This window comes from Saccostrea cucullata, unplaced genomic scaffold, assembly GCF_032062105.1.
Source record: "Saccostrea cucullata isolate Sc308-1 unplaced genomic scaffold, CSIRO_AGI_Scuc_v1 ctg1073, whole genome shotgun sequence".
NCBI classification, from domain to species: Eukaryota; Metazoa; Mollusca; class Bivalvia; order Ostreida; family Ostreidae; genus Saccostrea; species Saccostrea cuccullata.
Window position 1 is genome coordinate 15,015 of NW_026926768.1, and position 72,089 is coordinate 87,103.

At 33.7% G+C, this 72,089-nt stretch overlaps 3 protein-coding genes across 4 annotated transcripts in view; all 3 read left to right on the forward strand.

Moving 5' to 3' along the window:
* The window catches only part of LOC134272605 (polyubiquitin-like), a 1,126-nt gene extending 142 nt beyond the window's left edge, over positions 1–984 (forward strand). Inside the window, exon 1 of the mRNA XM_062754821.1 lies at positions 1–984. This exon is cut by the window's left edge and continues 142 nt beyond it. Within this exon, the coding sequence (XP_062610805.1) occupies positions 1–797 (797 nt within the window). The 3' untranslated portion in view covers positions 798–984.
* Positions 985–17,330: 16,346 nt separating this feature from the next.
* LOC134272610 (acyl-coenzyme A amino acid N-acyltransferase 1-like) lies at positions 17,331–41,632 on the forward strand. 2 transcript variants are annotated; one of them, XM_062754827.1, is made up of 8 exons: positions 17,331–17,595; positions 18,001–18,264; positions 18,477–18,646; positions 23,807–23,923; positions 27,138–27,220; positions 36,477–36,561; positions 37,430–37,631; positions 41,026–41,632. In XM_062754827.1, the coding sequence occupies exons 1-8, from the start codon at positions 17,379–17,381 to the stop codon at positions 41,172–41,174; spliced, it is 1,287 nt and encodes a 428-aa protein (XP_062610811.1). In that variant the 5' UTR covers positions 17,331–17,378; the 3' UTR covers positions 41,175–41,632. The 2 variants fall into 2 exon arrangements, with proteins under 2 accessions (XP_062610811.1, XP_062610810.1); XM_062754826.1 differs by having other exon boundaries at positions 23,807–23,920; positions 27,135–27,220.
* Positions 41,633–46,381: 4,749 nt separating this feature from the next.
* Positions 46,382–60,138, forward strand: LOC134272611 (acyl-coenzyme A thioesterase 1-like). Its single transcript, XM_062754828.1, has 9 exons — positions 46,382–46,513; positions 47,732–48,010; positions 48,446–48,705; positions 49,322–49,510; positions 51,238–51,351; positions 54,951–55,036; positions 56,575–56,659; positions 57,604–57,805; positions 58,804–60,138. The coding sequence occupies exons 1-9, from the start codon at positions 46,465–46,467 to the stop codon at positions 58,950–58,952; spliced, it is 1,413 nt and encodes a 470-aa protein (XP_062610812.1). The 5' UTR covers positions 46,382–46,464; the 3' UTR covers positions 58,953–60,138.
* Positions 60,139–72,089: the final 11,951 nt, after the last annotated feature.

Consider the following 72,089-nt stretch of genomic DNA (forward strand, 5'->3'; position numbering starts at 1 on the left):
AGATATTTGTCAAAACTCCCTCGCAGGGAACCATGACACTTGCAGTTGAGCCCTCGCATACAATTGGAAGTGTCAATACTATGATGAAAGACAGACTGGGAATGCCTGAAGAAGAACAGAAATTGGTGTTTCAGGATAAACCACTCAATGATGGTTGTTCTCTCTACGATTGTGACATTCAGACAGAATCTACGATTCGCTTGATTCCACGTTTGCAAGAAAAAATACAAATTTTTGTTGAGACACTATCAAGAAGAACAATCCCTTTTGAAGTTCAACTAACAGACACTATTGACAATATTAAAACAAAGATTGGAGACAAAGAAGGAATTCCTCCAGATAATCAAGTATTGTCATTTTTAGGAAAAACACTGAAAAATGTTTGCACCCTTTTTGATTACAACATTCAGAATAGGTCAATTCTTCTGCGTGTGCAACAGAATCGAAGGATGAAGCTATTTATCAGGACCCCTACCGAAACAACCATTACACTTGAAGTAAATCCATCAGATACCATTGAAAATGTCAAGATCAGGATACAGGAACGACTAAGAATTCCCGTAGAACAGCAGAAATTGATTTTTGAAGGAAAACCGCTCTCTGATGATCATTCACTTGATGAATACGGCATTCGACGGGGGTTTTCTGTTTGCTTAGTTCTGCGTTTGGAAGAAAAAATGAATCTTTTTGTTAAGATATACAATAGAACTATACCTCTTACAGTTAAACTGTCAGATACTATCGAAAGTGTCAAACGTAGGATTCAAGATTGTGAGGGATTTGTCCCTGACAATTAACAACTGATGTTGATGGGGAAATTACTAAAAAATGGGTGCACCCTTTATGATTATAATATTCAGGAGGGCTGCACTGTGCAACTCAGATATATGACGGTTGGTCCACCTGCATCATAATTCTTTCAGAGTATAATTAATAGGAACATGTCAATATGCACAGATGCTGTCACCTGATTCTTCCGAATGAACTCTATATTACGGTGGGGAAAACATACAAGAACCCCCTATACCAATAAAACCTTGCTGGAAGTACATGTACATTGAGTTGGTTTGGGGTCAAACTATACGAGAACCATTAATTACGAGATATTATTAATTATGTAAAATACTCTTGTCCTTTAGATACATACATACATGTAGGTTAAGGAAAAGCGTTCACTCAATAGACTATCAAGCTAGATACCCTAAGCCTTTTTAAAGAGACAAGAGGCCCATGGGCCTTGTAGGTCACCTGAGCATCATGCAACAACTTTCCAAAGATTGAATTTGGTTCATGTTTTAAACTATACATCATGGCATTCACAATTTTGAAAGGGGGTACCATTGCTAATCATAACTATACACTTAGCATGTTTAGTTTGGTTACTTAATACCCCTAGACAGAGTAGGGGAACAAAAAATGCATTTCAACTAATCAGTAATATTCAGCAATAATCAGTAGTGCCACTACCACACATGAACCCCTGACCCTTGGTCCACACATTGCACAATATTTGAAAAGGCACATTTGCGTATCAAAAATGTTTGATTAATACCAAGGAGCAGATTTCAAACAATTAATTCATTTTCAGTATTTAAGTAGACACCCCTCTATGGTACACCTGACCCAGGGGCCTTGAAATTCTCAATGCAGGAAGAATGGCCTTGCTCATCATACCTATATATTAGGTAATTAATCTGCTAAATACCCAGGAGCAGAGAAGAACGTTTTCAAAGATTTAATGTATTTTCACTATATAATCAATAGAGCCCCGCCCTAACACCAGAACCCCTGGCCCTTAGGCCATAAAATTCACAATTTTGGAAGAGGCATTCTTCCTCATCATAACTATATACTTAGTTTGTTTAATACCCAGGAGCAGAGAAGAAGATTTTCAAAGAATTAATGTATTTTCACTACATAATCAATATAGCCCCACCCTAACACCAGAACCCCTGACCCCGGGGCCATAAAATTCACAATTTTGGAAGAGGCATTCTTCCCCATTATAACTTTGTACTTACTTAGTTTATTTAATACCTAGGAGCAGAGGAAGATTTTTCAAAGAATTAATGTATTTTCACAATATAATCAATAAAGTCCCACCCTAACACCAGAATCCCTGACCCTCGGGCCAAAAAATTCACAACTTAGTTAGTTTATTTAATAACCAGGAGCAGAGAAGAAGATTTTCAAAGAATTGATGTATTTTCACTATATATAATCAATAGAGCCCCGCCCTAACACCAGAACACCTGACCCAGCGGCCATAAATTTCACAATTTTGGAAGAGGCATTCTTCCACATCATAAATATGTACTTAGTAAGTTTTTAGCTCACCTGAGCCGAAGGCTCAAGTGAGCTTTTCTGATCACATTTTGCCCGGCGTCTGTCTGTCTGTCCGTCTGTCTGTCTGTAAACTTTTCACATTTTCGACTTCTTCTCAAGAACCGCTGGGCCAATGTCAACCAAACTTGCCACAAAGCATTCTTGGGTAAAGGGGATTCAAGTTTGTTCAAATCAAGGGCCACGCCTTCATTCAAGGGGAGATGATTGGGAATTAATGAAAATTTGGTGGTATGCTTTAAAAATCTTCTTTTCAAGAACCACTGTGCCAGGAAAGATGAAAATAATGGGAATACATCCTCAGGTAGTGTAGATTCAAGTTTGTTAAAATCATGACCCCCGGGGGTAGGGCGGGGCCACAATAGCCGACCAAAATTTTACATAGAAATATATAGGAAAATTCTTTAAAAATCTTCTTCTCAAAAATAGCAAAGCCATAATTGATCACATTTATATGGAAGCATCCTCAGGTAGTGTATATTCAAGTTTGTTCAAATCGTGACCCCCGGGGGTAGGGCGGGGCCACAATGGTCGACCAAAATTTTACACAGAAATATATAGGAAAATTCTTTAAAAATCTTCTTCTCGAGAATAGCAAAGCCATAATTGATCATATTTGTATGGAAACATCCTCAGGAAGTGTGGATTCAAGTTTTTTCAAATCTATACCCCCGGGGGTAGGGTGGGGCTAAAATGGCCGACCAAAGTTTTACATAGAAATATATAGGAAAATTCTTTAAAAATCTTCTTCTCTAGAATAGCAAAGCCATAATTGATCATATTTATATGGAAGCATCCTCAAGTGGTGTAGATTCAAGTTTGTTCAATCATGACCCCCGGGGGTAGGGCGAGGTCACAATGGCCGACCAAAGATTACATAGAAATATATAAGAAAATTCTTTAAAAATCATCTTCTCGAGAATCGCAAAGCCATGATTGGTCATGGGACTACTTTTGGATTTAATTTTTTCAATAATAAACTAATTTCTACTTTTTCCTAGCCACAGTGCTCATGTGAGCGATGAGGCCCATGGGCCTCTTGTTTTAATACGCAGGAGCAGAGAAGAAGATTTATAAAGAAATAATGCATTTTCACTATACAATCAATAGAGCCCCGCCCTAGCACTAGAACCCCTGACCCTGGGGCCATGAATTTCACAATTTTGGTAGAGGACTTGTAATGGTCATTACATTCATGCTAACAGTTTGACTGCTTGATGTCCAGGAGCATAGAAGATTTTTAAAGATTGCATTAATTTTAGTGGTTTTGGCCCCACCCTTCAGGCCCCAGAGGGACAGGGACCATGAAATTCACAATTTTTGTTTCCCTTCACGCATAGATGCTTTATGCCAAATTTGGTGGAAATTCATTGAGTGGTTGCAGAGGAGAAGCTAAAAAAAGTTTACGACCGATTGACGACGAACGACGTACGGCGACGGACGAAAACAGATAGCAATAGGTCACCTGAGTGAATCAGGTTACCTAATAAATATATGGAGAATACGAACAGTATTCGAGCTCCGAAGTCCATGCATAAAACAAAACACAATAGGAGCATAACAAACATAAATAAATAGATAAAGCAAACATGGACCTCAGAACATGAGAGGTGGGATCAGGTGCCATGGAGGAGTATTCTCCATTTCGTGTATGTTGTCATTTCTATGGCACGCCAAATTCACAAAAATGAGATAATCATAGTTTCACAATTGATAAACTAGATTTATCGACTGTAAACTATAGTTTACAAACCGTAAACTATAGTTAACGATTCGTTAAGTATAGTTTTCATCTGTAAAACTATATTTAACGGTTGTTAACTATAGTTTACGAATGTTAATTTAAGTTTATCTGTCTGTAATAAAGCGTTAACAATAGATTTTGTTGATAAACATAGATTCAGGTTTGTAAACTATAGTTTACAATCGTAAACTATAGTTAAGAGTTGTTAATCATAGTTTCACAAATTGTGAAACTATATTTATCAGATCGATAACTATAGTTAACGGTTTGTAAACTATAGTTTACAAATTGTGAAACTGTATTTATCAGATAATCTATGTTTTGCAATCGCAAATGATTGTTTTCGGTGTTAAGTATAGTTTACGGTTGTGAAACATAGATTATCGCGTTAACTATGGTTTACAAATGTGAAATATAGATTAACGTTGTTAATTATAGTTTACGGTTTGTAAACTATAGTTTACAACCGATAAACCTAGTTTATCGATTGTGAAACTATGATTATCTCATTTTTGTGAATTTGGCGTGCCATACATTTCTGTTAGTTGCATTATAATGTCTCTCGTTCTTTTTTTTTAACCTACAATTAAAATATCTGAATTCAACAAATATTTTGCTGAAAGAAATTCAATCTGTTTAAAATCATTCCATGAATTCAGATCTGTTTTGATAAATAAAAAGAGTTCATAAACAAAAAGAGAAAAAGAAAAAAGAAATTTTAATATTTTTATATTATATGTAGACTACACAACTTCAGTGCTACATTGTACTTTACATGCAAAGTTTCATGAAAGCCTACCATCTTAGCATTTTGAAGGATTATCTTAAAATACAGCCGATTTACTATCGTATGGAGAAGTGCACTTCAAAGCATTTTATGAAAATATTATGATAGTTTATTTGCTCATATTTCAATCGATGATTGGGAACTATTACCCTATTGTGCATTGTATGTAAACAACACAAAATTTAAGAGTATTCTGGTTTCCAGAAGAGGCATCGCAAAATGTTAAAATTTACGATTCTTCCTTATACGCAATTGACCAATTCTCTCTGAAGGATTCGTACAAAAATGATAAGTATGTATGTGTCGTTGTAGCTGCAGAACTGTAGCGTTATGGTTATATATATTTTTGTCTTTGACCATGTAACGCTGCAGATCCCGTAATGCAAAAATGTGCAATTTACGGCGCAAGATTTTTTGCGCACTGTTTGGGAGAATTTCTCTAATTTCCAACATTGATAAATCTTCTACCTTTTCCTCCATAATTCTAAACACATTTTAAAATAAATTTGTATATTTCATTTACCTCCCAACCCTTTATATTCGTCTCTACAAGTGATAAACTCGCTTGAATTATAATTTTCTGCAATCCCTTGGAGAATTCAAATCAAGCTAGTTTATCGCCTGTAGAGACGACTATAAAGGGTTGAGAGGAGGATAAAATATACAGATTGGTTTAAGAATGTGTCTGGATATAGGGGGTAAAAGGTAAATGATTTACCGAAATTGTAAAGTGGAGAAATTCTCCCAAACATGGCGCAAAATATCTTGCGCCGTAAATTGCACAATTTCGCATTTCGGGACCTGTAGCGTTATGGCCAAAGACAAATAATATATAAAATCATATTGCTACAGTTAACTGCAGCTAGGTTGTGTAGATAAAATATCGTAAAAGATGTTCAATGGTCATGAATGGTTATAAACACGTCGCCACCAGTGCATTTCCTCAGTGCATTTCCTCTGACAGTGTAAATGAGTGCGTTTTTTGTTTTTTTTTTTTTTTTTTGAGAATGGAGGTATTGGATGTTATTTGAAGTAAATACAGGCACCTGGCATTACTTATTTTTCTATTGATAAAAAAATTTATATTCTGTGACAGTTGAGATCTTTATTGAATATTTATTAATTATTAATAATATTCCAGTAATTGATTATTACTTGTGTACATTAACTGATATTAAATTAGCATAAATCTATGTTTATTATGTAATATTTACATTTGCAAATGTTTTCCTTTATATAACACTATTGAAAGCAATGTGTATCTATATCTGTATAAATACAGGTACGGGGTCAAGAGGTCAAAGATGTGCGTATGGATAATCGTTTGACGTAATTTCTCAGTGACGTCATAAAGGGTCGACGCGCGTTCAGAGGATAACATACATGCCGTTGGGTTTGAAAAATAACGCATTTCACACGTTAAAAGTCACAATCAGGCAAATATAAAGTATGAATAAGTTACAAATGTAAATATAAGTAATAAGGTATCATTTTAAAACATCTATCGGGCTATAAATACGGGTTGGTACGAGATTAAATTCATCATAAAGCCCGAAGGGCTTTATGGAATTTAATCTCGTGACCAACCCGTATTTATATCCTGATAGATGTTTAAAAATGATACCTTATTTCTTAATAAAATATACCTATTGTTATTTTGTTAGCGTAATACTTATTGTTCTATTGATTTTGCGCTAAACGTCATTTTTATGTTATGAGTATGACGTCACAGTACGTCCCGGCCCGGGTTAGCCCGACGGTATCATTACTGACGACTGTTGTAATTTTGAAGAGTGCTGATTTTTATACTGAAGGAAGTGAACGTGTTTAGAGGAGAGAGCGGTCTATATTTGACCTGTAAGCATTGTTATCATTGTTATGGATGTTTTATTATTGTAATTAAATAAACGGTTAAAACTGAAATCAATTCCTGTTAATTGATTCTGGGACTATTGCCGTATTGGGCAACCGCCCGTTACATATTTTGGGGGCTTCGTCCGAGGGATATCGATTCTAGTTTTAACTGTTGTTTTGTATTGTGTAGTATAAGGAAGAAAAAGCCAATGGCTTCAAATGAATCGTTTTTACACAACTTGTCAAGTGGTTTTAATGGGTTTGTGAAATTTTTCACACCAAGTTTCTTAATGCGCGGACCGACTACAGACGATAAGTCTGTTACCTTAGATCAAAACAGATCTTCCGAGAATAACGGCGAATGTAGATACATGTCCACATGTGATAAATCAGTAACTAATAAAAAACTTCAGAACTTACCCCTAGACATCGATTGTTCAGAGACCGAGTACGAGTCCGAGCGCGTATATCATGGAATGTATGATCCGCCTCTTGTCAGTCATGGAAAGAACGATAACTCGGTCGTTAGACCTAAATCTTATCCAGACAATGCCCGGTGTTTTTCAAAATCAGATCATGAATTTAACACGTGTACTTGTCCGCGAAACAGAAATTGTAGTTCAATCACTTATCTTTCATCACAGAAACGTGATCCGTACCTCTTTCCAGATACACAAGTGCATGCGCACGCTGAATCAGATTTGTTTTCATGTTCACAAGAAAATCCTCACCACTGTTTTGGTATGAATGAAGACTTATCGTGTGATTCAAAACAACGAGTGTCAAATAGGAGAATAAATACTCCTGACATAGTTGAAACATTCACACATAATCCAAAACGTGAAAGAAACACAAGAAATCCCCTCGATTCTAAACATGTCGCGCCGTCAACATTTACAAATCACGTGACTCGGAGAGGCCCAAAAGGGGCAAATGTCGATTTTAATGAACACGCTTTTTACAATGACTTAGAAAATACAAACTTTGGAGAAAAAGCTGCAAATGTACAGAAAAGTACAAAGCTTGTAAATAGAAAGCCGAAAGAACCAGACACTTTTGACGGAAATAAAGTTGAATGGAATGATTATGTGTGTCATTTTGAGCAAGTGGCTGAGTGGAATGAATGGAATGATCATGAAAAAGCGCTTCAACTTGCTATGAGTCTACGAGGTGTAGCCCAGCGCGTGTTAGGAGAATTACCCAGAGAAATTTTATGTCAGTACGAGACATTTAAATCTGTATTAATGCAGAGATTCTGCCCACCTGAACGAGTTACAGCATATCGCTGTGAGTTTAGAAATAGACGTCGCAATCGCGAAGAATCAGTAGTCGAATATGGCTATGCGCTTAAGCGTCTCGCGAGTCGCGCATTTCCGTCTATACCTATAGAAATGAGAGAGAGTTTAATTGTCGAGCAGTATATTTCCGGGTTAGGAAATCAAGATATCAAAAGACACATTCAGTTCGCACACCCGAGCACCCTGGATCGAGCTATATCATTAGCTGTAGAGTTTGAGGCCTTTGAGGGTTCGTACAGTGTACTACGGAAACCGAACGAGTCCGTTCATTCGAATGTTATGGTTTTGACAAACGCAGGAAATTCTGAAAAGAATATTCAGAAAACCTCACGTCATTCAAACCTTGAGACCTCTAGACTTGACAGATTAGAGAATTCGATGAGAGATGTCAAAGAATCTCTAAAGAATTTATTAAATAAACCGAAAAGACCCAGTCAGGTAGAGAAAACTGAACAGAGCCCGCCTATTAAATCGCGAGACTCTCAAAAGTTCACTTGTTTTAATTGCAATGAGGAAGGTCATATAAGTCGCAACTGTCCAAAGAAGAACTCAAGTTACGCGAGAAACGAGTCAGTTAGGACTCCAAGGACACAACAGTCCGAGGAGAATACTGATTTAAACTAGAACGAGCTGGGATGGAGGCCACAGGCTCAGCTCAGAAAAACAATTGTGATAAAAATTTTGATAAAAATGAAAGGCCATTGAATAGCTTTAGGTTAGCTGCTATTTCTCAACACTGCTGGTTTATAAAAGTTTCAGTAGGAAACTCAGATATTAATATGCTTGTAGATACGGGTTCTGCGGTTACTCTGCTGTCGAAGCAAATATTCGATTCTTTGAGAAATGTAAAACTGGAGAACGAATCGTCTATTTTGACGACCGCTGATGGAGAACCTATGTCCGTGTTAGGTCGTTGTACCTTGAATTTAGGGATCGCGAATGACGAATTCAGTCAATCGGTTATGGTAGCCGATTTAGGAAATCTCGAAGGAATTCTCGGATTAGACTTTTTAGCTCGTAATCATGTCACTTTTGATACCGGCAGAGGTGTTTTGATATCTAAAAATTTTGACTTGGCCTTAACAAACGACTCAACGTCAGAAAATTCGTGCGCTCGCGTTCACTTAATTCAAACATGTAAAATTCCCGGAGAGTCAGAAATATTTCTAAAAGGGAAAATCAAAGGGAAATTGCCCGAAATTGACAGTATTTTAGAACCATTTGAAGGTTATATGGGTGAAAAACATGTCATTATACCAAAGTCAATAATAAAGTCAAAAGACTCAGAAGTGGTGTTTTCTGTTTTAAACCCTACCCCAGAGACAGTCATATTAAAGAAAAACGCTTATGTTGCTTCTCTTGAGCCTGTAACAGTAATTTATCACCAAAAACAAGTGTCTAAAGACTTTAGACAAGACAATCACGGACTGTTAACGAAAGACTTACCAGAACATTTAAGTCCTCTTATGTCTAATGTTTCTGACAGATTGTCAGCAGATGAGAAAAATAAACTTAAACAAGTTTTAGCTCAGTACTCTGATATATTTGTCGGACCAGATGGACGAGTAGGTCAAACAGACCTAGTCCACCACAAAATCAAGTTAAAAGATCAAACGCCTGTAAAAATTCCTGCTAGGCGACTGCCTATACACCAACGCGAGATAGCTAATGAAGAAATAGACAAAATGCTAAATCAAGGCATCATTGAGTCGAGTGAATCACCATGGGCAGCGCCCATCGTATTGGTTAAGAAAAAGGATAATACCACTCGATTTTGCGTTGATTATAGAAAATTAAATTTGAAAACAATCAAAGATAGCTATCCTTTGCCGAGAATCGATGATTCTTTAGATTCACTTTCAGGTGCCCAATACTACTGTACTTTAGATCTCGCTCAAGGATTTTTCCAAGTAAAAATGTCAGAGGAGGATAAGCCTAAAACGGCTTTCGCGACTCACCGTTGGCTGTACCAATTTCGCGTTATGCCCTTCGGATTGGCCAACAGTCCTAAGACATTCGAACGACTTATGGAACTTGTTCTAAACGGGTTGCAATGGGAACGTTGTCTCGTTTATCTTGACGACGTGATTGTCTTTGGTAAAACGTTTACGGAAACTCTAGACAATTTGAAACAAGTTTTTGACAGATTCAAAAGTGCTAAATTAAAACTAAAACCCAAAAAGTGTACATTTTTCCAAGATGAAGTTCGATATTTAGGACACATTGTGTCAGTCGACGGAATAAAATGCGATGAAGAGAAAATCAAGGCAGTCAACGACTGGCAGAATCCTGAATCTGTTACCGATGTTCGAAGTTTTCTGGGTCTTGCGTCATACTACAGAAAATTTATTCAGAATTTTTCAACATTAGCCTTTCCATTAACGCAACTTACTCAGAAAAACAGAAAATTTTCCTGGACCGATGAATGCGACGAAGCATTCCAAAAGCTGAAAGAAGCTTTAGTTTCCGCACCCATCTTGTCTTACCCCACACGTTTCGGTCAATTTGTGCTAGACACAGACGCGAGTAATTCCGGAATCGGCGCGGTCTTGTCGCAAATTCAAGATGGCGAGGAGCGAGTCATCGCTTATGCTAGCAAGACTCTTTCTCGTTCTCAGCGGAGTTATTGCACAACATACCGAGAATTACTTGCTGTAGTTTCATTTGTGAAACATTTTAGATATTATCTGAGTGGTAAGAACTTTTTAATTCGGACAGATCATTCATCTTTAATTTGGCTCAGAAACTTCAAAGAACCGGAAGGAATAGTAGCTAGATGGCTCTCGTTACTCGATACTTACGATTTTCATATCGAACACCGCAAAGGAGTATCGCATGGTAATGCAGATGCGTTATCGCGTAGACCACGACGCAGATGTTTACGCACTGAGTGTGACCAATGTGGAAAAGAGCAAGTTAGCTCTGCGATTGTCAGTTCCGTAGATTTGAAAAATAATTCAAACAAAGATGCGTCCCCACAAGAATCTGATAAGTCATGTCAGACTTCAGAATCCGAACAACGGGAAATGCAGGAACCAAACTGGTTACCTCACTGGAGTCATGAAAGTTTAATAGAAGCACAAATAAATGACAAATCTATTGGTCAAATTCGAGAGTGTTTGAAAAATGGCGAAGATATATCTAAATTAAAGAGTACTAGTATGGAAATGACAGCTCTAATACGAGAGCGACAGTTATTGAAAGTTGAAAATGAAATCTTATATCGAATGTGGAAAAACGAAAATGGTTTGACATATTTACAAACAGTTGTGCCTAGAGTTCTTAGAATCGAAATTTTGAACCATTTACACAATACAAAGTCAGCTGGACATTTAGGTCGAGAAAAGACCCTGGGTAAAGTTAGGGCTAGGTACTACTGGCCAGGGATGACAAGCGATGTATCTCGCTGGTGTCAGACCTGTCTTCCCTGTCAGCGTAGGAAACCCGGTCCAGGGTTGGGCAAATCGCCCATGAAACGCGAGCCAGTATATCGACCCCTACAATGCGTCGCTGTAGACATAATGGGTCCTCTTCCTATAACAGACAAAGGCAATCAATATATTATGGTAGTCGGGGACTATTTTTCAAAGTGGACAGAGGCCTATCCTCTGCCAGATCACACTGCACAGACGGTCGCTGACAAGTTAATTTGTGAATTTATATGCCGATATGGTTCGCCTCTAAGAATTCATACAGATCAAGGGCGCGAATTCGAGTCAAATCTTTTCAAACGCATGTGTGATATTTTTGAAATAGAAAAATCTAGGACAACGCCCTTTCATCCCCAATCAGACGGGATGATAGAACGCTTCAACAGAACTTTACAACAAATGTTAGCGATGTTTGTTAACGATTACAAAGACGATTGGGATGAACATTTACCGTTTTTAACAATGGCCTATCGCGCTTCAGTACAAGAAAGTACTAAATGTACCCCAAACCTCTTAATGCTAGGAAGGGAGACTTCACTCCCTATAGACCTCATCACAGGGTCACCGACTCACCCTAATGACGCCCCTGTAGAATGTCCAATAAAATACGTCGAATGGTTAAAAGAAGCAATGCAAAACGCATTTGACTATGCACATGAAAATTTACAAAGTAGTTTTCAGAAACAAAAGCATTATTACGATACTAAATTAAAGATAAGGTCATTCGAACCAAAAACATTAGTACTACGTTGGTATCCACCGGAGGCAAATCAAAAACTTGGTTTAGGGTGGACAGGGCCCTATGAAATTATCAGAAAGTTATCAGACATAACCTATGAAAAAAAAAGATGTAGTGACGGAAAACTAAAAATAGTACACGTAGACCATTTAAAATTACTCAAACAGAAATTAGAGTCAGATGAGGGACGGGGGGTAGACTTTAACTTAGAAGACAATTTTGCAATTGCTGAGAATAGCAATGCATCTGAGGAGGAAAGTGATGAAAGGGTTGAACCGAGACCCGAATCACCACGATTCAGTAGAAGGGGCAGACGCCTCAAGTCTAAAGTTATTTATAGTCCATAAATATAATAAACTAGATTAAATAAAAAAAGTTATTCATATTTAATTGACAATTAGTCTTTGTTGTTGGTGTTGTAGAGTCCATCGTAAGAATTAAGAGAGTAACAAAATATTGATTTACATAAGTCCATGAACATAGATCCATGAATGAGAAGTTGAACTCGTTGACATAGATTGTCCTAAATAAATAATATTGTTTTTATACTCATATGAAATGGGTTATAGTAGAGATTATTGTACGTAATACATGCATACATATGTAATTTGAAACCATGGGCTACTGCTTTCGGTTGTGTATCGACTGTATTCGTACATGTAAGCAATTGTTGATATTGCACGAGTGATTGAGTGATGCACGATTTTGTACGTTGTGAGAAACTTAGTGAAATGTATTCACTTGAACATTAGACTAGAGAAAGGTCTTGTTCAGGAATACCAGGTATAAAAGTTTCAGTTTTTGTCGTGTTTATGAATTTGAAAGTATGTTATTATTTTTTAGAATTTATGTCAAGTTTCAACATGGACATTGACCATGGACAAGTAGATGTTCCAGACCTCATGGCTGAGGATGACTTTTACTTCGAAGAGTCCGTCTTTGACTTGGACGTGCAGGACTTTGGCTATGTTGCCAACATGAAATGCCCCATTGCAGATTGCAATGTTCAAGGAACTTTCCCATCGAGGGCGAAATTCCAGCGCCATTGGGAAGAGCGTCACGTTCGGGAGGTTCAGAAGTGGGCGTGCCCTCACCATGGATGCCATGCACTGGTCAGAAGAAAATCCGACATGAAGAGTCACCTGAAATTCATTCATAAGCAGACTAATCCTTCCATCCTTGAAGCCATTATTGCCAAAGCTACCAGCCAGATGGTGAGGGCCACGAATTATATCGACCCTGGGCTTTTGAAATATAACTTCCGACGTGCCCAGACTTCCCAGACAGCCGGCGTTTCTTCCTCCACAGGATTCCCCTCGATGGCGAATGTTGCTCCCGGGACTGTGGTGATTCCTCCCCCGGTGACTGAGCCGTCCTCTTCGTTGGATCTGTCTTTGACGTTGGCACCGTCCTCTTCGTCGCTGGAACCGTCTTCTTCGTCGTTGGAGTCGTCTTCGTCGTTGGAACCATCTTCTTCGTTGGCACATTCGTCTTCGTCGTTGGCACCGTTATCTTGTTCGTTGGTGGAGCCGTCTTCTTGCTCGATGGTGGAATCTCCTCTTTCTTCGATGGAACCTGCAACACTAGCAACACAGACCAACTCCAAGAAAATATCCATTGCTGATTATTTAAAGAAACCCCAGTCCAGATCTACACAGACTCTTTCATATTGTGATGATGATTTTTATATCCCTCCCATACCTTCCACTGAGGACTCACTTCAAATGTATATCGTTAAACTTGGTAGCCAGATAGATAGGATTGCCCGTGTGCGTTTGGTGGCGAAGGAGCGCTTAGAACAACTTCAAAAACCAGGATCGTCCCTCCGCGAACTGGAAAGCGAGAACCGCGCACTGAAGAGAAAGATATCGGAACTCCTGGAGCGCGAGGAACTTTTTCCAGAACAGTGAGACATTGGTATTATAAGCGTAATTCATAATATTAACTTTGATTTGTGAACTTTAATCAGTTTCATATTGTGACTGTTTGCTTTAACATTTTTATATCTTAACTACTAGTATTTATTATATACTATGAGATATGTACATATGTCTTATCGTTTATTATGACATGTCAGTATCATTAATTATGCTTTCATATGTAGCATTAATACTTGTCCAGATTTTCATTGAATGTCCATTGAATATTTGAATTAATACTAGTAATTTAGACTAATGTACATGGTACATTAGGTCTTGGGAAGGGGGGAGTGTGACAGTTGAGATCTTTATTGAATATTTATTAATTATTAATAATATTCCAGTAATTGATTATTACTTGTGTACATTAACTGATATTAAATTAGCATAAATCTATGTTTATTATGTATAAAATATACCTATTGTTATTTTGTTAGCGTAATACTTATTGTTCTATTGATTTTGCGCTAAACGTCATTTTTATGTTATGAGTATGACGTCACAGTACGTCCCGGCCCGGGTTAGCCCGACGGTATCATTACTGACGACTGTTGTAATTTTGAAGAGTGCTGATTTTTATACTGAAGGAAGTGAACGTGTTTAGAGGAGAGAGCGGTCTATATTTGACCTGTAAGCATTGTTATCATTGTTATGGATGTTTTATTATTGTAATTAAATAAACGGTTAAAACTGAAATCGATTCCTGTTAATTGATTCTGGGACTATTGGGCAACCGCCCGTTACAATTCCATAAATTTTATTGAGTAGGTGTTTTTTTAAAAAGAAAAATATAAGTAATGTCAGATGCCCGTGAGCATATGTGTATAGGTGTGGTCTTTTTAAATCTTTTTTTTTGTTTGAAAATGTCAGAATCTTTATTTTACAACTTTTAGGTGTATTTAAAGATTCAAAATTTTATTTATTTATTTTACATTACCAATCCGGAAGACAAACCCCTATGGTTGTCAATGTGTCATTTTGAAATATAAACAGTCCAGATTTTTCTTTTTCTAAAAATCTATGATTCTTTAAACTTATTTAAAGAATATCCGTTAAATATAATTTTACATTTTCTTTTAACATAAAAAAATCTGAAGGACGGAACATTTCTGATTTGAATCGGGATCGGCATTTTTAAAACTTAAAATGAAAGTAGATATCGTCGGAAAACAGATAGTTTGGTTAAATGTTGATAAAAGTCTTCGAATAAGAAACATGTTAAATCTACAAATTATTTACAAAATATTTTGTTGAACAAAAATATGGTCCTGCAGAATTCATGAAGAAGTATGTATATTTAACGTTTTCTTGAGCCTTACAAGTTTGACTTACTTTACTCTTTAGAGCACTTATATTTTTCTGAATATATGATAATCTTATAGCTGCAGAACTGTAGCTCTCCGAAAAAAATACAGTGCCACCCTTTGTAAAAACTGTATATCTATTGCGCACTAAAAGTTGCGCTTAGTTCTGGATTAATTCTTCCAATTAAACAGACCAATCCACACTTTACAAATGTAAAGTTGTTTCCCTTTGCGGGGTCAACCAAAAGGTCAAAAGGGAAAGAAACAACATTTCTCCTCTTTATGCTACCAAACATTTGGGTGGGCTGTGGTGAATCCACTGTGTTTAAATTGTTTTCTTTGGATGTGTGGGTAGCCCCAACATGGGGCAATCAGTATGCAACGATTTTTCCCAGTCAAATGACAAAGTTACAAACCTGAAAACTACAAAGGGTACTGTGAGGATTGAGGATTCTATGGGTTTATCCCCTAAGATGGCAGCCAAGGGACATAACTTTTGAAAAGTGTGGATTCAACTATTCTTACCTCAATCACGAAAAAAATAGATTTAAAAAAAAAATTTCTTACTACTTTATATTTAGTACTCCCGTAGTTGACATCTGCACTAAGTTCGTTAAACAGAATTATCTTGCAAACTAAAATGGCAGTGTAAAAAGACGAAATTTTCGACGATCTCAATTTCAGGGCCAGGAGGGCTATTAACAATAATAATGATAAGGAATGTTTTGTTGTTGAAACAGTGAAAAAAAATGTTAGGAACACACGGTTAGTAATATTTTGAGATGACATTTTAAAAGCATAGAGAAATAAATTGAGAAACAGCGCACTTTTTTGTATGCAATAAATATACAGTTTTTACAATGGGTGGCACTGTAGCTGTTCGGTCTGTCAATATATTTTTCCGGAGAGCTACAGTTCTGCAGCCAATAGCTGATAACTTCTTCTCAACTATTGAAAATCATTTGCCCTAATATCAGACCATTTCTTTTTATCAAACCATACACGTGGGCAGATATAAATATGTTATATAATTATGTCTTTGGCATGGATAGATTGTTAGAGTAAACACAAAGTATTTTTGAACAAGAGAGTGAGTGACACAAAAATGCTTCAGTTCTGTTCAACCTCCTCCTCTGCTTAAGAAGAGTAAATGCACTTGTGAATGATTTACGAAAAATTTATTCCTTTTTCATTGTATAACAATGATATGATAATTTATAAACTTAATAATAAACAGTCTGAAAAATACAATTCATTTAAGTTGTTATGAATAATTATTTGTTATCAGTGATGGTATGATATTGATAATTAAAAAATTATTTGAAATACACATTGTTAGACTTGATTGATTGATTGTATGTTGTTTAACGTCCCTCTCGAGAATTTTTCACTCATATGGAGATGCCACCACTTGCCGGTGGAGGCTACAAATTTTGTCCTATGCTCGGCACTCAGGGCCTTTGAGCAGTGAGTGATCTTTTTCGTGCGAGCACCTACTGCAACACGGGGCCTCGGTTTATACGGTCTCATCCGAAGGACCGGTCTCCACGTCCCGCAGTGGGATTCGAACCCGCGACGTAAGGATTGACTCCTTATTTCGCGACTCTAGAGCAGACGCTCTAACCACTGCGCCACGCGGGCGACTGTTAGACTTGAAAATAAGTAAATAATAATGTGCATTCATGAGATAGAGAAATCTTGAATAGTAAGTTGTGAATCTTGGATTATAGTTAATACATGGACATGCACGTCCCTGATTATAGATGAGCATTTTATCTTAAAATGATATAATCTTACTGCCCTGCTTAATCACTGTGTTGCATGCATTATCATGTCCAAGGCAATAAAGCAGCTATTAATTATGTACCTTTTTGTCAGTATTTGATGGTTTTGTTTTCTGAATATTTCAGTGTGACAACAGTGCAGAGAATTAGTTGCTTTTCCACATCAACTCTCCTGATGAATGATGTCAAAATATCAGTAACTCCGTGTGAGGCATTAGTGGATGAACGCGTCCACATCAAGGTGGATGGTTTACCTAAGAATGGACCCATTACAATCAAGGCCTCTCTACAAGAGGGTAACAATAGATTTGCATCGTATGGGTGTTATACAGCAACAGAACAGGGTCACCTGACAGTGGAGGATCAAGCTTCTGTACAGGGGACATATACAGGTCTGTGCTCATGATCACACTTATCTATCTACATCTAATTAGACATTGTTTATGCAATATCAAATAATTTAAAAAGTCATCAAATTTTACATATCAAGAGAATTTAGCAAGACTTGTGTAAAAGTTTCAATGTAAATTTCATGTGAAAAATTTTTTTAATGAAATTTCACATATCAAGAGCATTTAGTTAAGATTTGTGTGAAGATTTCTATGCAAATTTCGTATAAAAAGTTTTAATTTGAATTTCATATGAAACTCTTCTACATAGTGTCATTTGTCACACTGGCCTATTTTATTGTGTAAGTAAAATGTTCCAGAGGTAAGCTCTGCATGGGGACATTATGTTATAAAGGAAATAAAATTCAAAACAGTACCGTTCTTCCAAATTTGTTACATAAATTACAGGTTTGGAGCCCATGGGTTTATTTTGGAGTATGAAACCTGAACCCTCTTCCCGACAGAATATTCGATTTCTAAAAAAGGATGTGACTTCTCCCATTATTGTGACATTATCAGTGATTGAAGGTCACCACTCCTGGGAATCCTTGTTTGATCCACCCCCGAAGCCTCTAGCTACATTAGATGTATATAGATGGTACAAAGACAGGAATGTTAGAAGAGAGAGGGTTAGCAAGGGAAACATCAGGGGAGTTCTGTTTATCCCCCCTGGTAAGTTTCACTACAAAGCATTCTTTCTTTGTATATAAACTTTTATGTCATTACTTAGGTACTTTCACTATCACAATAAACCATTTTGATTTTTTTTAAATGTACAAGTAGGTGCAATCTGATTTTCAGTATTTGCAAGATGTCAGTGAAGTTAATTTTGGATTACTAAGTACACATATAAGGGTTAAAAGAGGGCGAATTTTCCTTTCCAGGACCAGGGCCATTTTGGGGGGTGATTGACATGTTTGGTACTGAAGGGGGACTTTTTGAGCACAGAGCAGCGTTGTTAGCCTCCCACGGTTACTGTGTGTTTGCTCTGCCTTTTTTTGCCTATGAAGATTTGCCAAAATTTTTGCCAGATGTGTCACTGGATTATCTCATAGTAAGAATTCATTGCATTTTCTTATTATAACCATTCACTGGACTACTGTAAATTATTTTTTATTCATGAGAAATTTATTTTTGCATAATTTTGTAAGTCTGTCTGAGAAATTTATTCCTTGTTTAAACATGTTAAATTTATTAAATGTATCAGATCCATGATATAATCGCGTATTAAAAGATTGAAGGTAATATGGAAACCATCTATCCTTCTGTATTCAATAATCCAGAAATGAAAAAAGAACTAAATAGATAAAAAGGGGTACATGATCAGTATGTACTGGTCCCTGCTGACAAAGTACAACAACATTGTGTTTGTTTGTAATTCACAGGATATAAATTGTTTTACAGAAGAACTTGGATTTAATTCTTCAAGTGGTAATCCTGTTTATAGCTGCAGAACTGTAGCTCTCCGAAAAATATTATATTGACAGACTGGAGAGCTAGAGTGCCACCCATTGAAAATACTGTATATTTATTGTGCACAAAAAAAGTTGCGCTTGGTTCAAGGTTAATTAATTCTTCCAAATTCTTACTTCAATTGCAAAAAAAAGCTAGATTTGAAAGAATTCCTTACTCCTCTATCAAGTACTCTTGCAGATTACATCTGTATGAGCGTTTTGGACCGAATTATCTTACAAAACCAAATGGCAGTATAAATAGGCGAATTTTTTTATGATCTCAATTCCAGGGCCAGGAGGGCTATAAACAATTATAAGGCATATTTTGTTGTGGAAACAGTGAAAGAATATGTTAGTAACACACGGTTAGTAATATTTTGAGATGACAGTCTTAAAAACATGGTGAAAATAAATCGAGAAACAGAACACTTTTGTGTGTGCAATAAATATCCAGTTTTTTCAAGGTGTGGCTCTGTAGCTCTACGGTCTGTCAATAATTATTTTTCCGGAGAGCTACAGTTATGCAGCTATGTTCAACCAAGCCTCTTTCTTTACTTCTCACTAAGATATAAAAGTAGTGAAGGAGAAACTTCAAGAGTACTGTGCAACATGTGTAGATTTTAAATTGTTAAAATCATGAACCCCAGGGGTAGGATGGGGCCACAACAGAGAATCGAAGGTGAACATTGAAAGAAATAGGGCTTTGGGTGTCTTTGGCCGAGAGCAAGAACTACAGCGTCGTGTCATAAGTATTCGTGGAAAATGGCGGTCGCGTTCAAAGAGTAATTGCCCTTCGTACAGAAAAATGAATGTTATGATGTTAATACTGAATGAAATTTAGTTTTGAGACGATCCCCGAAACCAGAATAAATTTCCGGATGTATGACGTATAAAAAATCGTCTGCTAGAGTAAATTGTTTTGTCATATTTGAGTGTAAACAAAGATGGGTCGAAAGTCTAAAGAATTGTCACCGGACAAGAAAGAAGTGATTGTAACATTAAAAAAAAGATGGATTAAAGATTAGTGAGATTGCAAGGATGTTGAAAGTGCCCGAATCTACATGCAGGTCTGTTGTCAGGACTTTTCATGTACGGGGTACATGTAGCCTGTTGAAGGCTAAGAGAACTGAAAAACTAAAAAAAAAAAACTCCTAAAAATCTATCCTGTCGTGGTGAAGCCAGGTTACTTCGGTTGGTGAAGCGAAGCAGAGGAAAGGTACTGAAAGATGTAACTTCCGAATTTAATGCTGGAAATTTTTCAAATCAAGTTAGTAAGAGGCCTGTACAACGGATTTTGCACAAAAATCAGATTTATCTCAGAGTTGTTAGGAAACGTATGGTAGTGAAAGAGGTCAAACGAAAAAAGATACTTACATGGTGCCTACAAAAACGGAGATTAATTGTAGACGAATACTGGAAAAAAATTATATTCAGTGACGAGTCCCAAATCGTACTTGGCCAAAATAATAGAGTCTACGTGTGGCGATCTGCTCATGAAGCCTATAGACCGGAATGCATGTTTGCAGAATGTAAACCCAAAAGTTTCTGTTATGATCTGGGGGTGTATTACCTGGAATGACCCTGGAACTCTGTGTAAGGTAAACGGCAATATAAATGCTGAGAAATACATTTCAAAATTAGATGAACAACTGTGGCCCGTAATTGCCCGACATTTTCCTGACAATTCCTACATATTCCAGGATGACAATGCCCCCTTGCATCGAGCCCGTATCGTAGAGAGATTTAAACATGAAAACAACATCCGTGGAATGATTTGGCCAGCCCAATCACCAGACATCAATATTATCGAAAATTGTTGGCATCGGGTGAAGAGGAGTTTACAAAATCGGGCCGGTGAAATATTTAACCCAGATCAGCTGTTTGAAGCTATTCTCGATACTGCGCAGAATCTCTCTGTAGACTACATTAAAAACCTTTATCAGTCCCTACCATGAAGAATTTTTGCTTGCATTCGGTCCAAAGGACACCTCACAAAGTACTAAAGGTATGTGCATTTTCTTATTATGTTGAAAACGGCAAGTTTATTATGCTAAGCGAGATAACTCTCAATTGGCGTCATTTTCCGCGAATACTTTTGGAACGACGCTGTATGTTCCCCTTTGTTCTCGAAACAAGAACAAAACATTTTTCTCTCAAATAACAAAAACAATGCAGAAGAACTTGTTCCTGGAAAATAAATTTTGCACCACCTCAGTTGCAGGAACTTGGAGAACAAAAATGTTGCATTTAAGTGCAGTGATTGGAATTAGAGGAATTTTGGAAGAAATTTGTGTAACTACATGTAACAAATTATGAATATATAGTTATTTATTAAAATATAATTTTTTATCGATAATATTTCTTCTTTGTCAATGGTATTTAATGACTAGAAATAATTAAATTATCGCCTATTTTGTATTAAATTTAAACAAGAGACCCAGGGGCTACAAGCCTACATCGCTCACCTGAATTAAATTTGGTCCTGTCATTATTTACAAGAATGTCCCCCTACTGTAACTATTGTGGCCCACCCTACCCCAGGGGTAAAGATTTGAACAATTAAACTTTATTCCAGGATGCATTCACACAAGGTGCAAGTCAACTTTTCTGTCCCAGTGGTTCTTGAGAAGATTTTTAATGACCCCACACTTTATTTGTCTTTTCTTGATTATTACTCTTGAAAAGGGGTTTGTACCTTTCTTTTAACAATTTTAACTCCTCTTAACCCAAGGATGTTTTGTACCAACTGGTTAAATTTGACTTTGTAAATTTTGAAAAGAATCTAAAAATGTGAAAATTTTACAGACAGACAATGGACAAGGGGTGATAAAAACATACTCGAGATTAAGGTTCATAAACCCTCTGCTCAAGCAAATGTTGCTTTTAGCTTAATAATATTTCAAAAGAAATATATTTTATAAGTAAAATAGAAACAATTATAGCATAGCTTGCGGGCCAAAATTTGAACAAAAGACACTTCAACTTGGAAATCTGTAAAGGAATAATAGACATTTATGTCATTAAGCGTTATCTCTCTTATCAGGGTATCGATGAACCTTAAAAGTAGCGGGTAATAATAATTCAATCAAAGTTAAAGTTCAAGGGATCGAGAATTAACACAATAAAATTGGTAAATTGTTTTCTGAGTGTTCATGATGATGATTTTTCGAAGAGATACAATTTTATTCAATAAAAATTTAAACGTAATGACTTGTGTATCAAAATTGATAGTTTAAATGCATAAAATTGATAAAGGAAGGGATTTTAAAAGTTTACTTTTTTAGAAAATTATTTGGGACCCTTCGTTCATTTAAAAAACATGAAAGTACATAGTTTTACTAAATTTAAAGTGTCTTCTTAACTCTTTTCCCGACCTTATATTTTACATTCTCAACAAAACCTTTAACTTTTGGTCTATGGTCATTTTGGGCTGCTTATACGGCCGAAAATATTGGCACAGGATCATTAAACTAGTCTGAAATTGGTTTTCAATGAAAAAGTTCTTCCAAAAATACATTTTCTTAAATAAGACGCCATATTGCTTTGTTCTCATGATTTTTCTTGTTGTTAAATGCGTTTGTTCTTGAAAACAAGAAGAACAAGTTCCCGGAGGAGAGGATCTTGTTCATTCTTAGTAGTGTCGCCCAAAGACACCACTTTAAGATGTCGATACTTAAAAATTCCAAGGAACTTTTAGACAATTTGAAAGATTTTACCAAAATCAGTAGCTTAAAAACTTACGACTTTTCAACTTTATACACAACCATTCATTACGATAAATTAAAGTCCAGACGTTTGGAAATCATTGACAGCTGCTTTTTCAATAAAAATGGAAATCGTAAATTAACTTACCTTGTCATCGGTCATTTGCAAAACTATTTTGTTAAAAAACATTCGGATTGTACACACACGTACTCTGAAGTCGACATCAAAAAGATGCTTCAATTTGAGACTGATTGACAATATCTATGTTGTTTTTGGAGACCAGGTATTCCAACAATCTATCGGAATTCCCATGCGTACCATTTGTTATTAGCAGACCTATTTTTGCATTCATATGAAGCAGAGTCTGTGCAAAATCTTATCCTTGAAAAGAAGAAAACACTTGCCGTGGCCTTCAAATCGACACTTGGATATATCGACGATGTATTGTCAATTAACAATGGTAATTTCCATTCTTATGTCGATACGATACATCCTGGTGAGCTTGAGATAAAAGATACCACAGAGTCTGACACATCTGTTTCATATTTGGATATTTTACTTGAAAAGGACGTTAATGGTAATCTAACAACCAAGCTCTATGATAAACGTGATGACTTTCATCTTTCCATCGTCAGCTTCCCTTACTTATGCAGCAATATGTCTTCATCACCTGCATACGGAGTTTATATATCTCATTTAATTCGATACACAAGAGCCTGCTCTACATATGAACAATTTATATAATGATAAAGGAAACATATACAGTCAAACTTTACTATTTTTAATTTAATTGGGCTAAGAAAACTTTAGAGATACCTGTTAAAATGGTAGGGGCTTCCAATATATCGTGATGTACTGATATTGAAGTTTGAGATATTGATGTTTGACCATATTTATTTTGTTGAAGTTATTAGTTTTATTGAAGTTGAGTTCCATTTCTGATAAAAAAAAACCCCAAATTTTAACCTATATATTGTTTTTTTCTGAATGTATACATGTACATACATGCATATACATGTCAGTCAGTTTTTTTTTTCAAATTTCCTATCTTAAAGGAATGTGTGGAGTGGTTTGCTGGGATACCAGGAGTTAGGCATGATGGGATAGGTATAATCGGAATTTCTAAGGGAGGCATGTATGCCATGGAGCTCTGTAGACATGTTCCACAGGTTAGTAATTTGTTGGTAGATTTAAATATGTCTACATTCGTGTTTTCTTTTTATTCCTCTTCAAAAAAGAGAAGTCACCTGCCTGACACAGTGGTAATAGCGTTCGCTCTTAAGGTTTCGTCAAAGGTCAACATGTCCAAAAATTTATTTTTACCATAGCCCCAAAACTATGTGAGGTATAAAGTTAAAACTTTTAGAGTTTATAAAATTTTCATTGATTAGAAAGTATCACTTGATATAAAAAATACTTGGAAAAAATGTTTATTGAGAAAAATTCTTCTAAAAATGCATATATTTTCAAAAAGTACACCTCATTAATTCCGTGCTCATAGTGAAAACCACCATTGCAGAAACAAAATATGTTTATCAATGAAGGGCAAGTTGGACTTGGATAGCCTCTGGAAAGTTGTTTTCCCTGTTTAATTTGTCCAAATGTCAAGACTTGAAAGTGAAAGTGGCAGATTCTATAGGGGTCTTGTCTTGATACATGTCATGCTTTTGATAACAGCCTTTCAAAGACCTTTCACGTCCAACTTGCCCTTCTATGATAAACATATATTATTTCTGCAATGATGGTTTTCACAAAAAGGACAGAATTAAGCAGGTGCATTTTTCTTTAAATATGCACATATTTTCTGATACAATTTTTCTAAAAAATATCTTTTTTAAAATATTTGTTATCAAGTGATACTTTCTATTAATCATTGATATATTTATAAACTGTAAACGTTTTGACTTTATACCACACATAGTTTTGGAGCTATTGTAAAAATAATTTTTTAGACATGTTAATCTTTGACGAAACCTTAAGTCATGGAGTAAGGAGTTGATCCTTATGTTGTTGTGTGTTTGAATTCCACTGTTAGTAGTGGATACTACAGGAGCCCCTCAGATGAAATTATTACCTAACCTACTATATAAAATGTAATTAATAGGCATTTTGAACTGTTTCACAGTTTATTTTATGTTTTTGCGTGATCATGAAACAGTCTAACTGTTGACGGGGTCACAGAATGAACTGTTGCCTGTTTAAGCGTCATCGTGATATTCAAGCGTTTTGATGATCACGACATCACTATTTACCTGCTATATAATTAATAAAATTGAAATAAAACACACAAACAATCAATCAATCAACTTATTAAGTATTACCTTAAATTATTAAATATTAATTTAATCTTTATATTATGTGTTCAGCTAATTACAAGTATGAGAATAAACATTTGTTAAAACTCTTTATTGTTTGTTTATGTGTTTTTATTCCAATTTGATTAATTATATAGTACGTTAGGTAATAAAACACTTATTCAATGACTACTTGGTGAAACAAACCGTTTGACTGTTTACCTCGTTGTCATTGAATCAGTGTTTACTGTTTAAACTGAGGTTCATTATCGCAGTAGATGCGCATGCTGGTACAAAAAAAAAACAACCTTCTCTTCTCAGTGGCCCTGAGATTCTATTCTACGAGGGGCTATCAAAAAGTTCGTGGACTAGCGCCCTAGAATTAAAACCGCTTTAGGTACATCAATGAATTTTAAAATATTTAGTTATCATCATTTTTTTCTATCTGTAGAGTAAACCACAAATCATAAAAATTAATTTTATTTTTTAGTAAATTAATAAAGTTTTCGTGAGCAATGGTGTGTTCCGGCGGCGCAACCTCGAAAACGATGTTTTTCCGACCTAAGTGCAACTAAGATAAACTATTTTGATATGAACAAATTCCGTTAATTCAGGTTCGTGTTGGGGCACCATTGATCCATAAAATATGGAATTTTTACCTCATTCTGGAAGTTCTATGAAATTTTATTGTAAATTTCACATGGAGTCTCCAAACAAATATTGCCTTGAAAATGACGTCAAAAGGGGGAGGGATTTTATTTTCCAACTTTCTATGAAGTTTTGCCCCTGAAAAAACTGGTATACACCTAGGAAATGTTTAAACTGACTACGGAGAATCAATGTGCATCCAGATTTTTTGTTTTTTAATGCTTAAATAAATTCAGAGAGAAAAGGAAAGCAAATTAATGTCGATTTGTAGTCAAGGTTTGAAAAAATCTATCACGTCAAATAATGACGTTGATCATGTGTTTTAGCTTTATTGAACTCCAAAAAATAAATATGCTGGCACAATCAAGCAAGGATCTCTCCCAATGTATAAATCCATTTGCAATAATATATGCATTGAAAGCTGCTGTCCATGACATTGTAAAGTCATAAAAACAAGACGGGTTGAAGTCCTTACTCAGTTCTAGGGAATCTCATTAAAATAAGTGTACGAGGAAGAAGAAGCGGATATTGAAAAATAATGACGTTGTCGGACGGCTTGAAACTAAACGACGACGGCACCGGGTAATCATATAATGTTGTTTTTATTTTATAATAATTTGCGAAATAATGAATGTATCAAGCTAAATTTTTCAACATTTTTTTTATTTATTCTCGTTTTATGTTCCTTATAAATTTTGCAAGCATAGTGCTAATTCTATAGCCTCAGTCCACGAACTTTTTGATAACCCCTCGTAATTAAGAGCAAACTTATGTCAGCATGCAAGCAAAGAGTTCATTTGTAAAAAAAAAAATTTCATATCTGTGAAGATGTAATTCTATATGTGATATTATGAATTATATCTATTTCCAATGTTAATTACCTAAAAAGAAATCTTGTGAAGGTTTTCAGTTGGATAAAGTACTGCGAACGATAGTATGTTCTCCCGCCTACCTCCAAGTCAATTTTCAAAAGTTAACATATTTGAATGATTTTCAACATTTTTATAGATATTTATGTGGACTTTTTTAAAACGTACTTATTTGGGACTGTTACAACAAAATGGGATAACTCTATAATTTTGGTATCAAGGGAAAACTGAAAATATTTTTAAAACACCTCAATAAATAAATTAAGAGCTGGAATGAATGATAATTTACTATCTAGCACTGGAATTCAAATGATTAATCAATTACCATTGAACTGTTCTGTGTATCAAACAAAGATTTTATGGCCAAATTGCCATTTGATTAATATTGAATTTAATTGGTGCCAAACGTAGGCGGAAATCAAGAGTTAGAGTTCGTAGTTCTTTGTTACACCATGACTTTAATTACAACAGAATACAGTCATAAATTTGGGTACATTGCCATTATTTATATACGCACACCATATCTGTATGTAATCATTTTTAAAATCAATTTTGGTTGTTGTTTTCCTCAGATCAAAGCTGTAGTTCTAGTGAATGGAGTAACATTTTATTCTGATGCTCCTCTGAAGTTCAGCAAAGGAGACATAAAAAACTATAGGTAAGTCAAAGACATTTCTTTTTAGAGAAGCGAGTAACATACAACAATTTATACCACACTTTCAAAGAAGATGGGGGGATAAGGCGGACAAAGTGCCTATAGGGCGACAGGTAAGAAGTGAAAAAATTAATCTAAATTATATCAAAATTTTATTTGATATTTATGGAACGCCAACACTGCCTTATAGCATACAACTATGCATTTATTATGTCAATTTATCATTACGTGATGTGAACATATCTTTACGTTATGTCAATTTTTTATGAGATTATGTAAAAATATCTTTACATCATGTCAATGCTGCATTACATGAAGTAAATACATCCTTTCATTATGTCAGCACTTCATAACTTGAAGTCCAAAATTCATTATGTGAAGCGATAATGTGTTCACATTGTGTTAAAACTTTATTACGTGAAATGAATGTTTCTTTACATAATTTCATTTCTTTAATATGAGAGGTCAAAATTGCATTACGTCAAGTGAATTGTGTTTTATAATTAAACTTATCATTACATGAAGTCAAAAATCCATTCCTTTTCGAGAGTGTATATTTTTATTATATCAAAGCATTATTACTTGATATGGGTTTATCTTTATTTTACGGCGAGAGCATCATGATGCGAGGTGAACACATCTTACCTTTATGTCAGTGCTTTATTACGTGGTGTAAAAAGTGTATGGTATTATGTGAACATATCTTTATATTATATCAACACTTTATCACATTATGTCAAAACTCAATTCCGTGATGTGGATATATAATTACGTTATGTCAACTCTTTCTTATGTGATCTTACAATATCTTTATATTGTGTGAACTCTTTATCATGTTGATTCCAAAAGTGCATTATCTGATGTAAAAACATATTTACATTATCTCAAAGCTGTATATCTGGTATAAAATGAATGTTGACGACCGTGTTTTTATGACTGGTAAGAGGGGGGGGGGGGGGGGGTCCTGATTGATACGGAAGAATTAGAGGCACAAAATATCAACCCCCCTCTTTTCCCAAACATAACTTTACAATAGAAAATGTAATGTTCATTGAAAGTACAGCCCCCACCCCCACTTTTTGTTGAAGTATAGTCCACTGAGGGTAATGTAGTATATCTGACAAAAAAATTAGGACTGATCGAAGTTGGACCCCCCTCCCCGAAATAGGATTTTCGGGCTTGGAGTAGACATTTTTTTTTTTTTTGGCTTCTCAAGTTTTTTTTTTTGGGGCGAATATTTTTTTTCTGGCTAACCCCCCCCCCCCTCCTTTCGAAAAAGATGATACGTCACGCACTGGAATTAGTAATTTTTTCAACTATTCCAGGGCCAGAATTCTATTACAAAAAATCTACCAATCCCTCATCTAAATCAATTGAATATGCCTTAGTAAGCATGCATGAACACATATCAGTAGCGGATATGAGAATCTTGAACCAAAAAACATTGTCCAAGCCTGAAGGGGGACGGTTTATGGTTGGAGACCAAGGGGGAAAGCAGAGAAGCTCTCAGGCTTTATAGTTTTATAAAAAAAAGTTTTCAACTTAATTCAGCTTAACTTAATGTGAAACTAATGCAATGTCCTACAAAGTAAAACCAATAAATTTATTAATTTTTTGTACATGTAGATTTTGGTCACTAAAGATAGTAGGGCGGGATTTCCCCCTCCCCCAACCCACCAGTGCACGTGTGTTATACGATGTGTTTACACTTTAAAAAAAAAAAAGGAAAGTTCAAGACTGATAAAAAAAAATTATGACAATGTTCTTAGTAAGATCAGAAGTTTAAGACTTTTATCCAAAAAAAAAAAAACAAAAACAAATAAACAAACAACAATTCAAAATAAAAAGAAAAAAAATTGCTGCAAGACTCATAATATTTAATTTATTTAATTATCAGATTAAAGTAAACGCCATTGAATTTCGACGTGACTTTAATTCACAGTCGCAGTGTTAAGGCTTTGCACGTTTCAAGATTGTCAATCCTTTGTCGCTTAAAATTTTTATTTAAAGATGCCATTCCCAAATCGCTGAGATTTCTTCTACGGCAATTTTCTCTCCCGCCAATTTGAGTGCTCTCGGAACGCGGAAAATACAATCGGAATTCCTCGGATGACTCGTACCTCGCACATAACGTTTGAATGGAGCGTAGCGGAGTCAGCCGAGGATTGCCGATTGCGGAAAATACGGTATGCTCATATAAAGGCCGAGGATACCCGTGTTCGCATAACGTAATAGTGAATCGACATAATGTAGTAGTGTGAGTTAATATCATAAAGAATTGACATAATGTAATGATAGGTTAACACAATGTAATTGTTGTTTAATTATATGTCATGAACAGTAAACATAACGAAATGCAAAAATGTGTAAATGTCATAAAGTGTTGACATAATGTAAAGGAAGGTTTACACGATGCAATAGTAGTGTGGGATAATATCATAAAGAATCGACACAATATAATGGAAGGTTGACACAATGCAGTAGTAGAGTGGGTTAATGTCATAAAGAGTTGACATAATATAATGGAAGGTTGACACAACGCAATAGTAGTGTGAGTAAATGTCATAAAGAGTTGACATAATGTAATGGAAGGTTGACACAATAAAATAATAGTGGGAGTAAATGTCATAAAGAGTTGACATAATGAAACCGAAGGTTGACACAATGTAATAGTAGTGTGAGTAACTGTCATATGGAGTTGACATTATGTATAGGAAAGTTCACACAATGCAATAGTAGTGTGAGCAAATGTCATAAAGAGTTGACATAATGTAAAGGAAAGTTCACACAATGCTATAGTAGTATGAGTTAATATCATGTAGAGTTGACATAATGTAATAGAAGGTTAACACAATGTAATAGTTGTGTGAGTAACTGTCATATGGAGTTGACATAATGTAATTGAAGGTTGACGCAGTGCAATTGTTGTGTTCTGCTATAAGGCAGTGACGGCGTTCCATAGATATTTCATCTTATATTAAAGTATATAATGTAAAATCTCTACAATTTACAAATTTTTTACATAAACTGAAAATATTTTTCAATGAAAAAGCATACACACACTAAAAAGAACAAAAACGATCATTTTCTCGTACTTTGACATTATTTTTCAAAATGAGTGGGTCTTCGCTCCATTTTTTTGTAAGATAATCCAAAGTTTTCAATAAAATATACATTTTTGATTTACAAAAAACATGGAGCGAAACACTTTACCTTAAAAGTACACTTTTATGACAAAACAATCGCATCTTTCTGAGAAATACTTGAACTCCATTAAAGCTGACATGAACTCTTAAAAAAGCCATCATTTTTCATCTTTGTACGACTTACTACATTCCTGTACGCCTTTGTCCGCCATATTTCTTCGATTCCGCCATATTTAATTGAAAATTTTTGGTCACCTGTACCTGCTATATATAGCCTTGTACGATTGCTTCACTTGAGTGATTTTCTAGCCTGACTGTCGACATGTACACATCTCCGATAACAAAGGTTTTAGAAGTCAAAAAACTGACCAAATACATGTTTGAAAAGTAAAAATTCAACAAAAAATAGAACTATACCGAGAATGAAATTATTTTTGAATGCATTTGCTGCAATATAGAAAATAAACTAACACGGAATACATACATGTACATCAAACACCCATGCAGGCCGAGAAAACGCGTCAAACGCAGTGATAAAAACATTTACCTGACTACTGCTATCGTTACAGGGATGTGCACATGTCGAAAGAATTATCCTATTTTACTTTTATTGAAAAATGCATCTCAGAAGTCATGTAATCCATTGCTAACTCAACAGTAAAAGATGCTTGGACACACGTGGCCCATGCCGATCATTTTATTTGGTCAGGGAAAATATCAAAGGTTGAAAGCTCGGTGGGGTTGAATGAAAAAAAAATGCAAGTAATTTTTTCAAAAATAAACATTACTCTTGTCTGTACATGTTGTAAATAAAATTTACGATTAAGTACATGGTTTAACTTCATCAAATTCATTTAAAAAAAGCAGGCATTATTACGAATCTTTCACCTTTTGAAGATATTTTCCCGTGATATGAGGGCGGGGGGGGGGGGGGGGGTGTAATAAAACATGCATAACACTCTCATAAAAATGATAAAAGAAAAACGTCTGAAACAGATTGGATTTCTTTATGATCAATTATTATCAAATGAATATTGTGTATTGGCTTTATTAGACCTAATATAATTTGATTTAAAGTTATTTATAATTTTATGCACTATGAAAGAAAAAGTGAGCACGTTCACATACCCCTCGCCAAAAGTCGAAGTAGTGCTGAAGTTACCAGAAAAAAATAAAGGAATCGTAATTTCCTTGTAATATGCACATCTATACACATTGTGTCCTAAATATCTGCAAAGTTTGACGAAATTGTGTGCAGCGGTTTATGAGGAGTTGCGCTGACAAACTTTTCACCTCTATATTCAAGATATGGCCAAAATCTAAATGTAAAAGTGCGGAAATTCCCGAAAAATAAAGAATTCAGAATTTCCTGGTGATGTGCAAATCTACACACACATTGTCTCCTATAAATATCTGCAAAGTTCGACAAAACTCTGTACAGTGGTTTATGAGAAGTTGCGCTGACCAAAAAAAAAAAAAAAAAAAAAGACTGACTGACGGGTCAAAAACATTATACCTCACGCTGGGGTAAAATAAACGAGTTTGATTCTTTGGTACAATGATAATGAAAATAGAATTTAATGTGAATTAAATTTCTAGACATAAATAAGTAATGATTATTAGAAAAAGCATATAGGAAGAGAGAGTAAACTCATCGTGAGAATTCCACATTCTACCTAAAACTAGTTTTTTAAAAAATCTCTTGTCTGTGTCCAAGTTCGACACATACGTTTGAGAGGGTATTCGAGAAAGTTCCCAATGTTCCCATTCCTGTGATTTATATTTCACGTTTATTATATCCCCCGCCTGAAAAGTGGGAGGTAATCGTTATGTCCGTTCGTCTGTCTGTTACGCTTTGGGGTACCCATCTCTTATCCGCAAATCCTCTTACACCACTTAGAGAAATTTAATGAAACTTTCAAAGAATCTTAAGTTTATTACAGATTACCATTATGCACCTCCTATTTTACTTTTTGATCTGACACGTATGGGTTTAGCGAAATATGGACTTTGTCATTATAACCATATGGGAGGCAGGGGGTATCATTTAGTGAGTTCATTGCTCATAATACATGTACGTCTAGTTTCTCTTTCAATATGGGCGTTTGGGTTAATTTCCTGTCCAAAGTAAAATTATTATTCAATTTATGAAGTTTCGACATCCCGCCTGAAAAAAATCCTTGATCTGTCCTAAGGCATAATAAATGGTACAGCACAAAGTGCGTAGGATTTTATACCTATCATTGCCCCAACTGGTGGTTACAGAGAGAGAGAGAGAGAGAGAGAGAGAGAGAGAGAGAGAGAGAGAGAGAGAGTTCAATATACAAAAGAATAAATAATAATTATCCGTATTCAACCAGTGTCAAGTATCCCTACCCTAGCTTTTTAAATTATCTCCCAAATTCACCTACAGAAATTATTTATATATATAAAAAAAATACCTAGACTATCAGGCAGGGATACTGAAATCTCGAAATAAATACTTCCTGTAACAACATAATTATAAAACAGTTGCATTCCTCAAAATGCACATACTTTGAGGTTGGAGTGACACATTCCAAAAAAAAATTTCAAAATTGAATTCCTGAAATGTCTGTCTTCCATGAATATTTTAATAACGGTCATGTCAATTATTTCTTCCCCCCTCCTCGCCTAAAAAAATCAAATGCCTAAATGTCAATCTGAACAGGGGATGGCCATTCTCCGTGTGTGTATGTGTTAAAGAATGTATAGATGTACACATAAAAATTTGTATTCTGGTTAATTGCTTTTAAGATTTGAAGTAAATTATAGCCGTATATCAAATTACTTTGTTTAGATTTGAGATTAGTACTAAAATAATCAGTTATAATTGACAAATGAATTTTGCGACGCAAACCAACTGCAGACTATATACAGGACTTTGTCTAGAATGTATATTAGAACTACATGTAGATAAACAATTCACAATTATAGCTTATGAACATCAGTTATAATACCCCCCCCCCCTTTCAGCCGCGCAAATACCAAATAACTTCTCTTTCCACTTTTGATATTTTTCCTGACCAAAATCTGATCAGCACGGACTAAGTGTATCGTCGTGCTAGTGTGTACGGAGTAATGACAGTGTGTTTACTATTGAGCTTTTATGGAGTTTATTTCTTTTTTGTGATGCATATTTCAATAAATGGAATTCAGGGTGTATTTCACTTGACTTGTGCACATCTTCGAACCGATGCAGTAACCTTATTACCAGGTATGGGTACGTTTACAGCGTTCGAGGCGTTTTCTCGATATGCATCAAATCAATTGCATAGGACCTGCAAATCACAGACGTTGGTTGTTTTGTTCCATTCAAATGATACAATTTCAAAATGTGTTTGCAAATTTTACTGCTTTTCATTTCAAGTTTATTCTGCATAAATTGGCGCACTGTAAAAATACGTACTCATGCATCTAAATTTCTCTTCCAAACTTGCATTTTTTTCTTTTGATTCAAATCAATATTCATTCAAAAAATATGATTATTATGTTGTTTATTTTGTTTTTGAAATGTCTTGATCACCTCATGTGTTCTCATATGCTTTACCATCGGAGATGTGCACAAGTCGATACCCAATCCAAAAAATCATTCAAGTGTAACGAGCGCATTGGGGTATACATCGTTACAATGAGACAAGGTATCTGAAAGAAATATGGCGAAATACAGCTATAGTTGGTATGAAACAAGTCGTACATAGATGAAAATGTTGCGTATTTAAGAATTCATGTCAGCTTTAAGCCAAGGGTCATACACTGTATCACAAACATGATTTAAATGCCCGAAGTCTTCATGAGCCATGTAGCACAGTGGTTAGAGCGTTGGTCTCAAAGCTGTTATAGACTATGACACTTTGGATTTTATTGCTAGGGTTCGAATCCCACGAATACCATCTAATATTTTTATAAAAGATTGATTGATTGATTGTATACTTTTTAACGTCCCTCTCCAGAATATTTCACTGATATGGAGACGTCACCATTGCCGGTGAAGGGCTGCAAATTTAGGCCTATGCTCGGCACTTACGGCCTTTGAGCAGGGAGGGATCTTTATCGTGCCACACCTGCTGTGACACGGGGCCTCGGTTTATACGGTCTCATCCGAAGGACCGCCCCATTTAGTCGCCTTTTACGACAAGCAAGGGGGTACTGAGGACCTATTCTAACCCGGATCCCCACGGGGCTTTTATAAAAGAAAAAAATACGAGATTTTTGTTTCTCTCAGAAAAGTTTTTTTTCTCTCAAAATTTCAAAAATGAGAAGTTAATTTAAATACTCAATTCACATATTGAATATGATTTCTTGATATCCCCCATCTTCTTTAAAAACTCCCCTTTCTTCATGGTAAGAAAAAGGTAAACGCTATTTCAACTCTACTGGAAGAATAATTTTAAACATTTAAAGAAATCACAGAAAAAACAGAACTGTATGTTTTATAGTGGAAAAGGAGGATTTATTTCGGAAAGCAGTGTTGATTTGCAAAAAAACGTAACAGTAATGATAGCATCCTGAACAATGTTATATCCTTGACAAAATGATTTCTTTTGACATTATGCCATATTACGGCATGGGTTTTCCATCTGTCAATCTATCGTTCTGTTCAACTGTCATTTTATTTATTGTGTCCAGGTAATATACACTGTATTTCACATCGTGAGAAAATCAAAAATTGTTCCTTAGTTGGAGGTGTGTCATAATCCAAAAAAAAGGTCATCTTGACCTTGATTTGAAAGAACTACACACTCTAACTCTCGATTCCCGTCTACGTTTTACAATCATTTTTGTTGTTTTTGTCTATTAACATTTTTCCCCCTCGTGAAACACAAAAACTTTGATATGAATTTGTGAAATGAGTCCAAATTACTCGTAAAAAGGAATTTTTGTTTCAAGGGTGCGGTGGGGGGTGTTAGAAGTTTTAAAAATATTTTCCGTTGATTTCTATAGTTTTACCAACATTTTAGAGTTATCTCTCGTTGGTTTTGCAAATAAGTGTATTATGAAAATCCATATAAATACCAATATATATGTAAGGCTCGAAAGTCCGATAGTGACGCAAAGTCCGATGGTCTCGCCAAACCCGGATGGTCTGCGCCAAACCCCGATTGCTCGCTGTTTTTACGGACACCAAAGTCTGATGATCACGCCAAACTACGATGGCTCGTTTCCTATGAGACACATTGCGCTTAAGTGTGATGGTCTGATATGCCTAAGTCCTTGGTGAGGAGGAACAATCAATGTTTCTGACATCACAATAGTCCAACGTCATGCCATTGTCCTGCATTCAAAATCCATTGAATGAGTATTCATCTCGTATACAATTTTACTGATTTCGCTTATTGTTTTCACCCACTAGAGACATTAATTAAGGTTAGTCCTCGCACACCACTCGACTGATAAGGTTTAGTCCGTGAACACTATTGGATTGATAATGTGTTTGTTCGAACCCACCCGAGAGATTTAGGGTTAGCATGATTTGGAGTAGTCCAGCACTCACCCAAGATATTTAGGTTATAGTTACTGAGTATTAAGCATTTTTCGACTGAACAGGCTTAGTCTCGCACCTATATCCAAAAGATATGGGTTAATCTTTGCATTTAATATTTATTTGTGTTTATTGTAAACAATCAGGCCTTAGCATGGCGCAGCACCTTTTGCACAGCAAAACTATGACGTCATAAACGTTAATTGTTTTCTGCACCATTGGACTTTGGCGTGTCAAACCTTCAGGTTTTGGTGCAGACCATCGGACTTTGGAGTCCCATCGCACTTTGGAATCCTACACATACATTAAAAATCATTCGAATATCTTTACTTTTGAAAATTGACTTGGAGGTAGGCAGGAGAACGATATTTCTGTTCGCAGTTCTTTATGGCTGTTTATACATATACATAGCTAACTTGCATTTTGACAGGCATATCATGTACTCTAGCAGTGAATTGTATATACGTTTTTTCCCATTGAATCACCTGTGTTAGCAACTCATACAAAGAAACCATCTTTAATATGACCTTAATGAATTTTCTGATACGCATGATCATTTTTGTGAAATCTGATGAATGATGTCATTGTTCACTTGTTTTTTTTTTCCTTGCAGATCTCGATTAGATCAAGTGAGGGTAACGCCAGAAGGAGCAGACGTTGCAAATTGTTATCAACCTACAGATGAATTCTTCATCAAAGTAAGTACATGTCCTTAATACCACAGGCAAGTATATTTTAAAGAAACTACATGTATACATGTAACAACAGTACAACTATAAACAACTGAAAGTACTGTAAAACACGCTTATAACGAATTACCTGAGACAGGTGATTCTGATTTGTTATAAGAGTTAGTTTGTTACAACTGTGTTCGCTATAATCAGGTTTTACTGTATATGAAGGGATAGAGGGAAAGAAAGGTAGAGATATTAAGTTCACAATCTTAAGAAAATAATTTACATAATATTATCCCTTTAGATTTATTTTTAATGTGATAATTAATGCTTCTGTATTTAGAAATTCTTTTTATGTTACCTTCCTATTGTTTAGCAAAATTAAAAATAAATTTTATGAAGGTTGTTTTTGTCTTTAAGTTAATGTTCTTGGACGTTATTTTTTTTTTCTTTGCATTATGATAATTTTAAAGTGTAAAGAATGAAAATAATGTTTTGATGTTTTATTAGACTGTAGCAATGTTAATAAATCAAAATACACAATAAATGAAACTGAGCGGCAGATGGGCTTTTTTAGATTAAGCTCTAACACATCCAGTTGAGAAATATATGATGTAATACAATTTTTTCTTATAATTAATGTGTAAACCACAGAAGATGTATGTACATCAAACATTATAAGGAATGGCAAAATCTTTGAGATCTTTGTATTAAGATTGGGATGATTTTTGTTTGCATTCTATACTGTGTATGATAATTTAACTATTTGATAGGTGTACGTGTATCATGCTGTGGAGACTTTGCTTATCCGTGAATTCTCAATATCCTTGTTCGTATTAAACAAGTTTTACTGTAAAATGCTCAGATAAACATTTTCTACGTAATTCTGTAGGGATGGGAGAGTGAGGCGACATTTCTGATCATTTCCGGAAAGGACGATAGATGTCTCAATTACTCCGTAGTTGAACATTTTATGAAACTTGTTCCAACGGAACATAAACATCGGTTCCAGGTCATTGCTTACCCCAACACGGGCCACCTCCTTGAGCCACCTTATTCGCCTCACTGCAGGCACTCCTATCATAAGGTGCTCCGTAAGTATTGATTGTTTATTCTGAGTCGGGGGTAATTTCAGACATAAATCTAGACAAAGCAGACCATAGAATTAGAACCAAAAGTGATATTTTCAGGATTTTTTTTCAGCAGATTAAATCTTATTAAAGTGGATTTTAGACTTTTTAGCTGACCTGAGCCGAAGGCTCAATGAGCTTTTCTGATCAAAAGAAAGTGGACACACTAGATAGGCAGTCGGCAGGAATCATTGACACGAAACAGTTCAGATTTAAATGTCCAAGCACCATGTTGTTTATATGTCATACAATGAACCTACATGTAGATACTTCATGGAAATGGATTTCTGTCTTATGTTTATCTATTTGTGAATTTTTTTTCAATGAAAAGTTGTCATGAAAGATAAATTATCTATGCTGGATATATTTAATAAAATATAATAGAAGTCTAACACTAAAAAAAAATTTCTGCTCATTTTTCAAATGCACTGAAAATATTGTATGTAACAGAGCGATTGAGGTTGCTAGTTTTTTTTTTTATTTTCTTTTAATATATTCAATATTTTTTCATCAAGTATAACTTTGTTGTTACAAATTCATGTATGTTTATTTCTATTTGGGAACGCTAGCACTATATAAAAGAAAAAACGTGAACGCATTAAAAAATAAAACAATGTAAATTTATTTTTTAAAAAGTACTTTGCAACTTTATTCAAGGAGTATTTTTTTCTACAAAATCAAAATTTTCAAACAAAAAGAAAACAAAATTGAAAAATCACTGTATTCGAACCTAAAATGCTGCTACGATATAGCTCGAATCGCAGCGACAAACCAATGTAGCTACCAGGGCACGGTTAAAATACACTGATAACGCATTTAAAATTCATGGAGAAAAGACCCAGAAACAACAATATTATGAAGAACTGCTATTAAAGAGTCGATTTTTGCATTATTTCATTCGTAAGGCTAATATATTCAGGTCCATATTCAAATAAAATCAGACATATTCAACCGAATATTTGCCCATTTTACATTTACCTACTACACAGTCAATGCCTAGGATTTGCAAAAAAATGTATAAATCAATGACATTTTTAAATTCTTTTTTATGAGCCACAATTCCTGCCGAATCGCCATCTAAAGCTTCCACTTTCTTTGTCCGTTTTCTGTCGTTGTTGTCGGAACCGGCCTCATGCAGTATAACATTTTCACATTTTCACCTTCTCAAGAACCACTGGGCCAATTTCAACCAAACTTGCCACAAAGTATCCTTGGGTGAAGGGGAGTTTGTTTACATAAATGGCCATTCTCACTTCCAAGGGGAGATAATTACGAATTAGCGAAAAATTAATGGAATCTTTTTTAAAATCTTCTGAAGAACCACTGGGCCAGGAATAATGAAACTCATGTGGAATTATCCTCAGGTAGTGTAGATTCAAGTTTGTTGAAAATATGACCCCCAGGGACGGGAAGGGCCACAATGGACGATCAAAGTTTAACATAGATATATAGGATTTTTTTTTTAAATCTTCTCAAGAACATCAAAGCCATGGTTGGTCAAATTTATGTGAAAGCATCAAAGGTAGTGTATACTTAGTTCAAGTTTATTCAAATCATGACCCTTTGGGGTAGGATGGAGCAAGGTAAATAAAACAATAAAAGTTTAATGTAGGAGTATATAGGAACAATCTTCAAATATCTTCTCATCAAGAACACCAAAACCATGATTGTTCATATTTATGTGAAAGCATCCACATGTAGTGTATACATGTAGTGTATGTTCAAGTTTGTTCCAAATAATGACCCTATGGGTAGAGTGGAGTCACAATGGGCGGTCAAAGTTTAACGTAGGAGTATATGGGAATAATCGTGTTCTCAATAACAGCAAAGCCATGGTTTGTCATTTTATTTGGAAGCATCCTCAGATAGTGTAGATTCAAGTTTGTTCAAATTGTACCCCTTCCTCCTCACCCCCTCTGTCTTATAGGTGTAGGTCAAGACCACTCAAAATAATTTATAAGATCTATAATAAGTACGTTTTAAGTTTTTGATGGTGATGTTTACTTTTGAATAGATAAAAATGAGAAGAAATGAGACAGGTTTACAAATAGTGAGTAGACCTTATAGTGCTTAGAACTTATGTGTAGTCTGCATACCACAAGAGGGCAAGTTCAGATATTTTTTAAAAAATCAACTTTAAGATAATATGTTACTGAGCACTAAATCAATCATTTTGCTGATCATTTTGCTGATCCCTAATTATCCTATTTCTCCTTCACATATCGGCTTATTTCAGCAGAAACAGTTTATCATTGAGTCTTATGCTGAGTGACGTTTTTCATACTAATTGTTAGGCCATCATTTACACACTGAATTGTCGACATATTTTTCTGTTATTTCCTAAACATAACAATGAGAACCTAGCGGGTTTGACCATCTGGCAGGAGATGCTCACTCCTCCATGACACCTGATCCCATCTCTAATGTTTTAGAGGTCCATGTTTGCTCCGATTTTGTAATGTTTAATGGACTTTAGAGCTTAGTTACTGTTTATCTCCACATCTTTCCTTTTATTTTGTATCCTATGTACATGTATGTCTTCATGTGGTCTTGAGGGCCCTTGTTTCCAGATATCATATCATATTATATGATTGAAAAATGCCTATCTTTCTGATTTGCTGAGATCCAACTATATGGAAGAAATACTACGTTGTGTTAACCCGCACGGGACGTTCCAGGTGAATACAAGGATTTATTTCCTCTACATTGATCTAAAAAAGGATCGGGAAATTACAAATTGATACAAATTGCTATTTAAAGTACCATGACTTTCTATTTAAACTACTATGACTTTTTTTTCATATGAACAAACCATAAGCGAATAGATGTATATATTTTCGGGTGAGGGTGGTTAGAGGGAATATAGCTAGGGGATCCCCCCCCCCCCCGACACACACTTTTTTACTGAAACAATACACTTTTTTCGGCTTTCAGTTTTCCCTGAAAATACTACTTCCTTTTAAAATCCTATAAAAAAAAGACTGACATATCTTTTTTTAATGGCAACTAATATAGATAAAAACATTTCAAACTGATACGGTTGGTAAGGTTTATTTATATTTTAATTCTGCTTTTCTCTTGTATTTGGCTAGGACTTAATAAACTAATTAAATGCAAACAAGTAATGAGCTGTTTCATTTTATCAGTGAGTCATATGATAAAACAGTTACTGCTGTTTTTTCAATCAATACAATGATTTAGCCATCTTTGAAGTACAATATTCACCTCGCCCTTCGGGCTCAGTGAATACCAAGTATTATACTCCTCAGATGGCTAAAACAGCAAGAATTGAATAGTATTATTAACATTCAATGTTTATTAACATGTGTGTCATAATGTTTTAATGATTGTTTTTCAGAATCTGATGCTCTCTGGGGAGGAGAAACAAAAGCTCACAGTTACGCTCAGGAGGATTCATGGAGGAGGATCCTAGAATTCTTCTCAAACCAACTTCAATCTAATAAACAAATGTCTGGCAGCCATTTAAACACAACCAGTAAATTATAACAAATAAACAAACGCCTGTCTGCAACTAAAACACAGTCAGTAAATTATAACAAATAAACAAACGTCTGGCAACCATTTAAACACAACCTGTAAATTATAACAAATAAACAAACGCCTGTCAGCAACTAAAACACAGTCAGTAAATTATAACAAACTAATGTCTGGCAACCATTTAAACACAACCAGTAAATTATAACAAATAAACAAACGTCCGGCAACCATTTAAACACAACCAGTAAATTATATCAAATAAAGAATTGTCTGGCAACCAATTAATAAAAAACAAATAAAAAAATATCTAGCAACCATTTTAAGTTTTAAACAAAACAACTACAATGTAGTTAATTATAACAAATACTAGTAAAGAAATGTCTGACAACCACTTAATTATAACAAAATGAATAAATGTCAGGCAACCAATTCAATACAATCAATAAATTGTAACAAACAACTACAAACCTATAAAGAAATGTCAGACAACCAAGGAAACAAAGTTAGGAAATTATAACAATAAATACTCAGTAGATGTGATGCAACCAATCAGACAAGACACGATCAGTACACTATAACCAACTACAACATGTACAAACTACAGTGTAAATGTCTTGAACAACTTAATTACAATTAGTTAATCATAACTCTTATTCAGTGAATTATAACGAACAAAAAGTAAAAGTTGTTAGAATTGAGACAGGGTGTAATTGAAGAATAATTTTAAGTAGATTTTAATGAAAAGGTATTTCTTTTTTAATTGAATTCATCATTTACTTACAATTAGTGATTTATAATATATGTACAAAACGCATGTATTTGTATATGTGTATACATGCAATTTGTTTGATGTGACAAAATTATGATTTGGATAAAATCTAGGAATTGAATTTGAGATGGAAATTTTTATTTGCTTCCTGTTTTGTAATATATACATGTAGATAGAAAAAACATTTTTGTTTTTTTAAATTATTCTTTGATATTTTATCAAAATACCGGTATCAGAACAATTTTATTTATATTACTTTTTTAGAAGAGAAATGAATCTCCTATTGTTTGCAAACATATATTTTTCTTAAAAGGACTATTTACTAATGGGCATGTATTTTATTTGTATACTTATGAATGCCTTTTTTATTGTTAATAAATGGTCAAACCTTGTTATTTTTTATGAAACTAATGCATACTGAGAGTTTATAGTCTATTTAGGGTAAAATATAATTTAAAGAAGTGGTAGGGATATTGAAATTACTTAGTACTTTAACATATCCATGGATTTAATATATCTACATTCCAGGTAAAGAAGTTCAACAGAAACTGAGCTCAATAAATGATACCCTCGTAGTCCATATGATTACAATGACAAATTCCATGTTTTGCTGTGAGAGACCCAAAATAAGTGTCAGATCAAAAATTAAATAGGAGGTGCTTAAGATCAAGATCTAGTAAATAACTTGAGACTAATTTTTTGGTGCAAGATCCATTATGACGTCATAATCAATTTCAATTTTTGTTTTCCCGTACTTTACGGCTTTAGTAGAATTATGTAGAAAATAGTGTATTTTCATGTCATTCAATTTAAAATCATATGAAAAGTAAACCGGATACCTATATTAGATTTGATATAGATTTAAAGAAGAGGCTATGAACATACTAATTACCGTTTTCTGAGAGACTGTAGGCAATCTGGATACATTTCCTTTGCCGAATACGAAAAAAAACCCACCCATATTCATGACTGGTTTTCTTTATTTTTCATTGAAAAATGACAGTTTAAAATCGGTTTTTCATCTTGTTTACCTACAAATTATGCCCCGAAACACCTTATCTGACCAAGCTAAAGTTGCGAAGCATCAATGAAGGAATTTATTTCTCAAGTTTGATAAATCTGTAGGCACCTTTCATTTACTAGATCTTGACCTTAATGGCATTATGTAGTTTAAAAAATCTGAAAGTATCATGACATTATATTCAGTGGTAAAAGAGGAGTTTCGGATCAGTGATACGCACCACAAAGTGTAACAAACGGACATGTTAGTAACTAGGGTATATACCCTCCCACTTTTAAGCGGGGGAATATAAAAAAAACTACAGTCAAACTTGTCTTAGCGGCCACCCGAAATCAACGGCCACTTAATATTGTGTGTCTGTGTATATTACATAGAAATTCTGACAGCTTGATAAACAATAAAATTTACCAGGCTTTAAAAACTTCAGCAAGTAAGTTAATTGCTGATTAATTCAGTTGGGGGTGGGTGGGGGGTAGGGGTTACACTGCTGACCATTTTTTGAACATATGAAAGTGAAATTTTTATTGAAATATTCGTACTTAAATTTCTATGCTTTATTCTTTTACCATTAAACTATATATTTGTGCATTTTTTTCTTTATAAAAAAGGATAAAAGTCAGGCACTGTATATATTTCTTCAAATGTACTAAAAATAATTTATTTCATATTTCAATGTAGCAAAAGCACACTGATGAATGCAATATGTTTAATTAATATGTTGGAACAGAAACATGCACAAAACCTTAACATTTCGAATTCTTTAATATTCTTTTCAAATGAACTTGAATTATTATATATTCACATAAAAAGCTTTTTTTGAAATTGACCTGTTTTATTATTTGATTAATTAATTAAACTGTATGCTTAATTTTGTTTATTTATTGACCGAATGTCCTTTTGAGGGCAAACTGGAATAAGAGGCCACCTGTCTTAAGTGCATGGCCAGTTTTTAGACTTCCCAAAGGTGGCCTCTTAAAACAAGTTTGACTGTATATGTAAAACACATAAATGAACCATACTTTTATGTTGGAGTGTAATGATATAATTAGTATTAATTACAGTACTGTATCCCATTGGGTATATCATGATACGTTTGGATTGAGTTCGATTACTGGTGTTGCATCCAGATTGAAAAGCTATAGTGATTTGGTTTTTTGCTCTACTGGTCAGAGACCAGAAAAGCTTATGCGATAGTAAGGTGTCCGTCTGTCTGTCTGTCCGGCTGTCTAGCAGTCTGTTTGTCCGTCTGTCTGCAAACAATTTTTCAAAATGCTACCCCTCCTGCAGTTTTGGTCTGATTTCAATATAACTTGGCACACAAGTAGACTACAAGATGCAATAAATAGTGCATCGATTTTGATTTCGATGAATGGTGTTGCAATGGTTACTAAAAAATAGATATTTTCATGAAATGCCTTTAAAACGCTAATACTCCTACACTTTTGGTCTGATTTCAATATAACTTGGCACACAGGTAGACTACACTAAGATACATGAAATAGTACATCATTTTTTGATTTCGATGAACAGTGTTGTTACGGTTACCAAAAATAGAATTTTCTTTGAAATCCTTTTAAAACGCTAATCCTCCTACAGTTTTGGTCTGATTTCAATATATAACTTGGCACACAAATAGACTACACAAAGATACATAATATAGTGCATCGGTTTTTGATTTCGATGAATGGTGTTGCCATGGTTACTAAAAATAGAAATTTCTTTGAAATTCTTTTAGATTGCTACTCCTACAGTTTTGGTCTGATTTCAATATAACTTGGAATACAGGTAGAATACACTGTGATACATACTAGTAATTTAGTGCATCGGTTTTTGATCTCATGGTTACTAAAATAGAAATGTCTGAAATTTCTTGAAAACGATACTCCTCCTACAGTTTTGGTCTGATGGCAATGGCTTCTTTTCTCATCCTTTATTAGAAGAAAAAACCAGTAGAGCTACAGTCTCGACAGAGACTTCTGGTTAAAATTCACATCGTTTCATTGATTCCATTGCAAAATTAGAAAATTGTTTAATACATGTATATAGAGAATAAAATTTTGTTTAATTGATAATTGAAATCCTCTATCGAATAAAAGATATTGTATATCTGAAACATAATCCTCCATCGTGTTCATATTCTTCGTCACCCTATAACTATATAGTCATGCTGGACACGTTATTACAAGTGACGTTAATATATTTAATAATACTACTTTTAAAAAGGTTCTAAATATAGGGAACCCCGATCCTTCACCAGTCGGAATTTCATAAATATGGATTTTGTAGAAGATTGCGCCAGGTTTTCAGCCAGATAAGAAAAAGAAGACCATGACACTTTGTCAGAAGGATTAAATTAATGTATCAGATCTATGTCGCAATCACGTATTTTAAAAAACAATTGACGGGTAATATGAAAACCATCTATCCTTCTGTATTCAGCATTGAGTCTCTTTAATATAAATAATCAGTTTTTTATACAATATGATTATTTTCAATAGCTTTACTGTCTTTGGTTTCACCGAGTGTTCGCTTACAATGGGAGATTACTCATTCAAGCACTGACTCCTATACCCAGATACTAAATTGCAGTCAAAAAAATATTTGATTTTTATTTGTGTTTAAAGGAGACATACTTCATAAACACTTCTTTTGACTTTAGACGTCAATTAAATGCATCATATATTAAAAATAAAAATGTCCCGTATGTCCCTGTAAACCAAAACAGATACCAGCTACTATAATGCAGTCAAAGGAATGCTAGATTTTTATTTATTTTCTTGCCTGAAAGTGTCAGAATCTTTATTTCACAACTTTTAGGTATATTCAAAGATTCAAAATTTTATTTATTTCTTTACATTACCAATCCGGAAGACAAATCCCTATGGTTGTCAATGTGTCATTTTGAAAGTGAAATATAAACAGTGCAGAATTTTTTTTCTATAAATCTATGATTCATTTAAACTTATTTAAAAATATCCGTTAAATGTGATTTTTTAAATTTTCTTTTAAGGTCAGATGACAAGTTCCTCAAATATATTTCTTTTGTATCTCTTAATTGGTATTATATCAAAACTTATTCATATCTGTCATTCTATTCTGATTTCTACATTGTTTTCAAAATGTTTTTAAATATAAGTACATCAAAAATTTGTGATATAGACCATTCAGAAGATAACCCATAAGGGTTATATGAGAGATATGACCCTGTGGTATCTGTCCAAACGCCTGGTAAGGTACCCTAATTTTTTGTTAGGTAACTTGTTTATTTTAAGTACCTATACTTCAATGTCAAATTCTTAGGAAAAATTATATATTTTTGATAAACGTGTCGTCTCACTTTAACATTAACAAATCTCAAAGACGGAACATTTCTGATTTGAATCGGGATCGGCATTTAAATAATTTTTTAAAACTTAAAATGAAAGTAGAGATCGTCGGAAAACAGATAGTTTGGTTAAATGTTGATTAACGTCTTTGAATAAGAAACATGATAAATCTACAGATTATTTATGAAATATTTTGTTGAAAAAAGTATGGTCCTGCAGAATACATTAAGAAGTATGTATATTTAACGTTTTCTTGAGCCTTACAAGTTTGACTTATTTTAGAGCACTTATCTTTTTCTGAATAGTATGACTTATACATGTAGTCATATAGCTGATAACTTCTTCTCAACCATCACGGGTACTGGAAGTTTAATGTGAATATATAGTATGTACATGTATAAAAAAGAAGGGTAGGGCGCTCTTTTTGAGGCAAATTCGGGTTTGGGGTATTGTGTGTGAGCCTTTCTCAGAGGACTTGACGCGATTAATCGTTCACATATAACTTACTTTCTCAATAAATGTTCCGTTTTGTTCCGCTCCAAAGCCCTTCCTTCGAAGAAAAAGATGTTTTTATACATGCACATACTATATATACGTACACTGCCAGTGCCTGTATCAACCTTTGAAAATCATTTGCCCTAATATCAGACTACATGTATTTTTTTTTTATCAAACCATACACGTGGGCAGAGATAAAAATGTTATATATGTCTCTGACATGGATAGATTGTTAAAGTAAACACCAAGTATTTCTGAACAATATAGTGAGTGTCCAATGTCCATAAATTCTTCTGTTCAACCTCCTCCTCTTTTTTAAGGAGTGCAGATATGCTTGTGTTAACATTATCATAAAAATTATTCCTTTGTAATTTAATAACATGTAAATTAATAAACTTGAAAAAATATGTTGTATAAATGAATAATTTTTCATTATCAGTGATCATTTGATATTGATAATTTGAAAGATTATATAAAATACACATGTAGTGTGAGATTTGAAAGTAAGTAAACATTAACAATAATGTGCATGAGATAAGAGATCTTAAATAGTAAGTTGTGAATCTCAGATTATAGTGTACATGTACATTCTATCTTTAAAATTATATGGTCCTATTGCCCTGCTCAATCACTATGTTGCATGCAAGCTTGTCAACTTACTATAGGTTTATTTTATTCTCAATGTCATGAAGATTAACAGTAAAGTTTGCTCTTATCACAGTTCCTGGTCTGAGAATTGAACTTAATAGGGGTTAAAACAGAATATTTAGAGAAAAAAAATCTTAATGTATTTTCAAGTGTTAGGGGACATTTGATCATACTAGTATTTAAAATTTGAGAGTACCTATACAGAGCAGATTCAGATTTGTATGTCCAGCGCAATAAAACAGCTGTTGATTATGTAACCACTTGTTAAATGATATTTGATGTTTTTGTTTTATATATATTTCAGAGTTACTAGCCGGTGTGACAACAGTGCAGAGAATTAGTTGCTTTGCCACATCAGCTCTCCACATGAATGATGTCAAAATATCAGTAGTTCCACATGAGGCATTAGTGGATGAACGTGTCCACATCAAGGTGGATGGCTTACCAAAGAATGGCCCTGTTACGATCAAAGCCTCTCTACAAGAGGGTAACAATAGATTTGCATCATATGGTTGTTACACAGCATCAGAGCAGGGTCATGTGACGGTGGAGGATCAAGCTTCTGTACAGGGGACATATACAGGTCTGATGTGCTCATGATCACAATTGTCTATCTACATCTGATTAGACATTTGTTTATGCAATATCAAATATTGTATAAGAGTCATCAAATTTTACATATCAAGAGAATTACGCAAGATTTTTGTGAAAATTTCAATGCAAATTTTATGTAAAAAAATTTTTATGAAATATTTTTTATCAAGAGCTTTTAGTAAAATTTGTTTGAAAATTTCTATGCAAATTTCATGTACCTGGTAAAAAGTTTTAATTTGAATTTCATGTGAAACTCTTCCTCATAGTGTCATTTCTCACAGTGGCGTATTTTATTGTGTAAGTAAATTATTTTAGAGGTAAGCCCTGCATGGGGACATCAAGTTTAAAATTTAAATTTAAAACACATCAGTTTAAAACACATTGTACTGTATGTGTACTTCCCATTTCATTACATAAAATACAGGTTTGGAGCCCATGGGTTTATTTTGGAGTATGAAACCTGAACCGTCTTCCCGACAGAACATAAGATTTCTGAAAAAGGATGTGACTTCTCCTATTGTTGTGACATTGTCAGTGATTGAAGGTCACCACTCTTGGGAAACTTTGTTTGATCCACCCCCGAAGCCTCTAGCTACATTAGATGTATATAGATGGTACAAAGACAGGAATGTTAGAAGAGAGAGAGTTAGCAATGGAAACATCAGGGGAGGGAGCATTTTCTCTGTATATTGATTTTTATGTCAATAATTAGGTACTTTCCCTTTGACAGTAAAACATATTGATTTTTTTACATAGTGTATTGTAAGGCCATCCTTAAAAAATTGTTTTTTTGCTGGTAAGTTTCAAAAAATACCCATTTTGCGATTGATATCCCCCAAGTACTTTTCGTCTTTGTGATCTACAAATGTAGAGATTCCGAGAAGGTTGCGGGAAATATTGACTATAGTTCTGTACGTCAGTTCCACCTTACAGATACATGGTATGATGTTTACGAGATTGCCTCAGAATTGGTGGCAGACTAAATTCCACGTGGGATGATTGCGGATTTACAGCTAATTAATTATCAAAATTTCTCGTAAATATCACACCCCCGAAACACTAGATTAGTGTGGAGTCAGTTATTTGAGGTTTTCACTTTTTAAGAAAAAGTTTGCCTAAAAAGAACTGATGAATTTTAAGAGATTGAACTTAGAATGCTTTAATTTTCCTGTTTGATAAGTAAGGTGAAAATTGAGACATAATTAGTAAAACATATTGATTTTTTTACATAGTGTATTGTAATTTTCAGTATTTGCAAGATGTCAATGAAATTAATTTTGAATTATATGAGTTTGAAGAGGGCTATTTTTCCTTTCTAGGACCAGGGCCATTTCCGGGGGTGATTGACATGTTTGGTAGTGGAGGGGGACTTTTTGACCACAGAGCAGCGTTGTTAGCCTCCCGCGGTTATTGTGTATTTGCTCTGCCATTTTTTGCGTATGAAGATTTACCAGAAACAATGCCAGATGTGTCACTGGATTATCTCATAGTAAGAATTCATTGGATTTTCTTATTATAAGCATTCAATGGACTACTGTTAATCATATTTTATTCACGAGACCTTTATTTTTGAGTAATTAAGCAAGTCTGTCTGTCCTAAAAAATTGTATTTTTAGTATATTTATATTGTTAAGGATGATCTACAAAAGAAATTCACAGCTTAAGAAAATTTTGTATCTCTTATAAATATCAAATAGATATCTTGCGAAAAAAAGGTGTCGAAAAAATATGATGATCCTCAATATCTCAGTTTAAACATCCAATTTCTCATGAGAACAGCATGGATAAAGGAAACTTATACAGTCAAGCTTTACCATTTGAACTTCTGAGATATCTGAGGATTTGAAATATTGTGGCTAAAATGTTATTGATAAAAAATGATAGGGGGTTCGAATATACATGTATCTTAACATTTCAATATTAATTAGGGCCCCGCAAGGATTTGCAGGTGCCCTATAGTAATCACTCTGTCCGTCCGTCTGTCTGTCTGTCCGTCTGTCACTCTTCCGTCCACAAATTTTCTGTTTTTTTCTAATAACTTTTTTTCAGGTTGCCCAATCAGATTCAAATTTGGTATGGTAGTTCAGTAGGCAGAAATACATATTTTGATGCTAAGTTTGGTTCTCTATGTCTTCTGGTTTGGAGCTGGGGTGGTGGGGTAGATTCCTGAACTATGCATAAGAATGATTGGGCAAAGAGAGATAACTGCTGAGAATGTTACCATTGTAAACTGGGAAGGCTGTGCAATTTGTCCTTTGGGATTAATTAACCTTCCACATGAAGAAAATCCTAAGCATTATCTTTATCTGTCACATTGAGATTAATTACTGTACCAGCCTCTGTCTGCAATGAACTTTGTTTTGAAGTTAAGGTCAAGTTTGAATGATGTGTACATTCTTTGAAATATGGATTTAAAATAATGTTCATACTTTATATTGGTTAAAATACTGTACACAACGATTTAACATAATTTTGAATTCTAAAACCAAGATATATATTAAGATATCCTTTTTTATCATTACTATTTTATTTTTTAATTATTTATTTAATTTAATTTTTTTTGCTGCCTTAATGCTGTTAATTTTAACAGGTAATCAGATATTATAACCCCATTCAATGCTGAAAAAAGTTCTTATTGTAAATTTATATAGAAGAAAAGGATGGGAGACCCGTACAATATTAATCCCCTGGGATTAATTTTCTTGCTTGCTGCAGAAAATTTAGAGGTTTATCTTTATCTGTCATATGAAGATTAATGAACACCTTTGTCTGCAACTGATGTTTGTTTTGAAGTTGAGGTCAACCCTGGGTGATATTTGCAATCACTGAAGGCTAGCATTTTATAAAACACCTGCTTAAATCTATTTTAAATACACATTAAATTTAGTTTTTTTTAATAAGAGCTGAGGTTTTCCCTGTTTTATGTTAATACATGTACAGGGTTACTATTTACAGGTTTTTGGACATTCAGGAATTATCTTGAAATTTTAGAAATGCATGCAGTTGTTACTTATAATCTTCATATATAAAAAAAAAATGTAATCAAGTAAAACTCTCATTCAATGAGCTGCACCCTTATATTTCTACCCCTCAGTGGGGCCCTTGCTGACTGGTCAGTTTTCTAGTTTGGTCTTTTATTGAATGTATATATATACATGTATACATACACTTAAGTCAGTCACTGTCAGATTTGTTTGAAAATTTTCTGCCTTAAAGGAGAGTGTGGAGTGGTTTGCGGGGATACCAGAAGTGAAGCATGATGGGATAGGTATAATCGGAATTTCTAAGGGAGGCATGTATGCCATGGAGCTCTGTAGACATGTCCCACAGGTTAGTAATTTGTTGGTAAAGAATCTGGGGGGATTAGGCGAGTCATATGCCTATGCAAGGGCATGTAAAATATCAATTTAAAAATTCCTACAAATTCCACTTTTTGTTAAATTTGGGAGTTATTTATAACCATATGCATACAGTAAAGAAATAACCTGAATCAAATGACTTAGAAATTGATTGTAATTAACCCGTCAAAATGGTAACATGCTTTAGTAACCATTAAAATGATAGAAATTGAATGTTAAAATTGTGTTTTTTATATAGAATGGGTCTTCAAACCATTTTCTTGCAAACAAATATTGAAAGGGTATGAAAGGATTTATCTCTAACCATTTTCAAAAAAATGGTACGAGGACCCACTCTGTATAAAAAAGTTAGTTTACCTACTTAAATTTCGGAACATATTCTCAAAGACTCCAAGTCCAATTGTGTGTTTGCTATGCATATAAATCTGTTTGTTATTTAAAGGGCAACGTATATGTGCGACTTCGTGGCTCAGTGGTCATAGCGGCGGTGTTGAAGCACCCAGTTATTTGTCGCGAGTGTTCGAATCACGAATTTTTTAAAGATTAGGTTGAAATTTAGAAAGATATAAAATATTTTTTCACTAAAAACAAAATGATTAAATAAGATAATGAATTTATTTATGGTCAATAAATATATTTCCTATCATAAACATGTTTTCAAGATATATAACATTTTGAATGCATTGAGTTCAAGACTACATTACAGGATTGAAATGTAAACAATCATGGGTAGACCAACACCATATGGCTGTTCTGTATGCAAAAACAGTTACAAGGAAAGGTAATGCGTACCGTCTCCCAACCCCTGAAAACATATTTTATAGAACAATTCAAATTAACATGCAGTATGAAAAGCATCACCTATTAAAATATACTGTAATGAAAACCGAAAGGTTAAAAAATATACATAGATATTGTCATTTTGACAGTGCTGTACAAAGTTTAAATGTTTAGGTAAATCGTACAACTATGAAATTTCCGATATGCTTACAGTGCTACAAAATCCGTGTGGGCATATGACTCGCCTAATCCCCCCAGATTCTTCGAGGATGTCTACATTGTAGTTTACTTTTTTGTTCCTCTTCAAAAAAGTGTGGTCATCTGTGTGATACAGGGGTATGGGTGTCAGCTCTAAAATATCAGAGTAAGGAGTTCATCCTTATGTCGTGGGATGTGGAGACCAGTCCTTCGGATGAGACCAATTAAAATTTAGGTGCTGGCACAAAAGATCCCTCACTGCTCAATGGCCTTGAGTGCCAGGTATAGGTATAAATTTGCAGCTATCTACCAGCATGTTGTGGTGAAAAATTCTCAAAAGAGACATTAAACAACAAATAAACAAAATTAAAGAACTGCATGAGTAAATTACTATGAATTATTCAGTCACATGATAAGTTAGATATTAAAGCAGTACTTTCAACCCAATTTTTTGAGAATTCTTTGCTAAATTGAAATCAAACCATACAAATGTTTATACCATACATTACAGTAAAACTTCTATGGTACAAACACGGATATTGCAAATTCACGGATATAGCAAAGTTATCTTGGATCCCCAGCTATAAGAATTTAAAAAAATTCCTTATACAGATATAATGAATTATGGATATAGCGGAGTAATTTCATTGGTCCCAGTGACTTCCTTAGAACCGTGTTTTGCTGTATAGTGGATATTTACATGTGGAAGTTATAGATCAAGATTTTGAAAGACAAAAACTACACCTGGGTGAAAGGCAGTCAATCCTGTACTTTATTAGATGATGAATACAGAGCTTGCTTAGATATAATTTTAAATTATATATGGGGGAAGGTTCATCAAAATTACTGTAAAATTGTTGTAAACTCTTTCCACTTAAAAAAAAAACAACACTTTTAATAGTTTTGTATCAATATATGAATTCTTAATTGTAGTAATAACAATACTAATTAGAGTCTTAGATCTATTATTTCCTCCCATATTATTTTTTTGCTGTTATCATTTCTTCAGCATGATTTACATGTGTATAAATTTGGATACATTGCTATCAAATTTGAAGATCTGGCTATTTTGGGTGGAAATAAGTAACAATATACGAGGGTTGTCCCAAAATTCCGTAGACAAGCGTTGTTTTGTAGGAACCCTACGTCATACATGAATGAAACTTCGTATTTATATTAAACAAACACTATCTAATAAATTTATGGACAAATATGGAGTAACTACACAAATTATTCCAATTTAAAAGACACATTTCATTGTCTGGTGTAGGAAGGCGGCGCAATACCCAAAAGTTGCAATTAAAATTTGGTATATATAAAATCCTACCCCATATTTTTTAAATGGAAATGAAAATTCTTAATATTGTTTTATTAACTATATTTTCTCAAATTTTGGTGTGTATGCTTTGATAAATATGAATTTTTTAACGTTTTATATACATGGATTTAAAATCCGAATTTTTGAAAAATAGCGGCTGCGTTGGCCAAGGCGGCGCACTGGACTATGATCGAGTGTTTTGATCCTGAATTCACTCTTACAGAAATGTACCAGTCATAAATGTTTGGTAGACTAGGAAACTTTTTCTCCTCCTTAGTATTTAAAATGGCTAAAACAGTTTCTCTATGTATATGCCAATAAGAGTAATTAAAATAAAAGACATGGCTAAGAAATGGGCATGAGTTCCATTGTGCAAATCCATTAGAGAAAATAGACGAAAAGCCCGTAGAAATATACCGTTTTCAAATTATTATTATTTCATACCTGTATATGCATGTACTTTGTTAACATATTTTAATGTTTGATCATTTCATAGTGATTAAGATATTTTACATTTATAACTATAACCGTTTCGTTTAATTTAAGAATTTGATTCTGGTAATTGAAATTTTTTCTCCAAAAACTTGAACCGTTGACATTTGTATTTTTTGACGTTGCAGATTGCTCCGGGTGTTGGAGAACTATATCACTTTAAATGTTATTACTCGAAAAGTTTTCAAGTAAACATCATTACAACAATGAATATAAACTTACATGTACTATTTAAATTTTTTTATCCTTTTTTGATTTTTTGATAAAACTTCGTAATTTATCTGCCAAGAACATGCTTTATCCACCCTGAAAATTTTACTAAGATACATTAATTTATTAAAAAGATATGAGCTCAGTCTACGAAATTTTGGGACACCCTTCGTACATACATGTTTATCCAACTTCAGACAAATTTGTAGTGGGTTTTTTAATACTCAAAAATTGGGTGTGACTGTGATTCTGTTCTTTGAGTATCTGAAGTAAACTAATGGCAGCAAGTAAAGAGCTCATTTGTTGAAATCTATTTTTTCATATCTTGAACTGTGAGGATGTGATTTTATAAATGATTTTCAATAATATTTTGAATTATATCTATTTTCAATGTTAATTACCTCGAAAAAAAATCTTGTAAATAGCTTCAGTTTTTATCAATTTGTTACACCTTAACTTTGCAACATAATTCAGAGTCATGTGTTTGGGTATATTGCCATCATTTACATATGTACAGCGTATTTGTTGTTAATCCTTTTTATTTTATCAATTGTGGTCATTGTTTTCTTCAGATCAAAGCTGTTGTTCTGGTGAATGGGGTAACATTTTATTCTGATGCTCCCCTTAAGTACAGCAAGGGAGACATAGAAAACATCGAGTAAGTCAAAGACTTTTATTTAGAGAAACAAATTACATATATGAGAGCAATACCACAATTTACACCATAGTTTCAAATTTCAAAACTCCACCCTTCCCTCGCCCTTCTTCTTGGTAAGCAAAGGGTAATTAATTTATTTAGTTATATTTTAACACTTAAAGGAAACGTCGGGTCAAGAAAAACTTTTTCATATTTCATTCATTGAATGGTCATTAATGAATTTTATCTGATACTGCCATTTGTTTTTTTACTTACATTGTAATTATAAAGTAATTAAAGCAATATGAGCTGCATTTTTGAAAATTTTATTTTGCTGGTAAAATATTTTATTATGATTAATCTGTGTGTTATCTAAATCATTATGATCAATAAAATCTAAATAAAGTTTAAAAATGTGACAGAAGAAATATTTCTGTACAACTGAATATTCAGTATTATATAAGAAATCATTATTGTACAGGACGACAACAATTCAATTTTTCTTCAATCAAAGCGTATAAAAAGTTCTTTCATAGCAAATATGAACAATAGAAGTTAATAAATGTTCTATTTATCTGTCAATGAAATAGTTAATTACAAATTTGCTACATTTTTTTCCGATGTCAAACATGCAGCTCATATTGCTTTAAACACCAAAGTTATGAATGAACTGGCTGCTGGAGGCTGCCATGTTGAGAGATAAAGTTATCCGGCTTGCTTTTATGACGTATTGGGGGCACATTGGCTCTAAGTGTAAACATTGTCATGTCAGAATCAAGTAGTGAAAATGTGCCAATTAAGTGTGTGCAATTTAATTTTTGATCTGAATGTATGTAATATAGGAAATATAGTTTCGCATTCTTATGCTTCTAGTGTTTCAGAAATCAGAAAAATAAAAGAAGGAATTAATAATAAAAAGCCATAAACTGGTAGCGATTTAACTTTAATTAAAAACTTAGCTGCAAAGGTTGTTTTATTTTTAAATTTTACTTGATTTTAATTCAAACTTTTTAAAGTTTAAATGTGTCCAAGAAGGATGTTAATCTATTTCCTACAAATTAACAATTGCTTGAATTAGCTTATTTCTGAAAAAAAGAATTTAGTTATCTGCAGTCATAAACACATTGACTCTGTACATCTGGCATTTATTCTGTCTACACTACGTCAGCAGTGGCCATGATAAGGTTTTCCCCATGCTGGCGCTCCAATTAAGCGATCAAAATCAAATTTAACTGCTGTTATCTGCAGTGAAGTGTTATAAGATGCAGCTTTTCTTTTTATATGAGTGGTACATTTTTATATATAGAAATTTGAATTCTGACCAAATGTTCCCTTTAATTGGAAGAACAGCACTGTATATTTTCTAGTGGAAAAAGACGATTTTTTTCAGAAAGCAGTGTTGATTTGCAGAAAATTTAAGTTTTTATTTTTCATTAAAATTTGCATCTCATACAGAGAAACTATCTTTGATATGACCTAAATGAATTTTCTAAAGTGCTTGATCATATTTGTGAAAATCTTATGATGTTATTATTGCTCATTTGTTTGTTTCCTTGCAGTTTTCAGTTTGATCAAATGAGGGTCACACCAGAAGGAATAGACATTGCAAATTGTTATCAGCCCACAGATGAATTCTTCATCAAAGTAAGTACATGTAATTGTACTCAACACCTCAGGGAAGGACTTGTATATAAGTACTACAGAAGACTACATGTATAACAACAATATAACAATACAAAACTGAAAATATATTTAAGGGAGAGAAAGGTAAAGAGAGCTCACAATCTCAAGAAAAAAACTTGGTTATAACTGAATTATACCGTAAACTTATTACATTTAGTGGTGTATTCTATTCAGTGATTTTGGCATAAAGCAGAGTCTGCTAAATCAAGTACATCGCTAAATGTCTAATATATCATACATATATATGAAGATCAAACATTATAAGGAATGGAAAAATCATTGAAGTCTTTGTATCAAGATTGACATGATTTTCTTGCATTCTAAATTGTGTATAATATTTGAACTATATTATGGGCGCATCATGCTGTGATGGGACAATTAGCTATTTTCAAGTACAAGTATAAAATGCCAAGATAAGGCCATATAAAATTGAAATCTTGGTTCTCAGGCCAATTTTCTCCAAAAAGATGCGGGAGGGCGGCATTTTATTTTTCATTTTATTGGCAATAAAGTAGATGAGGGAGGTATTTTTTTTAATTTTAATTTCGAATATAACATAAAGATAATTTTTTTAATCACATATAATTATACTTTCCATTTCTGGTCAAAATTTCTGCTTTATCCATTGCTTAACAGCGTGTAAACATTGTAGGTAATGTCTTCGAATGTATTTTCAAACGAAGTAGCCAAAATCTCATTGTAAATGCCTACCGGAAGTGATAATTGAATACTGAAACAAATGAGGTTTGAATTTTTTTACGATTGGTCTCCGCAGCACCAACTTTTTATTTTATCAAAAATACAATAAAATAGGCAATGCGGCTACCTCAAAACGGATGCGTGCGGGCCTGAGAACCAAGATTTCAATTTTATATGGCCTAACCAATTTCTACATTATTCTGTAGGGATGGGAAAGTGAAGCTACATTTCTGATCATTTCGGGAGAAGACGATGGATGTCTTAATTACTCTGTAATTGAACATTTTATGGAACTGGTGCCAAAGGAACATAAACATCGGTTCCAGGTCATGAAGTACCCCAAAGCTGGACACCTTCTTGAGCCACCATATTCACCTCACTGCAGGCACTCCTTCCACAAAGTGTTCCGTAAGTATTGATACAGTAAAAATTGGTTATATAATGAAGTCACTGGGACCTATGAAATTACTTTGCTTTATCCCTTATTCGTTATATCCGTACAAGGAATTCATTTAATTTATATTGCTTGGGATCCAAGATAACTTCGCTATATCCGTGAATTCACAATATCCATGTTTGTACAACAAGTTTTTACTGTAATTCTGAGTCAGGAGTAATTTCAGGCATAGTTCTTGACAAAGAAGACCAAAGAATATGAAACTTTACGAATGATTTCTCTCAGAAGTTTTAGAATCTGAAGTGGCCTTTTATAGATTTAAGACCTTTTTAATTTATTAATTTGTGTTCTAAGGAGAGATGATATTCCTCTCTGCTATTCTCCTATGATGATTAATCACTGCAATCTGTGTAAAAAAATAACAAAATTATTCAAAATAATTTTTAATATCCAAAATAAAAAGTACTTTTTAAGCTGTTAATGGTTAGGGGTGCTTTTGAATAAGAATGAGAGATAATGATACAGGTTTACAGATAGTACTAAAGAACTATTTTATGTGTAGTCTGCATAATGATACATGGGGGCAAGTACAGACAAGTAAAAAAATCAACTTTAAAATTTGTTACTGAGCAATAAATTATAATCCTTCAATTATCATTTATTGAAATGGTAAGTGATGTTTTTCATACTAATTGTTCATATTGTTAGGCCAATGAGTACATGGGGATGTGTGACTAGTCGGAAGGGGATGCTCACTCCTTCATGGCACCTGATCCCATCTCTGAAGTTTAGGAGGTTGAAATTAGTTCGGCTCCTATTTTGTAATACTTAATGGACTTTTGAGCTCAATTAATGTATATCTCCACTTCTTTCAATTGTTTTAGTTTTGTATCCAATATATTGTCCTCATGTGCTCTTGAAGGCCCTTGTTTTTAATTTACATATGACATATATTAATTATTAACATAAATTAACATGTGCCATAATGTCTTGATAATTCTTTTTTCAGAATTTGAATTTCTCTGGGGTGGAGAAACAAAAGCTCACAGTTACGCTCAGGAAGATTCCTGGAGGAGGATCCTAGAATTCTTCTCAAACCAACTTCAATCTAACAAACAAACATCTGGCAGCCATTTAAACACTGTCAGTAAATTATAACAAATATAGAAATGTCTGACAGTCACTAAATTGTAACAAATAAACAAATGTCTGACAACTATTTAAACACAACCAGTAAATTATAACAAGTAAACAAATGTCTGGTAACTACTAAGTTATAACACATTAATAAATGTCTGACAAACAGATAAAAAATTGTTACAAACAACTACAAATTCGTACACAAATGTCAGACAACCAATGAAACAAAGGAAATTATAACAAGAAACAGATGTCTGTCAATCACTTCAACACAACTCGATCAGTTAATAATAACCAACAACAAAATAATTAAAAACAGATGTCTGTCAATCACTTAAAAACAACCAATCAGTTAGTAATAACCAACAACAAAGTAATTAAAAACAAATGTCTGTCAATCACTTAAACACATCCAATAAGTTAGTAATAACCAACAACAAAGTAATTAAAAACAAATGTCTGTCAACCACTTAAAAACAACCAATCAGTTAGTAATAACCAACAACACAACTAACACGATCAGTTAATAATAACCAACAACAAAGCAATTAAAAACAAATGTCTGTCAACCACTTAAACACAACACAATCAGTTAATTTTAACAAATGAAATATAAAGGTTGTTAGAATTAGTAAAGAGGTATAATTGAAAGAATTATTTTAAGCAGATTTTAATGAAAAGTTGCAGGTATGTACATCTTAAACGGATATTTTACACCAGGAATACTCAATCAAGGAGATTTAAATAACAATATGACTACTAGTAATTCAAGGAGATTTATTGGAATATAATTTTTTTTTATGGAATTCATCATTTACTTACAATTAGTAATTTATTTATCATGTACATTAAAAAAAAATACAATTACATTTTTTGTTCCACTTCATATATGATGTGTCGAAATTATGATGTTGATAAAATCTTGGAATTGAATTTGAGATAGAAATTTTTATTTGCTCTAAGGTAATTGGTGTGATGTTAATAGAATATATATGTTTTGTATTTAGAAGAACCATATTTTTGAATTATTATTTGATATTTTATCAAAATATCAGAGCAATGTTATTTATTTTACTTTTTTTCAGAAAATCATATCAAATTAATTGCATACTTTTCTTACAAAGACATTTTTAGCTAAATAATGAGAATGTATTTTATTTGTTAATGGTTTTTGTTTTTTTTTGTTAATAAATGGTCAAACCTTGTTAATTTATTGAACTTGATGGAACCAAGGCTAACTCAGAGTTCAGACTATTTAGGATAAAATATTCTAGTTAAAAAAGTGGTAGTGACTTTGAAATGACTTTGACATATCCATCGATTTGAGATATTTACATTAAAGGTAAAGAAGTTCATCAGAAAAAAACCCTGTATAATTATGTAAAACGTGTAAATGAACCCTACTTTCATATTGGAGTATACTGATATATGACATTGGGTAAAATCGCATCATGATACGTTTGGGTTGAATTCGATTACGTGTTGCGTCCATGAAAAAACTACATGTAAATGGTTTTTGAAATTCAAATCTTTTAATTTCATTGCTAATTTATAATATAAAATTGCTTCATATAAAATTTTTGGTTAATTGATAATTGAAATCCTGTATTGAATATTTGGAACAATCATCCATCGTGCTCATGTTCTTCACCTATAGCTATAGTCCTGCTGGACACGTTAATCATCCATCGTGTTCATGTTCACCTATAACTATAGTCCTGCTGGACACATTATTACAGGTGACGTAAATATTATGAATAATTAGGACCTTAGATCACTTATTTTAACCCTGATCCCTCAACTTGCGTCGGATTTTCATAGCTATTATAAATTCTGTTGAAGATTTCGCCAGGCGTTGGGACAGATATGAAAAAGAAGACGTTGACTCTTGGTCAGAATGGATAAAATGTATCAAATCTTTGTTTCAATCACTTATAAAAAGATTGAGGGGAAATATGAAAACCATATATCCTTTTGTATTCAATAATCCAAAAGTGAAAAAATAATTAGATAGATTACATGATCAGTTCTCATCCCTGCTGACAAAGCAGGTACTGTAACAACATTGTCTTCGTTTGTAAGGCGCATTTTATGAATTGTATTTTAGAAGAACTTGGATTTAATTCTACAAGTGGTAATCCAACTTATGCTCAAGGGTCCCTTTCTAAGGAAGAAATTCTTCGGAATCATGTGTCAGCTTTGAATATTTTAAATATATCAAACAACTGGAATTAAGTTGAATAACCATGTCTATATGGGATTCCGAAACGTCATAAAAATCCTTAAAAACAAAGATACATAGCGGGTTCAGCTTAATGTTCAACCAAGCCTTTTCCTTTACTTCTCACTAAGATATTAACAGTGGTGAAGGTAAAACTTCAAGAATACTGTGCAACAGTATATTCGAGAAGTGGTGTAAATCAGATGTGGATACTTAAAAATTCCAAGGAACATTTGAAAACACAAGATTTTACAAAAATCAACAGCATAAAAACTTACGTCTTTTCAACTTTATACACAAACATTCCCCACATAAATTAAAGTATAGGCTTTTTGATTAGTTGACAGCTGCTTTTTCATTAAAAATGGAACTCGTAAATCTACTTACCTTGTCATTGGTCATTTGCAAAGTTATTTTGTTAAAAATACCGGTATTCTGAATGTACACAAAAGTACTCCGAAGTTGACATCAAAAAGATGCTCTCTGATTGACAATATCTATGTGGTTTTTGGAGACCAGCAGGCATGCCTATGAAGCTATCTTAGGACTAAGACATATCTTAAGACGGTCCGGTCTTACGACATATCTTAGTCTTAAGTGAGGACATCGAAGCTATCCTATCTTAGGAGACCTCCTAATCTTAGTCCTAACTTTAAGACGACTGCGGACATGCCTTAAGTCATATCTTGGGTGGTTTTAAGAAGTATTGGTGTCGGGAAAACAACTAGGAATGATTTTTTGTGTAAAAAAATCAAATATTTGTTGTAAATTAATGATTTCTTTAATGAACTAAATCAATTTATGAGCATTGTACCGTGTGAATGTATGCATATGCCTGTGCACATGAAAATGGAGAGAACAGTTAATAAAAATGCACTCATTAATTGACATGTGTGCATTTAAAGATTAAATCATTAAAAAAGATTTATTCAAGCCCTTTCAAAATAGATAAAAATATACAATCAATTGTTTTTATTGGGGAAAAACGGAGGGGTAGGGGGATACCTTTAAAAGATCTAAGCACATACATGTTTAGAATTTAATGCCTGTGTATTGCATCAATCTGTTGCATTTCTTGATATTAGCCGGTGTAAATAATAAAGACAGCAGAGAAACAACACATTTTTTTAAATAAAGAAAGTTTATACATGTAAGCGTGACTGCCTCTTCCTTTTCCAGAGAGAGAGAGAACTTGATCAACTGCGACAAGAACGACCAGAAAAAAATGTTATGCCTTATATCTTTTCTAAATTACTTATCCAATAATACAAATAACTATGAGAAGAAAATGTACTTGTATATTGTCATGTAGCTCCGCTTTTCTGATTCTGCTAAATGTAAACTAGATTGTACACAAGTAACTATGTTATATTACATTTTCTGTACAAAACGGGATAAAATGGATAAAACTGCTAAAGATATATGTATGTAATATAAATCGATGAAAATAATAGATCTAAATGAATTTTTTTTAAAAAATCATACTTAAAAAAATTAGTCTTGGATCCAAGCATGTTTTTAAAAAAAGACTAGGGACACACCCACTAAAGAAATACTGACTCAGAAATGTTTTAATAAGTAAGGAAAATAAGAATATTAATCGTCTCCAAACCTGAAAGTTTTTTTTTTTGGGGGGGGGTTACATTATAATTATACAAAACGTATTCGCATATGGCTTTATATGCTAGATTTGCTCGCATACTCGCTAGTCGTCACCCTAAGCGTAGGAGTATGCCAGCGGATCAAAATTTCATTTGATTGTTTTGAGTAAATTCTTTAAAGAACTAAAGGGAGCTTAACCCCCCCCCCCCCCCCCCCCCGCCCTACATCTACATATGATGCTAACTTGAAATAGGGACTTCTTGTAGTGCTTCATTTACAAAAATGAAAACGAAGAAAATGCCTAAGATGGAATTTACGACATCTTAACTTAGGATAATCCTAAGATACTTTCGTTTTACAACCCAAGACGTTTCTTAAGATGTGCCTAAGATATGTCCTAAGAAATATCCTTAGACACGTCTTAAGACATACCTTAGGAAATTTTCATAAGCATGCCTGCTGGTCTTCCAACACACTATCGGAATTCCCATTTGTACCAACTGCGCCCGTTACAGACAAACCTATTTTGGGATTCATATTTTTGCTTAGAATCTTAGAAACGAGAGAGAATACATTATGATCGTGTACTAGTTTATGCATTGATGTGTATTAATTCCTTCTTTGATAATTAAATAATAACTTATACCTGACCTTTTTGATCAAACGTTTTGGCTGAGAGAGAGAGAGAGTTTATTCACACTCATTAAACTCATATGGTGTTGTCTTTTTTGAATTTTTTCATAATTAATGACAATATATGACAACCGCCTTTTGTCAGAAAACATTTCATCTTTTAAAATGTAACAATACATAAAATAACTGGATCGGGAATTCTTATAGTACAAAAACAAATTGTTTTCTTGTTGTGTTCCCAATCGGAAAATAAAATTGAACTCCGGAACATACTGAACCCATATATGTAAACAATAAAACATTTATTTTCTCTATGGATCTTTTTCTCATCAATTATTGATAATGTTTTGTTTTGTTTTTTTTTTTTTTCATTTTTGGAATATTAATTTTTAATTTTGTAGTCATTGTTTTTTCTAATCAAATTCGACTTAAAAACAATCTGATCGCTTGCTGCGGAATAAGTGGACTAAATAAATAAATGTTGTCAATCAGTCACACTTTTATATACCCATCTCTACAAGTAGTCCTCAACTCCGGTCGTATCATAGAAAAAAAAATCAATGATCAATACTCTTTACTTTTATAGAATCTGGGTTACCTAGTCATGATAGTGCCATTGTGCACATCATACAATGAAGTGGTAAAATTTTTCGTTTGAATGGAAAGTTTGGGTGTTTCTAGTCCAGTGTAAATACTTGATATCGCGATTACTTAACTTAGCGGATATATAGGAAATATGTTGGCTGGGGGCAAAATGATAAAGATATTGAATGCAATGCAAGATCGATCATTTTTTATAAGGAGAGATAAGTTTAGAATACCTTGCTAAACAATCACTGAACCATCCTAATCAATTTTTGAGAGGAGCCTAAAATGTTACATTTTTTACGTTATTTTTATCTCATTAAATTTTCATTGAAAATCGTCACATTTTAAAGCTGACAAAATGTTCTGAACTTTTCTTATTTGCCAATCTACTATTTGTAGTTCAATCTTTGGCAATACATTGTGTTTTCGGCATTTAATTGTTCGAAGAGAGAGAGCCCCAGAGATTTGTAATACACGTTCCGCCAAAAGCGGTAGTCACATATACTTATGAATTTATCATGTTTATTGGAGTTGCCAGACAATGAAGCGTATTGAGGTGATAAAATTTGGCGTTTGAGTGGAAATGGTGGGTGTTTCTTATCAAGGTCATTCGCTTTATAACGACACGCGCCCATCTCTTTTGAAACGAGAAAAAAATATTCGTCGTAATGCTATAGGATACACATTCTCTGCGACTAGTAACATGAGTTACACTGAAATAGAAATTTTATAAGGTTAGAGGAGAGAGAGAGAGAGAGTCTCCGCTTCTGTTAAAAACGTATTTTACAGTGTAACGAATAATTTGATTCGCCCGGCACTGTTCTACAAGTATTCGACTTGGAATTTCTAAAGAAATAGATAGGCGTGTCATTATATTATACATTATAATAACATTATACATATGCATCGACCATTGCTTCTAAAATTTTTTATTACAAAAAAACTTTACATGGCCTAGATAATTACCCGGTATCTAGTATCTTAAACATAATCCTTCATCGTGTTTATGTTCTTCTAGCTTCACCTCATAATTTTAGTCCCGCTGGACACGTTATTACAGGTGACATTAATATAGTTGATAATGAGGACCTTAGTTCACTTATTTTAAAAGGTCCTAAATATAGGGAGTGACGATCCTTCAATTGGCATCGAAATTTCATAAATATTATGGATTCTGTGTAAGATTACGCCAGGAGATGGGCCAGGTATGAAAAAGACGACATTGAGATTTGTCAGAATGGATTAAATATATCAGATCCATGTTAAATCGCGTATTAAAAGACTAATGGGCAATATGAAAACCATCTATCATTCTGTATTCAATATTCCAGAAGTGAAAGAAAAATTAGATAACATGATCAGTAGGTATTGGTCCCTGCTGACAAAGCAGGTAACAACATTGTCTTTGTTTGTAAGGCATATTATATAAATTGTATTTTAGAAGAACTTGGATTTAATTCTTCATGTGGTTATCCAACTTATACTCATAGTTCCCTTACTAAGCTAGAAATTCTTCAATAGCATAGTCAGTTTTAAATATTTTTAATATCCCAAAGAACCAAAATGAATATGAATTACCATAATATATACAAATGTATATGGATTCCGAAACTTCATAAGAATCCTTAGAAACAAAGATACATTGCGGTTTCTAGTAAGAGATCAACCAAGCCTCTTTCTTCTCTCCTCATTAAGATATTAACTGTAATGAAGGAGAAACTTTAAGAGTACTGTGCAACAATATATTCAAAAAGTGGCGTTAATCAGATGTGGATACTTAAAAATTCCAATGAAATTTTGGAACATTTGAAATCAAAAGATTTTACAAAAATCAACAGCTTAAAAACTTGTGACTTTTCAATTTTATATACAACCATTCACCACGATAAATTACAATCCAGGCTTTTCGATATCATTGACAGCTGCTTTTCCAATAAAGATGGAACTCGAAAATTTACCTAAAAAAGCATTCTGACTGTACACACAAGTACTCTGAAGTTGACACCAAAAAGATGCTTCCAATAGGTTTCTGATTGACAATATCTATATATATGTTGTGTTTTATGTTCTTTTACCCACCTTTTTTGATAGCAGACAGCAATGTAACACATTTATTTTCATGTATGTTTAGAATTTTTTATGTTTAATATGAAGCATAATTAGTGAAATATTATGTATACAATGCATGACAATGTTTTTCCAGGTTTTGGTTTCAACATTAGATATATGCTGGTACTGTCTTTTAACAATTGTATATCATTTACAATGACATTATGGTGCTGGGGGTCAGATTGTGCAATATTGTGATAAAGATATTTATATATTTTATATTTAAGTCCCATAAATGGTAATTAAACCCCCTTTCTTGTATTGTAAATATGTTTTACTACTTTTAACTCATTTACTTCAATAAATGACATTTTTCACTTAATGATGTTGTTTGTTTTTGCCTGCTTTAGCCAAAAAAAACATATATCGGTTGTCTGGCAGGATACGCAAAACATATAAATGTTGTTTTTGGAGACCAGGTCTTCCAACAATCTATTAGAATTTTCATGGAGAAGAGATACCACCCAATATTTGGAGGGAGGTACCTCTTCTCCGTAACTCTTTTATCAGAATCTTTCCTCGTACTGATGCCTTCAATATTTTTCAAATGATGATGCCGTGAGTTTTGTAGAATATTCACCAATCGAAGGCCCTCAGAATATGTTGCACAGGAAAAACAAATTGAGAGTGAAGAAATAAATTGTTTTGTCATCGCAGCTTTAGCATATTCACAAAAATTTTATTTTTTATATAAGATTTTCAACTTTTGTTCGTCACTATTGCACGTAAATATTAGAATTTGGATAATGAAACAACTTGCGTTAATAACTAACGTCCTAATTACTCATCCATATGGGGAGTACCTATGAATATTAATTATTATTTATGTCATTAAGAAATAAATTACCCGGTATTAATTATTTGATAAAATAATAATGAAAATAGAATTGACAAAATCAGATTTAATACACAGCAAATAGAAAAGGGTTTTTAAGCAAGTTTTAAAGAGAATTGTCATAATTTTTGTACTATAAATCCTTAAGGAATATTTTTAAAAAAAAATAATTAACGTTTCATTTTATTGCGTGCACTTTCTAACACAACCATAAATAAAGATAGACCTCCTCTGCGGTCGATAATGAAATAAGCCGCGCCTTTAAACAGATCCGCCTAGAACGGCGGTGTTTGAGTATCGATGACAAACTACACCCGAGAGAGATTTACTTAATATATAAAACTTCTCGTGTCTGATCTGATAATGCTTTTTCCGAAAGGATCAAAATAAAAAGCGGCATGGCTTCAATGTACATCTGCAACTTTATAAACTCAACATTATTGGTATTTTTATCTTGCATTGTCCCTACGTCCATGCTCATAACAACATCACGCCATTTCTTCAAAACTATACTGGAGATGGATAATAAAATCAGCTCTGTTGGGTTTCTTAGCCATCTAGCTGCCGATTCTCTGTTAATGTGCGCAATGAGCTGTACAGACAACTGCAAGTGTGTTGGATACAACAAGGAACAGAACCAGTGTCGTCTGCATTCCCTAATCCATTGCTTTGACAATTTTACTGCAGACACCACTGAAGAAGGATGGGAATATTTCTGTGAAAGAGGTAAAAAACATATTCTCTCATAAATAATTCCCTGAAAGTCAATATATAAATGTATAGTAATTTTTGATCAGTAAAGGCAGTGTAGTCCATTTGGTGTGTCTTTACACTGTATTCTAGAAGATACAAAATTTTATGAATATTTCAACATTTTCTGTTCATCTTTTCTGAATCCATTTGAATATCTTTGATACCAAATACTTCAAGACCACCCTCCCCCTTCCTAGTCCTAGGATGTGTTTGCAAAATGTCCTGTTGTACATATGCATGAAGGTTGGATAGACCGTTTGTGACAAATAAATCATGATGGTATCTATAGCTATTATTGACATTTTGAATATAAATCCATGGAACTTGCTTATTACCAGTCTTCATTGTTGCTTTATTGTACTCTATACAAAAGGGAAGCACCACTGATCATTAAATAATTATAGGATTCAAATGTGTTACTTTGGATTAAAAGCGACATGTTTATCTATTAAAACTTGGTTAATTCACTCAATCACCAGGTTGTTGTGCTGGGACATCAACTATTCACTACTTGGATGGGTACATTCCATCAGATACAAATTTCTATATCGTTAACACAACCGAGAGTCGTGTCGGAGAAACAAAGAACTATACTTGTCCACCTAAGACAGTAAGTGTGGATCGGAATCAAATAACATGTTTGGAAACCGAAAAATGGTCAACTGCAATGTGTGAAGGTATATATTTTTATTTTATCATTTGTAAATCAATTGCATTAAATTAAAAATAAATTTGGAAATTTAGTACTCTCTGAGTAATTTTTTTATTTTTAGAGTGCACAGAGGCGGATGACCCCCACACAAATAAATTATAGGGGTAAAAGGAACGTGACTTCCACTGAGAAAACTTGCCAACGCTGGGACGCCAAAACTCCCCATGATCCATTTTATTTTAATTTTCCTGGTAATGATGTGAGTATAAGTTTAAAAAAGTAGACTTTTTTTTTTAAATATCATTATCTAATAAAACATAATTGTTTTAATAATTGGACAAAAAAGACAATTCAACTTGGCAAATCTATAAAGGAATAATACTATTAGATACTTATGTCCTTTAGAGTTATATCTCTTATCAGAGTATCAATGAACCTTAAATGATAAATGTGTTTGTTTGTAGGAGAACTACTGTAGAAATCCTAGTGGTCATTATGGTCTGTGGTGCTATACGACTGATCCTAACACAAGATGGGAGGATTGTAATGTACCTAGATGATAAATGCATAGATGACATTTTTTATACCCCCTCTTGAAAAGTGGGAGGGTATATAGTAATCGGAATGTCCTTCCGTCCGTCTGTTACGCTTTGGGGTACCCATCTCTTATCCGCAACTCCTCTCATACCACTGAATGAAATTTGATGAGATTTTCACAGAATCTTCATTACATATTGCCATTGTGCACCTCCTATTTTACTTTTACATGTTTCACATAAGTTTTTTTTTCACTAAGTGGTTCTTTACAAGATAATTTTTTGAAAGATTCCATTAAATTTTTACTAATTCTTGATGATCTTCCCTTGAGAGAGAGAGAGAGAGCTTGGGCCTTCATATCTCTTCACCAAGGAATAATTTTTGGCATGTTTGATTGAAGATGGCCTTCTGGTTTTTGAGAAGTTGAAAATGGCTCTAAAAATTATTGAGTTTCAAAACCTAGGAAAGTGGTTTCACAACCTTTCAAATGCCAAACGTTGCATTGTTGTATTTGCTGACTCTTTTGAGAATTATTATGAACATTACACATGACCTCTAGAACTCTGTTGCACACACAATTAACACATACGATGTGCCAGATTTAGCAAGAGGACATTATTGTTACTTTGGTATTCTGTCCAGCTTAGCACAAAAAGCTGAACCACACTTGTAATTATTGAATGATGGGTTCTGCTTTCACTTCAAATACATATTGATAGTTTTTCACTTTTCAAGAGCATAAGCGATCAATTCTGGCCAATATTGGGGAAAATACAGAACTTTTCTGACAATACACCCTTTATTATATGTCTGTATTCTGGGCAAAGCACACCAAGTGACTTGAATAATTATTTGCAAAAAAATTGTGGATGAATACAGAGAACTTAATGATAATGGTTTTGATATGGCAAACATTTTAATTCTCATGCATGAACACAAATTCGAATTTGACAATTAAAATTGATACAGTGCGTCAATTTGGCCGCAAACAAAATTAAGGATTTTAATTTTTTTTTTAAATAATACATTGATTGAATGATAAATGTAGAAATGGTACGTATTTGCAGTGCATTTATTCGACACAGAAATTAGTTATAAATACCCCAGTATGGGATTTGTGTAGTTTATATAGTCTGTTCAAACTTTCCATGGTACAAAACTTGGGTAGATAGGTAGATTGGAAAATCTTTTTTTTTCAGAAAAGTTTGAAATATTTGTTGACGGGATGAGAAAGTTAGAAATATTAAGACAAGAAAGTTATGATGGTTTGGAAGTTAAAAAGGTTTTGAGTGGGGTCATTTTCTGCCATTCGGTTGGGAGAGGGCAAAAAAAAAAATTCCAAAGATGACATTAGATGCTCAGTCTGTCTTTTTTCACTAAAGTATTTAGAATTATTTTTGTAAAAGTTTTTATGCCATATTTATTTTATTAATATACAATTCACCCTTTATAGTTTTATTAAGAATTATTAACCTCATTCAACACATTCTCACATAGATTAATTCATATTTAGTACTTGGCTTTTAAACATATTTTATAAACAAGTTGAAAGTGCTATTGCATTTTAGGAAAGTGTTTAAGTATTTTTATATACAATATACAATAAAAGAATAAATGTTTGTGTCTTTTTTGTACAGAAGATTTGTTTCATGCAGTTGTTGTAAATGTGCAATACTAAATCTGAAATGCTGCAAAGTCGTATATTGTATATTTTGTTTCACGTTTTTTTTTTTAAATCCGTAATTTTATTAAAAAATATTTCTACAACTTTGCTTATTGATATACTGAATACATGTTGATGTAATGATATTTTAAGAGGAACTTAGAATTGAAATGAATTAAGTGATATGCACATTTCGATCTGTGCTATACAGTGACGTTGAGTATAGTATGTGCAAATGAATCCTTACCGCTGTATTCAATTCCTTAAGGAAAAGAATCAAACAAGGGTTAATATATATAAAATACATGGTTACTGTCTTGAAATATAAGCGATATTTGGGCCAGGGTAAGAAAACATGATGGAAGGCGAGGCTAGTCGAGCCTTCCGATCCCGTTTTCGACCCGAGCCCAAATATCGCTTATATTTCAAGACAGTTACCATGTATTTTGTTTATCCTGCAACTTAAAAAAGAATTTGTAAATCAAGTAAATCTTATGTGTAACGTTTTCTTTTGCATGGTAATATTATTGAGCTGATCTCGCATCACCGCTAGGTTGAAGCGTGAAATAGTTATCCTTCCGCATAATAACGTAGATCCACACAGTTTGTAAAAAAAATGAACTAAAACATAGCACAAATAAAAAATGATGATTTGGGAGATTATTTATTACACAAAATATCATCCGAAAGTCTAACAAATCAGCAATTTTCGACAGCTGTAATTGAGAAATATTTTGTAAACAAATGACGTAGATTTGTAACACATCTAAACAGTGTCAAAACCGCAACAATACAAAGTGGGAAAAGTTAAATTATTGTGAATTTATGAGTGATGTCCAGCGTAAATGTTCAAATTCTGGATGTGAAGTGTTGCCCCAAAGAACATGGAACTCATCTGGCTGGATGAAGAAGTTTCCGACACTTGAAAACTGACATTTTCAGTTGAATTGTTTTGTGGATTTTGTGTACTCATAGGGGTAGGCCTTGGATCAACCGATTGAACCGAAGTGCTGCTCAAAATGTGTGAGTATTTCTTTTGTTGATTTTCGGTTATAGAGCTATAGTTCAAGACAGATTGAACATTTTTATGCCCACTTATTTGCATTATATCGGTCGGTGGGACATTTTCATTGCGGAGCTTTTGAATGAGATGTTTTCTTGCGCTGTGGTTGGTCAATTTTTTTCCTGTGAAATTGGCTTTTATAGCCATCTCTTTCATGAAGGACGCAAGCTTTTTCTCCCCAACTTTTTGTTTTAAGAACCATTTGTCACTTCTGGGGTCATCTAGAGGAATGGTACGTTTTGATAGATAGAAGGGGTCGTCATCTGAAGAAAATCCTAGGGGTCTTTTATCCGAATAAAGTTTGTAAGATAGAACGGGATCTCTCGTGTCCCCGGAGGAAAACATTTTTGGCTTCACCTGGCGTATGTCGACAATATTGTCGCCTGTTCGAGTATTTGTTTGTCGTTCATTATACTCTAAGTATTCTGTCCCATCTGATGATACTTTAAGTTGAATATCCCCCAGCGTAAATTATAGTGCTCGGTCACTCCTCGTAGTC

Excerpts from the sequence above, each read along its gene's own strand:
- LOC134272611 (XM_062754828.1), top strand. The coding sequence starts at position 46,465 with ATGAAATATTTTGTTGAAAAAAGTATGGTCCTGCAGAATACATTAAGA. Across the intron at positions 48,011-48,445 it reads TGTACAGGGGACATATACAG|GTTTGGAGCCCATGGGTTTA; the intron begins GTCTGATGTGCT and ends CATAAAATACAG. Across the intron at positions 48,706-49,321 it reads GGGGAGGGAGCATTTTCTCT|GGCTATTTTTCCTTTCTAGG; the intron begins GTATATTGATTT and ends GAGTTTGAAGAG.
- LOC134272610 (XM_062754827.1), top strand. The coding sequence starts at position 17,379 with ATGAATGATGTCAAAATATCAGTAACTCCGTGTGAGGCATTAGTGGAT. Across the intron at positions 17,596-18,000 it reads TGTACAGGGGACATATACAG|GTTTGGAGCCCATGGGTTTA; the intron begins GTCTGTGCTCAT and ends CATAAATTACAG. Across the intron at positions 23,924-27,137 it reads GTAGACATGTTCCACAGGTT|AAAGCTGTAGTTCTAGTGAA; the intron begins AGTAATTTGTTG and ends TTTCCTCAGATC.